Source organism: Paramisgurnus dabryanus, chromosome 1, assembly GCF_030506205.2.
Source record: "Paramisgurnus dabryanus chromosome 1, PD_genome_1.1, whole genome shotgun sequence".
Taxonomy (NCBI): Eukaryota; Metazoa; Chordata; class Actinopteri; order Cypriniformes; family Cobitidae; genus Paramisgurnus; species Paramisgurnus dabryanus.
This window is the reverse complement of record NC_133337.1, coordinates 58,741,658-58,802,605: the sequence shown is the minus strand read 5'-3', so window position 1 is coordinate 58,802,605 and position 60,948 is coordinate 58,741,658. Positions and strand designations below refer to the sequence as shown.

Sequence of the window (60,948 nt, the reverse complement as noted above, 5' to 3'; positions counted from 1 at the left end):
GCCTAGCAACCAAACTTAGTACCCTAGCAACGGAATAAACAAAGCCTTATATCTCCGCTTCAGAACATCATAGAGACACGGGGGTTGGACCGTTTTACTTGTGGCTTGAAGGTTGATCATTATGGGATGCCATTTTTCTCCCTAGCAACCAAACTTAGTACCCTAGCAACGGAATAAACAAAGCCTTATTTCTCCGCTTCAGAACATCTTAGAGACACGGGGGTTGGACCGTTTTACTTGTGGCTTGAAGGTTGATTATTATGGGATGCCAATTTCTTCCCTAGCAACCAAACTTAGTACCCTAGCAACGGAATAAACAAAGCCTTATATCTCAGCATCAGAACATTGTAGAGACACGGGGGTTGGACCGTTTTACTTGTGGCTTGAAGGTTGATCATTATGGGATGCCAATTTTCTCCCTAGCAACCAAACTTAGTACCCTAGCAACGGAATAAACAAAGCCTTATATCTCCGCTTCAGAACATCATAGAGACATGGGGGTTGGACTGTTTTACTTGTGGCTTGAAGGTTGATCATTATGGGATGTCAATTTTCTCCCTAGCAACCAAACTTAGTACCCTAGCAACGGAATAAACAAAGCTTTTTATCTCCGCTTCAGAACATCTTAGAGACACGGGGGTTTGACCGTTTTACTTGTGGCTTGAAGGTTGATCATTATGGGATGCCAATTTTCTCCCTAGCAACCAAACTTAGTACCCTAGCAACGGAATAAACAAAGCCTTATATCTCCGCTTCAGAACATCATAGAGACACGGGGGTTGGACCGTTTTACTTGTGGCTTGAAGGTTGATCATTATGGGATGCCAATTGTCTCCCTAGCAACCAAACTTAGTACCCTAGCAACGGAATAAACAAAGCCTTATATCTCCGCTTCAGAACATCATAGAGACACGGGGGTTGGACCGTTTTACTTGTGGCTTGAAGGTTGATCATTATGGGATGCCAATTTTCTCCCTAGCAACCAAACTTAGTACCCTAGCAACGGAATAAATGTTAGCTTCATTCTAGCTTCATGCTAATCATGTTAGCTTCATGCTAGCTTCATGCTAATCATGCTAGCATCATGCTAGCTTCATGCTAATCATGTTAGCTTCATGTTAGCTTCATGCTCATCATGTTAGCTTCATGCTAGCTTCATACTGATCATGCTAACATCATGCTAGCTTCATGCTAATCATGCTAGCTTCATGCTAATCATGCTAGCTTCATGCTAATCATGCTAACTTCATGCTAATCATGCTAACAGCCAGATAGCCTACTAAAATAAACTTCTGTTAAACCATTTTAAATGTTCAGGCTACGCTTTTTCAAGCCAACATAAAGTTTGTCCTCAAACTTTAATATCTAGTTATTATTATGTTGGCTTGAAAAAGCCAACATACTGTTATTGCTTTTAAACTTATTATTATTATTCTTTCTTCTCCTCCCAAAATTTCTGACACTAACTCGTCCTAGAGCTTTCAAGCTACATGCACCAAATTTTCCACAGACCTTCAGACTGGTCTGACTTAGTGTGCTATATCTTTTCTAACTGATGGGACCTTCCGAATTCCTAAACGGGGGGCTCGAACACCCCAAAATTTCCATTGACTTAACATTGAGACAAACTTTGACGGGTCATAGCTGTGAGTGAGAAACTTGTAGAAACTTGTGGCTTACCACATTTAAGGTGGCTGACAGGCTCTGTAAGAACATACATCACAATGGGGTGTAAGCTATACCACTGGGGTGTAAGAGGCCCCCAAAATTTCCCATTGACTTATAATGGGGCAGAAAACATGCCCATATAAGGGAATAAAAGCGTCCCAGATGGAATATCTTTACTTTAGAGTGTCGTAGAGACATGGGGGTGGGCTCATTTTACTCAGTCATCCAATCAGTCTCTTAGGATCGCCCCAAAGCTATTTAGCCACGCCCCTAGCAACAATTTTGGGTACCCTAGCAACATCTCCCATAGACTACCATTATAAAAAGCCCAGATGGATATCTTTGCACCAGAGTGTCATAGAGACATAGGGGTGGGCTCATTTTACTCAGGCATCCAATCAGTCTCTTAGGATTCCTACTGAGGTATTAAACCACGCCCCTAGCAACCAATTTGAGCACCCTAGCAACATAATAAACAAAGCCTTATATCTCTGGATCTGAACATCATAGAGACATGGGGGTTGGGTCTTTGGGTCATGTTAGCTTCATGCTAGCTCCATGCTAAGTCATACTAGCTTCATGCTAGTTTCATGCTAGCTTTATGCTAATTTCATAATAAATCTTGCTAACTTCATGCTAAATCATGCTAACTTCATGTTAAATCTTGTTAGCTGCACGCTAAATAGTGCCAGCTTAATGCTAATCATGCTAGCATCATGCTAATCATGCCAGCTTCACGTTAAATCATGCTAGCTTCATGCTAATCATGCTATTCTCATGCTAACTTCATGTTAATCATGCAAGCCTTGTGCTAGCTTCATGCTAGCTTCATGCTAATCTTGCTAGTTTCATGCTAGCTTCATGCTAATCATGCTAGCATCATGCTAGCTTCATGCTAATCATGCTAGAATCATGCTAGTTTCATGCTAATCATGCTAGCTTTATGCTAGCTTCATGCTATTCATGCTAGCATCATGCTAGCTTCATGCTAATCATGCTAGCATCATGCTAGCTTCATGCTAATCATGCTAGCTACATGCTAATCATGCTAGCTACATGCTAATCATGCTAGCATCATGCTAGCTTCATGCTAATCATGCTAGCATCATGCTAGCTTCATGTTAGCTTCATGCTAGCTACATGCTAATCATGCTAGCATCATGCTAGCTTCATGCTAATCATGCTAGCTTCATGCTAATCATGCTAGCATCATGCTAGCTTCATGCTAATCATGCTAGCATCATGCTAGCTTCATGCTAATCATGCTAGCTTTATGCTAATCATGCTAGCATCATGCTAGCTTCATGCTAATCATGCTAGCATCATGCTAGCTTCATGCTAATCATGCTAGCTTCATGCTAATCATGCTAGCTTCATGCTAATCATGCTAGCATAAGGCTAGCTTCATGCTAGCTTCATGCTAGCTACATGCTAATCATGCTAACATCATGCCAGCTTCATGCTAATCATGCTAGCATCATGCTAGATTCATGCTAATCATGCTAGCATCATGCTAGCTTCATGCTAATCATGCTAGCATCATGCTAGCTTCATGCTAGCTTCATGCTAATCATGCTAGCATCATGCTAGCTTCATGCTAATCATGCTAGCATCATGCTAGCTTCATGCTAATCATGCTAGCATCATGCTAGCTTCATGCTAGCTTCATGCTAGCTACATGCTAATCATGCTAACATCATGCTAGCTTCATGCTAATCATGCTAGCATCATGCTAGCTTCATGCTAATCATGCTAGCATCATGCTAGCTTCATGCTAATCATGCTAGCATCATGCTAGCTTCATGCTAGCTTCATGCTAATCATGCTAGCATCATGCTAGCTTCATGCTAATCATGCTAGCATCATGCTAGCTTCATGCTAATCATGCTAGCATCATGCTAGCTTCATGCTAGCTACATGCTAATCATGCTAGCATCATGCTAGCAACGTGCTAATCATGCTAGCTTCATGCTAATCATGCTAGCATCATGCTTAGCTACATGCTAATCATGCTAACATCATGCTAGCTACATGCTAATCATGCTAGCATCATGCTAGCTTCATGCTAATCATGCTAGCATCATGCTAGCTTCATGCTAGCTTCATGCTAATTATGCTAGCTTCATGCTAGCATCATGCTAGCTTCATGCTAATCATGCTAGCATCATGTTAGCATCATGCTAATCATGCTAGCATCATGCTAGCTTCATGCTAATCATGCTAGCATCATGCTAGCTTCATGCTAATCATGCTAGCATCATGCTAGCTTCATGCTAATCATGTTAGCTTCATGCTAGCTTCATGCTAATCATGTTAGCTTCATACTTAAACATACTAACTGCCAGATAGCCTACTAAACTAAACTTCTGTCAATCTGTTTTAAACGTTCAGGCTACGCTTTTTCAAGCCAACATAAAGTTTGTCTTCAAACTTTAATATCTAGTTCTTCTTCTTCTTCTTCTTCTTCTGAGACTAAAATTTCTGCGGCTAACTCGTCCGACAGCTTTCAAGCTACATCCACGAAATTTTCCACGGACATTCTGACTGGTCTAAAGAAGTGTGCTATATCTTTTTGACGGGATCCGACTTACAGAATTCCTAAAACGGGACATTAAACTTCGGAAAAGTCCCATTTACTTAACATTGCGACAAACTTTGACGGGTCATAGCTGCAAGGGAGAAATTTGTAGAAACTTGTGGGTTACCACTTTTCAAGAGGCTGGCCGGCACTGTGAGAACATACCTCACATTGGGGTGTAAGCTGTACCCCTTGGGTGTAAGAGGCCCCCAAAATTCCCCATTGACTTATAACGGGGCAGGAAACATGCCCATATAAGGGAATAAAAGCGTCCTAGATGGAAAATCTTCGCTTTACAGTGTCATAGAGACATGGGGGTGGACTCATTTTACTCAGGCATCCAATCAGTCTCTCAGGATCGCCCCATAGCTATTAAGCCACGCCCCTAGCAACCATTTTTGGGCACCCTAGCAACATATCCCATAGACTGCCATTATAAAATGCCCAGATGGATATCTTTGCAGCACAGTGTCACAGAGACATGGGGGTGGGCTCATTTTACTCAGGCATCCAATCAGTCTCGGAGGATTCTTATTGAGGTATTAAGCCACGCCCCTAGCAACCAAATATGAGCACCCTAGCAACATAATAAACAAAGCCTTATATCTCTGGATCCGAAAATCATAGAGACATGGGGGTTGGGTCTTTTGGTCATGTTAGCCTTATGCTAGCTCCATGCTAAGTCATACTAGCTTCATGCTAGTTTAGTGCTAGCTTTATGCTAATTTCATAATAAATCATGCTAGCTTCATCCTAATTCATGTTAGCTTCATGCTAGCTTCATGCTAATTCATGTTAGCATCGTGCTAGCTTCATGCTAATTCATGTTAGCATCGTGCTAGCTTCATGCTAATTCATGTTAGCATCGTGCTAGCTTCATGCTAATTCATGTTAGCATCGTGCTAGCTTCGTGCTAATTCATGTTAACATCGTGCTAGCTTCATGCTAATTCATGTTAGCATCGTGCTAGCTTCATGCTAATTCATGTTAGCGTCGTGCTAGCTTCATGCTAATTCATGTTAGCATCGTGCTAGCTTCATGCTAATTCATGTTATCATCGTGCTAGCTTCATGCTAATTCATGTTAGCTTCATGCTAGCTTCATGCTAATTCATGTTAGCATCGTGCTAGCTTCATGCTAATTCATGTTAGCATCGTGCTAGCTTCGTGCTAATTCATGTTAGCATCGTGCTAGCTTCGTGCTAATTCATGTTAGCATCGTGCTAGCTTCGTGCTAATTCATGTTAGCATCGTGCTAGCTTCATGCTAATTCATGTTAGCATCGTGCTAGCTTAATGCTAATTCATGTTAGCGTCGTGCTAGCTTCATGCTAATTCATGTTAGCATCGTGCTAGCTTCATGCTAATTCATGTTAGCATCGTGCTAGCTTCGTGCTAATTCATGTTAGCATCGTGCTAGCTTCATGCTAATTCATGTTAGCATCGTGCTAGCTTCATGCTAATTCATGTTAGCGTCGTGCTAGCTTCATGCTAATTCATGTTAGCATCGTGCTAGCTTCATGCTAATTCATGTTATCATCGTGCTAGCTTCATGCTAATTCATGTTAGCGTCGTGCTAGCTTCATGCTAATTCATGTTAGCATCGTGCTAGCTTCATGCTAATTCATGTTAGCGTCGTGCTAGCTTCATGCTAATTCATGTTAGCGTCGTGCTTGCTTCATGCTAATTCATGTTAGCGTCGTGCTAGCTTCATGCTAATTCATGTTAGCGTCGTGCTAGCTTCATGCTAATTCATGTTAACGTCGTGCTAGCTTCATGCTAACTCATGTTAACGTCGTGCTAGCTTCATGCTAATTCATGTTAGCGTCGTGCTAGCTTCATGCTAATTCATGTTAGCGTCGTGCTAATCATGCTAGCATCATGCTAGCTTCCTGCTAATCATGCTAGCATCATGCTAGCTTCATGCTAATCATGCTAGCATCATGCTAGCTTCATGCTAGCTTCATGCTAATCATGTTAGCATCATGCTAGCTTCATGCTAATTCATGTTAGCATCATGCTAGCTTCATGTTAATTCATATTAGCATCATGCTAGCTTCATGCTAATTCATGTTAACATCATGCTAGCTTCATGCTAATTCATGTTAACATCATGCTAGCTTCATGCTAATTCATGTTAGCATAATGCTAGCTTTATGCTAATTCATGTTAACATCATGCTAGCTTCATGCTAATTCATGTTACCATCATGCTAGCTTCATGCTAATTCATGTTAGCATCATGCTAATTCATGTTAGCATCATGCTAGCTTCATGCTAATTCATGTTAGCACAATGCTAATTCATGTTAGCATCGTGCTAGCTTCATGCTAATTCATGTTAGCATCGTGCTAGCTTCATGCTAATTCATGTTAGCATCATGCTAGCTTTATGCTAATTCATGTTAGCATCGTGCTAGCTTCATGTTAATTCATGTTAGCATCGTGCTAGCTTCATGCTAATTCATGTTAGTATCGTGCTAGCTTCATGCTAATTCATGTTAGCACAATGCTAATTCAGGTTAGCATGATGCTAGCTTCATGCTAATTCATGTTAGCATCATGCTAGCTTCATGCTAATTCATGTTAGCATCATGGTAGCTTCATGCTAATTCATGTTAGCATCATGCTAGCTTCATGCTAATTCATGTTAGCATCATGCTAGCTTCATGTTAATTTATGTTAGCATCATGCTAGCTTCATGCTAATTTATGTTAGCATCATGCTAGCTTCATGCTAATTCATGTTAGCATCATGCTAGCTTCATGCTAATTCATGTTAACATCATGTTAGCTTCATGCTAATTCAGGTTAGCATCATGCTAGCTTCATGCTAATTCATGTTTGCATCATGCTAGCTTCATGCTAATTCATGTTTGCATCATGCTAGCTTCATGCTAATTCATGTTAGCATCATGCTAACTTAGTGCTAAACATGCTAACATGGTAACTCTTGGTATCATGTTTACGGAAAGTTATAATCCTAAACTAAACTTGTTTTAAATTTCTCTCAATCTGTTTTAAACGTTCAGGCTAGGCTTTGTCAAGCCAACATAAAGTTTGTCTTCAAACTTTTCTATCTAGTTATTATTATTATTATTATTATTATTCTTCCAACCAAATTTCCGCAATTAATACGGCTCGAACCGTTTAACTTAGAAACTTCATTCAAACTCTCAAACGTGCGGACTATTCGGGAATAGTGTGCTATGACTTTTATAAGCAATCGGGGGTACGGTCTACGCCCCAGGGGCGAAAAAGCAGCCGAAAAATCCCATAGACTTAACATTGCGACAAACTTTGACGAGTCGTAGCTCAGACCTAGGATTTCACAGAAACTTGTGACTTGCCACATTTGAAGAGGCTGGCAGGCTCTGTAAGAACATACCTCACAATGGGGTGTAAGTTGTACCTCTGGGGTGTAAGAGTTCCCAAATTTCCCCATAGACTTATAATGGGGCAGGAATCATGCCCATATAAGGAACTAAAAACGTCCTGGATGGGATATCTTTGCAGCGCAGTGTCATAGAGACATGGGGGTGGGCTCATTTTACTCAGGCATCCAATCAGTCCCTTAGGATCCTTATTGAGCTATCAAGCCACGCCCCTAGCAACCATTTTGGGCACCCTAGCAACATCTCCCATAGACTGCCATTATAAAATGCCCAGATGGATATCTTTGCAGCACAGTGTCACAGAGACATGGGGGTGGGCTCATTTTACTCAGGCATCCAATCAGTCTCTCACCATCCTTATTTGAGGTATTAAGCCACGCCCCTAGCAACCAAATATGAGCAGCCTAGCAACATAATAAACAAAGCCTTATATCTCTGGATCCAGACATCATAGAGACATGGGGGTTGGGTCTTTGGGTCATATTAGCTTCATGCTAGCTTCATGCTAAGTCATACTAGCTTCGTGCTAGTTTCATGCTAGCTTTATGCTAATTTCATAATAAATCTTGCTAACTTAATGCTAAATCATGCTAGCTTCATATTAAATCTTGTTAGCTTCATGCTAAATCATGCTAGCTTCATGCTAATCATGCTAGCATCATCTTAATTATGCTAGCATTATGCTAATAATGCTAGGATCATGCTAATTTCATGCTAAATTCATGCTAACTTCATGCTAATCATACTAACATCATGCTAGCTTCATGCTAATCATGCTAACATCATGTTAGCTTAATGCTAATCATGCTAGCATCATGCTAGCTTCATGCTAATCATGCTAGCATTATGCTAGCTTCATGCTAATCATGCTAGCATCATGCTAGCTTCATGCTAATCATGCTAGCATCATGCTAGCTTCATGCTAATCATGCTAACATTATGCTAGCTTCATGTTAATTATGCTATCATCATGCTAACATCATGCTAGCTTCATGCTAATTGTGCTAACATCATGCTAGCTTCATGCTAATCATGCTAGCATCATGCTAGCTTCATGCTAATCATGCTAACATCATGCTAGCTTCATGCTAATCATGCTAGCATCATGCTAGCTTCATGCTAATCATACTAGCATCATGCTAGCTTCAATGCTAATCATGTTAGCTTCATGCTTATCATGCTAACATCATGCTAGCTTCATGCTAATCATGCTAGCATCATGCTAGCTTCATGCTAATCATGCTAACATCATGCTCTACCATCATGCTAGCTTCAATGCTAATCATGCTAGCTTCAATGCTAATCATGCTAGCTTCATGCTAATCATGCTAGCATCATGCTAATCATGCTAGCATCATGCTAGCTTCATGCTAATCATGCTAGCATCATGCTAACTTCATGCTAATCATACTAGCATCATGCTAGCTTCAATGCTAATCATGTTAGCTTCATGCTAATCATGCTAACATCATGCTAGCTTCATGCTAATCATGCTAGCTTCATGCTAATCATGCTAACATCATGCTAGCTTCATGCTAATCATGCTAGCATCATTCTAGCTTCAATGCTAATCATGTTAGCTTCATGCTAGCTTCATGCTAATCATACTAGCATCATGCTAGCTTCAATGCTAATCATGTTAGCTTAATGCTAATCATGCTAACATCATGCTCTAGCATCATGCTAGCTTCAATGCCAATCATGCTAGCTTCATGCTAATCATGCTAGCATCATGTTAGCTTCATGCTAATCATGCTAACATCATGCTCTAGCATCATGCTAGCTTCAATGCCAATCATGCTAGCTTCATGCTAATCATGCTAACATCATGCTAACTTCATGCTAATCATGCTAGCATCATGCTAGCTTCATGCTAATCATGTTAGCATCATGCTAGCTTCATGTTAGCATCATGCTAGCTTCAATGTTAATCATGTTAGCTTCATGCTAATCATGCTAACATCATGCTAGCTTCATGCTAATCATGTTAGCTTCATGCTAATCATGCTAACATCATGCTAGCTTCATGCTAATCATGCTAGCATCATTCTAGCTTCAATGCTAATCATGTTAGCTTCATGCTAATCATGCTAGCATCATGCTAGCTTTAATGCTAATCATGCTAGCTTCAATGCTAATCATGTAAGCTTCATGCTAATCATGCTAACATCATGCTAGCTTCATGCTAATCATGCTAGCATCATGCTAGCATCATGCTAATCATGCTAGCTTCATGCTAGCTTCATGCTAATCATGATAGCATCATCCTAGCTTCATGCTAATCATGCTAGCATCATGCTAGCTTCATGTTAATCATGCTAGCATCATGCTAGCTTCATGCTAATCATCCTAACATCATGCTAGCTTCATGCTAATAATGCTAGCTTCATGCTAATCATGTTAGCATCATGTTAGCTTCATGTTAATCATGCTAGCATCATGTTAGCTTCATGTTAAATCATGCTAACGTCATGTTAGATTCATGCTAGATCATGTTAGATTCATGCTAAATCATGTTTGCTTCATGCTAAATCATGTTAGCTTCATTGTAAATCATGTTAGCTTTATGATAAATCATGTTAGCTTCATGGTAAATCATGCTAACGTCATGCTAAATCATGCTAGCTTCATGCTTAATCATGCTAGCTTCATGCTAAATCATGTTAACTTATGCTACCTTCATCATGATAACTTTTTTAAATCATGCTAGCTTCACACTAAAACATGTCAACAGCCAGGTAAACTACTAGACTAAATTTCTTTTACATTTCTGTCAATCAACTTTTTGCATTTTCATGCACTGGTAATTCCTTGGGAATTGCATATCTAGTTATTATTATTATTCTTCCAACCAAATTTCCGCAATTAATACGGCTCGAACCGTTTAACTTAGAAACTTCATTCAAACTTTCAAACGTGCGGACTATTCGGGAATAGTGTGCTATGACTTTTATAAGCAATCGGGGGTACGGTCTACGCCCCAGGGGCGAAAAAGCAGCCGAAAAATCCCATAGACTTAACATTGCGACAAACTTTGACGAGTCGTAGCTCAGACCTAGGATTTCACAGAAACTTGTGACTTGCCACATTTGAAGAGGCTGGCAGGCTCTGTAAGAACATACCTCACAATGGGGTGTAAGTTGTACCCCTGGGGTGTAAGAGGTCCCCAAATTTCCCCATAGACTTATAATGGGGCAGGAATCATGCCCATATAAGGAACTAAAAACGTCCCGAATGGGATATCTTTGCAGCGCAGTGTCATAGAGACATGGGGGTGGGCTCATTTTACTCAGGCATCCAATCAGTCTCTCACCATCCTTATTGAGGTATTAAGCCACGCCCCTAGCAACCAAATATGAGCAGCCTAGCAACATAATAAACAAAGCCTTATATCTCTGGATCCGGACATCATAGAGACATGGGGGTCGGGTCTTTGGGTCATATTAGCTTCATGCTAGCTTCATGCTAAGTCATGCTAGCTTCGTGCTAGTTTCATGCTAGCTTTATGCTAATTTTATAATAAATCTTGCTAACTTAATGTTAAATCATGCTAGCTTCATGTTAAATCTTGTTAGCTTCATGCTAAATCATGCTAGCTTCATGCTAATCATGCTAGCATCATCTTAATCATGCTAGCATCATGCTAATAATGCTAGGATCATGCTAATTTCATGCTAAATTCATGCTAACTTCATGGTAATCATGTTAGCATCATGATAGCTTCATGCAAATGATGCTAGCTTCATGCTAATCATGCTAACATCGTGCTAGCTTCATGCTAATCATGCTAGCATCGTGCTAGCTTCATGCTAGCATCGTGCTAGCTTCATGCTAGCATCATGCTAATCATGTTAGCATCATGCTAGCTTCATGCTAATCATGCTAACATCATGCTAGCTTCATGCTAATCATGCTAGCATCATGCTAACTTCATGCTAATCATGTTAGCATCATGCTAGCTTCATGCTAATCATGCTAGCTTCATGCTAATCATGCTAGCTTCATGCTAATCATGCTAGCATCATGCTAGCTTCATGCTAATCATGCTAGCATCATGCTAGCTTCATGCTAGTCATGCTAGCTTCATGCTAGCTTCATGCTAATCATGCTAACATCATGCTAACGTCATGCTAATCATGCTAGCTTCATGCTAGCTTAATGGTAATCATGCTAACATCATGCTAGCTTCATGCTAATCATGCTAGCATCATGCTAGCTTCATGCTAGTCATGCTAGCTTCATGGTAATCATGCTAACATCATGTTAGCTTCATGCTAATCATGCTAGCTTCGTGTTTATCATGATAACATTATGCTAGCTTCATGCTAATCATGCTAGCATCGTGCTAGCTTCATGCTAATCATGCTAGCAACGTGCTAGCTTCATGCTAATCATGCTAGCATCGTGCTAGCTTCATGCTAATCATGCTAGCATCATCTTAATCATGCTAGCATCATGCTAATAATGCTAGGATCATGCTAATTTCATGCTAAATTCATGCTAACTTCATGGTAATCATGTTAGCATCATGCTAGCTTCATGCAAATGATGCTAGCTTCATGTTAATCATGCTAACATCGTGCTAGCTTCATGCTAATCATGCTAGCATCGTGCTAGCTTCATGCTAGCATCGCTAGCATCGTGCTAGCTTCATGCTAGCATCATGCTAATCATGTTAGCATCATGCTAGCTTCATGCTAATCATGCTAACATCATGCTAGCTTCATGCTAATCATGCTAGCATCATGCTAACTTCATGCTAATCATGTTAACGTCATGCTAGCTTCATGCTAATCATGCTAGCTTCATGCTAATCATGCTAACATCATGCTAACGTCATGCTAATCATGCTAGCTTCATGCTAGCTTAATGGTAATCATGCTAACATCATGCTAGCTTCATGCTAATCATGTTAGCATCATGCTAGCTTCATGCTAGTCATGCTAGCTTCATGCTAGCTTCATGGTAATCATGCTAGCATCATGTTAGCTTCATGTTAATCATGCTAGCTTCGTGTTTATCATGATAACATTATGCTAGCTTCATGCTAATCATGCTAGCATCGTGCTAGCTTCATGCTAATCATGCTAGCAACGTGCTAGCTTCATGCTAATCATGCTAGCATCGTGCTAGCTTCATGCTAATCATGCTAGCATCGTGCTAGCTTCATGCTAATCATGCTAGCATCGTGCTAGCTTCATGCTAATCATGCTAGCATCGTGCTAGCTTCATGCTAATCATGCTTGCATCGTGCTAGCTTCATGCTAATCATGCTAGCATCGTGCTAGCTTCATGCTAGCATGATGCTAATCATGCTAACATCATGCTAATCATGTTAGCATCATGCTAGCTTCATGCTAATCATGCTAACATCATGCTAACTTCATGCTAATCATGTTAGCATCATGCTAGCTTCATGCTAATCATGCTAACATCATGCTAGCTTCATGCTAATTATGCTAGCATCATGCTAGCTTCATGCTAATCATGCTAGCTTCATGCTAATCATGCTAACATCATGTTAGCTTCATGCTAGTCATGTTAGCATCATGCTAGCTTCATGCTAGTCATGCTAGCTTCATGCTAATCATGCTAGCATCATGCTAACGTCATGCTGAATCATGCTAATCATGCTAGCATCATATTTCATCATGATAACTTTTTTAAATCATGCTAGCTTCACACTTAAACATGTCAACAGCCAGGTAAACTACTAGACTAAATTTCTTTTACATTTCTGTCAATCAGCTTTTTGCATTTTCATGCACTGGTAATTCCTTGGGAATTGCATATCTAGTTCTTTTTAATGTTTTACTTATTTTTATTTCTAATGTATATCTTCCTACCTCATCTTCTTTTTCACCTCTTTGTGTAAACAATGCCTCTTGTCTTTTTACTCTACACACTTATACTCTTTCTGATAATACTTTAAATTTCTTTCATTTAGGATATTTCCTCATTTGTAAGATTCACTCCCAAACCCGTTTAATTTTCCTATTCCATAACCACTGATCATTTCATTTACATTTTACCTATAATTTCCACAGTGCCCTTGAGTATTGGAAATCAACCTTCTACAGTATGCATGATAAATATAGATTAACACACTTTTCTTTTGTTCCATTATCAACTTCCTTTAACATTCTATCATATATATCTCCTTTATTCATTAATAATGCCAATGCTTTTTTCTTCAAATCCATCCTTCTTTTCTTTTGATTTACTATAGATTTATTTACAATATCCATTTCTTTACACCTTGCCACATCAAATGTTCCCTTCATGACAATTTCTTAGACACATTTTTTATTAGATCTCTGCCCAATAGATATTTCCACAAGAATAACAACTATGACTTTACACTACATCTGCTAATTCTACATTTTATCCTTTCTATCTTGTTCAGCAATTTTTTAGCTCCATTAGACAATTAACAAATAAAAACACTTTTATTCCAGTTAACTTTCAAGCTAAGTAAACATCAAGCTTACCATTTTCTCTCCAATATTACTTTTTCTACACTGCAAATGTTTTTCAAGCAGTTCCTTACTTAATTAATGTTTCTTTTTCAATTCAATTTTTTCTATTTGTCAAGTAACACTATTTTTTCCCTTTACAATAGTATTAAACACAAAGATTTTTCATTGGATTAAGATTTAAAATATTGATGTAAAAACCTCCTTTCAACCTATATATACCATTTACTTATAGTTTTACCTATAATTTCTTATTACTTTATTATATAATTAATATATTATTATTATTATTTTACTTATATTAACCGGTATTCATTTCACTGCTAGCTCCTTTCATCCACAGCACTCAGTCAGGCCTGCACTCACTCTATTTATAACATACACCCAGTCATTCACACTTTAAAACATGACACCACTTGTTTTTCACTGTTGAGGATCCTTTCCACTTTTACTCACACAAACTTTTTATCATGCATTAGGGCGGTATCCACAGAATAATATTTTATCCATTCAGACCTCTATTATATAAACATATATAAAGAGCTGTTTTCATAAAAATTATTTCTGCCCGTGCAGACCCCTGTCCACTTTATAACACTTTTGTTTCATGCTCTGTTTATTTATTTTTTATTTTTTATATCATTTTTATCCATACACTGTAAAATATGCAGCATTAATGTCAAATTAACATATATGTTTGTTACCTTAAAATAACAAAATAAAACATGAATGGCTTGCAAAACCAAAGTACTTTTCCTTTTGCTATCATTATTTTACAGTGTATTCGCTTATTCCATAAGCATTTTTAATCTGTTCCAGTCTACCTGTATCCGTCAAGGCCCTCTTACAGAGTAAACACAGATTATTTAATTTTTTCTTATTTTTTCCATACACTGTAAATAAAATGCAGTATTGATGTCAAATCAACATATGCTTAAATACTTAACCTAGCAAATTGAAACATGGATTTGCTTCCAAAACCTCGTTACTTTTTCTTTATACAAATTATTCATTTACAGTGTATCAGCTTATTACATCTAATCAATAGCACTCTTGCAATAAGCATTTTTTATAATCTGTTATAGTCTATTTATTCGTCAAAGGCCCTTCGTCAAAGGCCTTTTATATGTTTAAAAATAAACACAGATTATATATTTCATTGCCCCTCAGCAATTTAACTTTTTATTGCCCCTTAGCAATTTATCAATCTGTTCCAGGTTAATGCTAAAACAAGGCTTACTTAGCAAAACCACAGATTACACCTTGAGCTCAGGCTGTTTTAATCCCTTCTTCATCATAAAAATATCACACCATGCATCAAAATCCTTGGAAATGGAACCCTTTTTAACTTGTATTACTCTTAGTTCTTATGTTGGAAGAGCATTTTGAAAGTCTGTCCACCATGAGCCAACCCAGATGAGCAACACAACAGTACACCAGTAAATAAGCAAAAACTGCTTACCTGGTCCTGTGTATGCCGCTCATCCAAACTCAGCCCACAGTGGCCATCCACCTCCATGCTCCTTTCCAATCCCATCCTCGTCGCCAAATGTTGTGGATTTTTGTAGTGATTATGAAAAATAATTTTCAGCAGAGGGTTCCATTGCCAAAAGATGACTTTATTGCATACAACAATAAGGCCGAGTTGGTGGCCAGGCAACTAAAGAGTCTTTTTCAGAATGCAACCTAATATACAGTTCTCTAAAAGTTGAAACCCCTCCCATGTAGTTGTTTTTAGCATGTTTTTATGTTTGACAGGTGTGGTAACTTCATTCCTTCCAAATGTCAGCCTATGCATTTTTAGCTCTGCTCTCAGTTACCATATTTTAAACTCTGCATACATTGCAGTCTTTAAGACTGCTAGTCTTCAGCTTACAAGCATGAGACATACATTCTTGCAAAACACATTTGAATCTGAATACCATGTTCACCAAAGATATAGTTCTGAATTAAAAATATAGTTCTGAATTAAAAAATCTTCTTCACCCCGAAGAGACTGAACGTAACAGCGCGTCAATTTTACGGGGACCGCATGCGCTGTGATTGGTCTGCTAGAAAACAAAAGATGGACAAAGTTGAAGAGAGACATTTACCTCGAGCTGCAACAAAAGTGGCTGTCCGTTTACCTCTATCACTGCTGATGCTTCTCTGGGCAAACGTACACAGTAAGCTGCTTCCTCTCCGGCTTTTGCCTTAATACTGTGTACACACCAGCAATACTCCTGTGGACATTAGCGTTCTGCACGTGTAAACCCAGATAGCAATTTTGTTCCGGCCCAGCTCCGGCCCACACAACCAGTTTTTCCTCGGCCCACATACAACAAAGAATGACGGCCCTACAGTGGCCCAGTTCTGAATTACGGACAAAGGCCACACATGGGCCACAACTGGCCCATGTCTCTGACAGATAATAGCCCATAATTGGCCCAAACCTGGGCCAGAACAGGTTATAACATCGGTACCAGTTCTCAGCCATAGGTCAACCATATTAAAACCAGCATTTAACCAGAACTTCCAAAACTGAGCCATAACTCAGCCTAATCTTGCCCAAATTATATTAATAAATAAATCACACGAAAAATTACTTTCAAATTGTTTGCCTTTTTATTAATCAATAGCACACAAGTCAATAACACTACAACATTGTATGTGTTAAAACTCTTCTAGTATAAACTGCCAGCAATAAACAAAAGTACTAGGAAAAAAGTTTAGAACAAACTGATAATAAAAAAAACCTTTGTGACAGTTACATTTGTGTGTTAAACGTAGCTTGCCCAAATTGCCAGCTATACACAAATACAGAAGTTCATTGAAATTAATATATAAGCATGAATAGAAATTTAAATGAATTACCATGGGTAAATACAAGTTTTAACCAAACTGAACTTAAAAGTTAGTTAATTAGAAACTTCATGTGTATGTGAAACCAACTCTACAGCCAGCCAGCCAGCAAAGATACAAGGTCCAGTTAAAGTATTAGCATGAATCTAACTTAGGTAACTTAAAATAAAACGAAAAATTAAAACAATACAATTCATAAAAATGAAACAAACAATCAAACACTAATAATAATCTATGTGTATGAGAAAGTTTTCCTATTTAGGATTGTCCTCAACAAGAAGTACTGCTTTCCAGCCTCTCTTTTCTTCTCAGCTCCTCTTTCCATAGATGTAAACATTACAGCAGCCCACTGTTATATAAAAGAAAACAGATGCAAATCAATAATTGTTATGAAGCAAAAGCCATATAATAAAGTAATTAAAAGCATAATGGTATACTTTAAAACAAACAGTTAGATAAACAATTAGAAGATGAACCTTTTAGGATGAACTGCTTCTGTTTTCTTCCTCAAGTTGCTTTGGAAGAAAATGTCTGCGTTGAATGTCTAAATAAAATGAAACATAGCTTAGACCTTAAAGAGGTACTTTTCATTTAGATACAAAGCAAATGAGCAAATGAGATATGTTCTAAGCATGTATTTAAAATATATTATATTAGGAATATCCCCATTATTATTTACCAAGAAAATTAAGTCAAATCAATATAAATGAAAGAGAGAAGAACCATATACTGCACGTCTAAGGTCTTCACAATTGCTGTCATACTTTATCCACCTATGAGAAATTCAGCTTTGCAGATATAATTCTAAAGATTTGTCAAGTATTGATTTTGGAAGCAATTAAATTAACATTAAATTAAATGGTGGCCCTGATGTACTGTCACTTACCTGAATGTCACCTCCTCCTGTCCTGTCAGCATCCTTGTCCCACCTCTTTACCTGAAGCAGACACAGCAGATGATAAACAGAAAATAATTTCACAGTATTCTATATATTCAAAATATTTGTATTTTTACCAATTTCCTTTGTATTCAACAATGCAATTCGGGTAACTAAATTAATGTTAGGCTATGGTTAGTTCTTACTCACCTAATGAATGAAACCACTGTCCAGCCCTCTGTATTTATCAGCTTTCACTGAAATCACAATGTGACTATTTAGCCATATAGAGCAATCTTTTGATATATAAACACAAAGATGCAAACATGAGCCTCAATATTTAATTTACCTTAATGTGTCTATTGGAATATACACCCCATCATCCTTCTCTTGTCCCACTCCAGAGTCTTCATGTCTTGATGAACACAGACACACTTTCATCAAAAAAGGAAATTAAACGTTACAGAAATACATTTTTAAATATGTTTTTTATATAAATGTTCTAACATCAGGAAGACCAGATAACCAAATTCGATTACTTCATTATAATATGATCACAGTTATTCTTAACCTGATAGAAAACAGCTAATTTAATATCAATATAACGTTAATTGTCACACATTACGTTACACACGAATCACGTAAACGTTTGCAATCCTTTATACGTTTGTAAGACATTTAAACAAAAACATTTTTATGATTGTATGTTTAAATATTTAAGTTCAGGTACTTACTATCTTTCATCCTGCTGCCTTTGAAATCTGTGTGTCCGTTATGATTGATTGACGCGGTGTAACTGCTACTCCGACGGTAACCCCGCCTATTGGTTAATTTGATTGGCAGCCGCTCGGCTTCCGTTAACAGGAAAGCTCGTCTTCTGTTATGTGATTGGCCAGTGGCACTCGCCTTTTTTGATTTGATTGGCCATCTCAATCATTTTTGACAAGGTGTTCAACGTAATGCTGAGTTGCAGGAACTAGAAAAAGATGACGTTAAAATACCGCGAGAGTGATTTGAAATCAGAATGCTGTCCATGATCTTTCGAGTCGCTCTCGCAGTACTTTGATGTCATCCGCGTGTAGGTTCTTGTTGCACTTCATAAATAAACTGCGCATCCTTAACGTAACGCGAAGGTTAACAATACATTTTGTTTATTTCTGCAGTATCTAACATTTGATTGTACACAATGATAGTTTTACTTAGTCATTGAAGTCAGAAATCTTCAGCACAGTAACGTTTATTTCTGCAGTATCTAACATCTGATTGTACACAATGATAGTTTAGTCATTGAAGTCAGAAATCTTCAGCAGGAATAAACTCCTGCTACAATGAAAATCGCGCAAAAGCAAGTTTAAATAAAAACGATCCATGGTGCTTCTCAAAGCAACGTTATAGAAACTTTTAAATTCAGAAAGAAAAACTTTTGGAAGTTCAGGGTCATTTGAACAAAATAATCTTGACCCATGATCTGAAGGCAAGTTTATGTAATTGAAATGTAGACAAACATTATTGTCCAAATATATTAGTTTCTTTTAATACAAAACTAACATTTTACTTAATAAAGGTTAAATTAACATTAAGATTAAGATAGCCTGAAAATCCTTCAATTTAATTATTTATTATAAATCAGTATTTTAAATGTGGCTTACAATCACTAGACTGATCTGGGCCAGAATCACTACACTGATCTGGGCCACATACCTCCCAATCACAACTGGCCCAAATATTATCTGCCATCATGGATCCAGTGCCATCATTGCCACACCTGGCCCATACTTGGCTGACATGTTGCATGCCGTTGCCGGCGGCACGCCAGCAGTGCCATCATGAGGCCACATTCGGGCCGAGTCCGTCTGCTATCTGGGAAGGCACGTCGGCGGGATCAACGGTGCTGGAGTATAAAATAAAGCTCACGACGTAGGTCCTGTGCAGAACTATTGTTCGGCCTTTAGGTCCTGCTGTGTTGAGTAGCACTAACACTAAAGAGCGTTTTCCATGCCTTAGAATTAATGCAAGACAGCTGGTGTTACAGCCTGCTTAAAGCCACATCTGGCAGCGGTGGGATTCGAACCCACGCCCCCGAAGGGACTGGAGCCTTAATCCAGCGCCTTGGACCGCTCGGCCACGCTACCTGCTGGAAACCCTTTTTGCCCGCTTCTGTTGCAGGTGACCCCCCGTGGACAGCCTCAATCTCTTTCTGGGGACCTCACTCGCAAAGCAACACCTGCGAAACCATGGCCGTTTCTCAATGGGAAGGCTGCATCATGCATCAAGCCTGGTTCATTCAAGTTAACCGAGCCTTACACTCGCTAGTCACAAGCGTATTACAAAATGATTACAATCGACTAAGAATAATAGTCAACTTTATTATTGTAAGTTTTCTGTAAACAGACAGTCTTTATGACGTATGCAGCCTACAAGATAGACGAAGGTGGCAGCAGACTTCCGATTGAGAAACGCTCAACGTGATGCTTCCAAAGCACATAGATGGCCTAGCTGACATCAAAGCCTATTTAAAACCACTGCTGGCAGCGGTGGGATTCGAACCCACGCCCCCGGAGAGACTGGAGCCTAAATCCAGCGCCTTGGACCGCTCGGCCACGCTACCTCTTGGGGGAGACCTCTTCGAGGAGACCTCTCTGCTGGGATTCCCAAAGCTCGTCAGCAAGCGCTTCTGCCCAACTAAAATGCTTGAGTGCAGAAGCCAGTTGAGTCTCCCAAACCTCTTACAGAAAGATCTGACGCAGTGCCTGACTGCTGGCAATAGAACCTCTTTAAAACTACTCCTGGCAGCGGTGGGATTCGAACCCACGCCCCTGTAGAGACTGAACGTAACAGCGCGTCAATTTTACGGGGACCGCATGCGCTGTGATTGGTCTGCTAGAAAACAAAAGATGGACAAAGTTGAAGAGAGACATTTACCTCGAGCTGCAACAAAAGTGGCTGTCCGTTTACCTCTATCACTGCTGATGCTTCTCTGGGCAAACGTACACAGCAAGCTGCTTCCTCTCCGGCTTTTGCCTTAATACCGTGTACACACCAGCAATACTCCTGTGGACATTAGCGTTCTGCACGTGTAAAGGCACGTCGGCGGGATCAACGGTGCTGGAGTATAAAATAAAGCTCACGACGTAGGTCCTGTGCAGAACTATTGTTCGGCCTTTAGGTCCTGCTGTGTTGAGTAGCACTAACACTAAAGAGTGTTTTCCATGCCTTAGAATTAATGCAAGACAGCTGGTGTTACAGCCTGCTTAAAGCCACATCTGGCAGCGGTGGGATTCGAACCCACGCCCCCGAAGGGACTGGAGCCTTAATCCAGCGCCTTGGACCGCTCGGCCACGCTACCTGCTGGAAACCCTTTTTGCCCGCTTCTGTTGCAGGTGACCCCCCGTGGACAGCCTCAATCTCTTTCTGGGGACCTCACTCACAAAGCAACACCTGCAAAACCATGGCCGTTTCTCAATGGGAAGGCTGCATCATGCATCAAGCCTGGTTCATTCAAGTTAACCGAGCCTTACACTCGCTAGTCACAAGCGTATTACAAAATGATTACAATCGACTAAGAATAATAGTCAACTTTATTGTTGTTAGTTTTCTGTAAATAGACAGTCTTTATGACGTATGCAGCCTACAAGATAGACGCCGGTGGCAGCAGACTTCCGATTGAGAAACGCTCAACGTGATGCTTCCAAAGCACATAGATGGCCTAGCTGACATCAAAGCCTATTTAAAACCACTGCTGGCAGCGGTGGGATTCAACCCACGCCCCCGGAGAGACTGGAGCCTAAATCCAGCGCCTTGGACCGCTCGGCCACGCTACCTCTTGGAGGAGACCTCTTCGAGGAGACCTCTCTGCTGGGATTCCCAAAGCTCGTCAGCAAGCGCTTCTGCCCAACTAAAATGCTTGAGTGCAGAAGCCAGTTGAGTCAATTAATGCAAGACAGCTGGTGTTACAGCCTGCTTAAAGCCACATCTGGCAGCGGTGGGATTCGAACCCACGCCCCCGAAGGGACTGGAGCCTTAATCCAGCGCCTTGGACCGCTCGGCCACGCTACCTGCTGGAAACCCTTTTTGCCCGCTTCTGTTGCAGGTGACCCCCCGTGGACAGCCTCAATCTCTTTCTGGGGACCTCACTCACAAAGCAACACCTGCAAAACCATGGCCGTTTCTCAATGGGAAGGCTGCATCATGCATCAAGCCTGGTTCATTCAAGTTAACCGAGCCTTACACTCGCTAGTCACAAGCGTATTACAAAATGATTACAATCGACTAAGAATAATAGTCAACTTTATTGTTGTTAGTTTTCTGTAAATAGACAGTCTTTATGACGTATGCAGCCTACAAGATAGACGCCGGTGGCAGCAGACTTCCGATTGAGAAACGCTCAACGTGATGCTTCCAAAGCACATAGATGGCCTAGCTGACATCAAAGCCTATTTAAAACCACTGCTGGCAGCGGTGGGATTCAACCCACGCCCCCGGAGAGACTGGAGCCTAAATCCAGCGCCTTGGACCGCTCGGCCACGCTACCTCTTGGAGGAGACCTCTTCGAGGAGACCTCTCTGCTGGGATTCCCAAAGCTCGTCAGCAAGCGCTTCTGCCCAACTAAAATGCTTGAGTGCAGAAGCCAGTTGAGTCTCCCAAACCTCTTACAGAAAGATCTGACGCAGTGCCTGACTGCTGGCAATAGAACCTATTTAAAACCACTGCTGGCAGCGGTGGGATTCGAACCCACGCCCCCGAAGAGACTAAACGTAACAGCGCGTCAATTTTACGGGGACCGCATGCGCTGTGATTGGTCTGCTAGAAAACAAAAGATGGACAAAGTTGAAGAGAGACATTTACCTCGAGCTGCAACAAAAGTGGCTGTCCGTTTACCTCTATCACTGCTGATGCTTCCCTGGGCAAACGTACACAGTAAGCTGCTTCCTCTCCGGCTTTTGCCTTAATACTGTGTACACACCAGCAATACTCCTGTGGACATTAGCGTTCTGCACGTGTAAAGGCACGTCGGCGGGATCAACGGTGCTGGAGTATAAAATAAAGCTCACGACGTAGGTCCTGTGCAGAACTATTGTTCGGCCTTTAGGTCCTGCTGTGTTGAGTAGCACTAACACTAAAGAGCGTTTTCCATGCCTTAGAATTAATGCAAGACAGCTGGTGTTACAGCCTGCTTAAAGCCACATCTGGCAGCGGTGGGATTCGAACCCACGCCCCCGAAGGGACTGGAGCCTTAATCCAGCGCCTTGGACCGCTCGGCCACGCTACCTGCTGGAAACCCTTTTTGCCCGCTTCTGTTGCAGGTGACCCCCCGTGGACAGCCTCAATCTCTTTCTGGTGACCTCACTCGCAAAGCAACACCTGCGAAACCATGGCCGTTTCTCAATGGGAAGGCTGCATCATGCATAAAGCCTGGTTCATTCAAGTTAACCGAGCCTTACACTCGCTAGTCACAAGCGTATTACAAAATGATTACAATCGACTAAGAATAATAGTCAACTTTATTATTGTAAGTTTTCTGTAAACAGACAGTCTTTATGACGTATGCAGCCTACAAGATAGACGCCGGTGGCAGCAGACTTCCGATTGAGAAACGCTCAACGTGATGCTTCCAAAGCACATAGATGGCCTAGCTGACATCAAAGCCTATTTAAAACCACTGCTGGCAGCGGTGGGATTCGAACGCACGCCCCCGGAGAGACTGGAGTCTAAATCCAGCGCCTTGGACCGCTCGGCCACGCTACCTCTTGGAGGAGACCTCTTCGAGGAGACCTCTCTGCTGGGATTCCCAAAGCTCGTCAGCAAGCGCTTCTGCCCAACTAAAATGCTTGAGTGCAGAAGCCAGTTGAGTCTCCCAAACCTCTTACAGAAAGATCTGACGCAGTGCCTGACTGCTGGCAATAGAACCTCTTTAAAACTACTCCTGGCAGCGGTGGGATTCGAACCCACGCCCCCGAAGAGACTGAACGTAACAGCGCGTCAATTTTACGGGGACCGCATGCGCTGTGATTGGTCTGCTAGAAAACAAAAGATGGACAAAGTTGAAGAGAGACATTTACCTCGAGCTGCAACAAAAGTGGCTGTCCGTTTACCTCTAGCACTGCTGATGCTTCTCTGGGCAAACGTACACAGCAAGCTGCTTCCTCTCCGGCTTTTGCCTTAATACCGTGTACACACCAGCAATACTCCTGTGGACATTAGCGTTCTGCACGTGTAAAGGCACGTCGGCGGGATCAACGGTGCTGGAGTATAAAATAAAGCTCACGACGTAGGTCCTGTGCAGAACTATTGTTCGGCCTTTAGGTCCTGCTGTGTTGAGTAGCACTAACACTAAAGAGCGTTTTCCATGCCTTAGAATTAATGCAAGACAGCTGGTGTTACAGCCTGCTTAAAGCCACATCTGGCAGCGGTGGGATTCGAACCCACGCCCCCGAAGGGACTGGAGCCTTAATCCAGCGCCTTGGACCGCTCGGCCACGCTACCTGCTGGAAACCCTTTTTGCCCGCTTCTGTTGCAGGTGACCCCCCGTGGACAGCCTCAATCTCTTTCTGGGGACCTCACTCGCAAAGCAACACCTGCGAAACCATGGCCGTTTCTCAATGGGAAGGCTGCATCATGCATCAAGCCTGGTTCATTCAAGTTAACCGAGCCTTACACTCGCTAGTCACAAGCGTATTACAAAATGATTACAATCGACTAAGAATAATAGTCAACTTTATTATTGTAAGTTTTCTGTAAACAGACAGTCTTTATGACGTATGCAGCCTACAAGATAGACGCCGGTGGCAGCAGACTTCCGATTGAGAAACGCTCAACGTGATGCTTCCAAAGCACATAGATGGCCTAACTGACATCAGAGCCTATTTAAAACCACTGCTGGCAGCGGTGGGATTCGAACCCACGCCCCCGGAGAGACTGGAGCCTAAATCCAGCGCCTTGGACCGCTCGGCCAAGCTACCTCTTGGAGGACACCTCTTGGAGGACACCTCTTGGAGGACACCTCTTGGAGGACACCTCTTGGAGGACACCTCTTGGAGGACACCTCTTGGAGGACACCTCTTGGAGGACACCTCTTGGAGGACACCTCTTGGAGGACACCTCTTGGAGGACACCTCTTGGAGGACACCTCTTGGAGGACACCTCTTGGAGGAGACCTCTCTGCTGGGATTCCCAAAGCTCTTCAGCAAGCGCTTCTGCCCAACTAAAATGCTTGAGTGCAGAAGCCAGTTGAGTCTCCCAAACCTCTTACAGAAAGATCTGACGCAGTGCCTGACTGCTGGCAATAGAACCTCTTTAAAACTACTCCTGGCAGCGGTGGGATTCGAACCCACGCCCCCGAAGAGACTGAACGTAACAGCGCGTCAATTTTACGGGGACCGCATGCGCTGTGATTGGTCTGCTAGAAAACAAAAGATGGACAAAGTTGAAGAGTGACTTTTACCTCGAGCTGCAACAAAAGTGGCTGTCCGTTTACCTCTATCACTGCTGATGCTTCTCTGGGCAAACGTACACAGCAAGCTGCTTCCTCTCCGGCTTTTGCCTTAATACTGTGTACACACCAGCAATACTCCTGTGGACATTAGCGTTCTGCACGTGTAAAGGCACGTCGGCGGGATCAACGGTGCTGGAGTATAAAATAAAGCTCACGACGTAGGTCCTGTGCAGAACTATTGTTCGGCCTTTAGGTCCTGCTGTGTTGAGTAGCACTAACACTAAAGAGCGTTTTCCATGCCTTAGAATTAATGCAAGACAGCTGGTGTTACAGCCTGCTTAAAGCCACATCTGGCAGCGGTGGGATTCGAACCCACGCCCCCGAAGGGACTGGAGCCTTAATCCAGCGCCTTGGACCGCTCGGCCACGCTACCTGCTGGAAACCCTTTTTGCCCGCTTCTGTTGCAGGTGACCCCCCGTGGACAGCCTCAATCTCTTTCTGGTGACCTCACTCGCAAAGCAACACCTGCTCAAAGAAACCATGGCCGTTTCTCAATGGGAAGGCTGCATCATGCATCAAGCCTGGTTCATTCAAGTTAACCGAGCCTTACACTCGCTAGTCACAAGCGTATTACAAAATGATTACAATCGACTAAGAATAATAGTCAACTTTATTATTGTAAGTTTTCTGTAAACAGACAGTCTTTATGACGTATGCAGCCTACAAGATAGACGCCGGTGGCAGCAGACTTCCGATTGAGAAACGCTCAACGTGATGCTTCCAAAGCACATAGATGGCCTAGCTGACATCAAAGCCTATTTAAAACTACTGCTGGCAGCAGTGAGATTCGAACCCACGCCCCCGGAGAGACTGGAGCCTAAATCCAGCGCCTTGGACCGCTCGGCCAAGCTACCTCTTGGAGGAGACCTCTTGGAGGAGACCTCTTGGAGGAGACCTCTTGGAGGAGACCTCTTGGAGGAGACCTCTTGGAGGAGACCTCTTGGAGGAGACCTCTTGGAGGAGACCTCTTGGAGGAGACCTCTTGGAGGAGACCTCTCTGCTGGGATTCCCAAAGCTCGTCAGCAAGCTCTTCTGCCCAACTAAAATGCTTGAGTGCAGAAGCCAGTTGAGTCTCCCAAACCTCTTACAGAAAGATCTGACGCAGTGCCTGACTGCTGGCAATAGAACCTCTTTAAAACTACTCCTGGCAGCGGTGGGATTCGAACCCACGCCCCCGAAGAGACTGAACGTAACAGCGCGTCAATTTTACGGGGACCGCATGCGCTGTGATTGGTCTGCTAGAAAACAAAAGATGGACAAAGTTGAAGAGAGACATTTACCTCGAGCTGCAACAAAAGTGGCTGTCCGTTTACCTCTATCACTGCTGATGCTTCTCTGGGCAAACGTACACAGCAAGCTGCTTCCTCTCCGGCTTTTGCCTTAATACTGTGTACACACCAGCAATACTCCTGTGGACATTAGCGTTCTGCACGTGTAAAGGCACGTCGGCGGGATCAACGGTGCTGGAGTATAAAATAAAGCTCACGACGTAGGTCCTGTGCAGAACTATTGTTCGGCCTTTAGGTCCTGCTGTGTTGAGTAGCACTAACACTAAAGAGCGTTTTCCATGCCTTAGAATTAATGCAAGACAGCTGGTGTTACAGCCTGCTTAAAGCCACATCTGGCAGCGGTGGGATTCGAACCCACGCCCCCGAAGGGACTGGAGCCTTAATCCAGCGCCTTGGACCGCTCGGCCACGCTACCTGCTGGAAACCCTTTTTGCCCGCTTCTGTTGCAGGTGACCCCCCGTGGACAGCCTCAATCTCTTTCTGGTGACCTCACTCGCAAAGCAACACCTGCGAAACCATGGCCGTTTCTCAATGGGAAGGCTGCATCATGCATCAAGCCTGGTTCATTCAAGTTAACCGAGCCTTACACTCGCTAGTCACAAGCGTATTACAAAATGATTACAATCGACTAAGAATAATAGTCAACTTTATTATTGTAAGTTTTCTGTAAACAGACAGTCTTTATGACGTATGCAGCCTACAAGAAAGACGCCGGTGGCAGCAGACTTCCGATTGAGAAACGCTCAACGTGATGCTTCCAAAGCACATAGATGGCCTAGCTGACATCAAAGCCTATTTAAAACCACTGCTGGCAGCGGTGGGATTCGAACCCACGCCCCCGGAGAGACTGGAGCCTAAATCCAGCGCCTTGGACCGCTCGGCCACGCTACCTCTGGGAGGAGACCTCTTGGAGGAGACCTCTCTGCTGGGATTCCCAAAGCTCGTCAGCAAGCGCTTCTGCCCAACTAAAATGCTTGAGTGCAGAAGCCAGTTGAGTCTCCCAAACCTCTTACAGAAAGATCTGACGCAGTGCCTGACTGCTGGCAATAGAACCTATTTAAAACCACTGCTGGCAGCAGTGGGATTCGAACCCACGCCCCCGGAGAGACTGGAGCCTAAATCCAGCACCTTGGACCGCTCGGCCACGCTACCTCTTGGAGGAGACCTCTTCGAGGAGACCTCTCTGCTGGGATTCCCAAAGCTCGTCAGCAAGCGCTTCTGCCCAACTAAAATGCTTGAGTGCAGAAGCCAGTTGAGTCTCCCAAACCTCTTACAGAAAGATCTGACGCAGTGCCTGACTGCTGGCAATAGAACCTCTTTAAAACTACTCCTGGCAGCGGTGGGATTCGAACCCACGCCCCCGAAGAGACTGAACGTAACAGCGCGTCAATTTTACGGGGACCGCATGCGCTGTGATTGGTCTGCTAGAAAACAAAAGATGGACAAAGTTGAAGAGAGACATTTACCTCGAGCTGCAACAAAAGTGGCTGTCCGTTTACCTCTATCACTGCTGATGCTTCTCTGGGCAAACGTACACAGCAAGCTGCTTCCTCTCCGGCTTTTGCCTTAATACCGTGTACACACCAGCAATACTCCTGTGGACATTAGCGTTCTGCACGTGTAAAGGCACGTCGGCGGGATCAACGGTGCTGGAGTATAAAGTAAAGCTCACGACGTAGGTCCTGTGCAGAACTATTGTTCGGCCTTTAGGTCCTGCTGTGTTGAGTAGCACTAACACTAAAGAGCGTTTTCCATGCCTTAGAATTAATGCAAGACAGCTGGTGTTACAGCCTGCTTAAAGCCGCATCTGGCAGCGGTGGGATTCGAATCCACGCCCCCGAAGGGACTGGAGGTTTAATCCAGCGCCTTGGACCGCTCGGCCACGCTACCTGCTGGAAACCCTTTTTGCCCGCTTCTGTTGCAGGTGACCCCCCGTGGACAGCCTCAATCTCTTTCTGGGGACCTCACTCGCAAAGCAACACCTGCGAAACCATGGCCGTTTCTCAATGGGAAGGCTGCATCATGCATCAAGCCTGGTTCATTCAAGTTAACCGAGCCTTACACTCGCTAGTCACAAGCGTATTACAAAATGATTACAATCGACTAAGAATAATAGTCAACTTTATTGTTGTTAGTTTTCTGTAAATAGACAGTCTTTATGACGTATGCAGCCTACAAGATAGACGCCGGTGGCAGCAGACTTCCGATTGAGAAACGCTCAACGTGATGCTTCCAAAGCACATAGATGGCCTAGCTGACATCAAAGCCTATTTAAAACCACTGCTGGCAGCGGTGGGATTCGAACCCACGCCCCCGGAGAGACTGGAGCCTAAATCCAGCGCCTTGGACCGCTCGGCCAAGCTACCTCTTGGAGGAGACCTCTTGGAGGAGACCTCTTGGAGGAGACCTCTTGGAGGAGACCTCTTGGAGGAGACCTCTTGGAGGAGACCTCTTGGAGGAGACCTCTTGGAGGAGACCTCTCTGCTAGGATTCCCAAAGCTCGTCAGCAAGCGCTTCTGCCCAACTAAAATGCTTGAGTGCAGAAGCCAGTTGAGTCTCCCAAACCTTTTACAGAAATATCTGATGCAGTGCCTGAGTGCTGGCAATAGAACCTCTTTAAAACTACTCCTGGCAGCGGTGGGATTCGAACCCACGCCCCCGAAGAGACTGAACGTAACAGCGCGTCAATTTTACGGGGACCGCATGCGCTGTGATTGGTCTGCTAGAAAACAAAAGATGGACAAAGTTGAAGAGAGACATTTACCTCGAGCTGCAACAAAAGTGGCTGTCCGTTTACCTCTATCACTGCTGATGCTTCTCTGGGCAAACGTACACAGTAAGCTGCTTCCTCTCCGGCTTTTGCCTTAATACTGTGTACACACCAGCAATACTCCTGTGGACATTAGCGTTCTGCACGTGTAAAGGCACGTCGGCGGGATCAACGGTGCTGGAGTATAAAATAAAGCTCACGACGTAGGTCCTGTGCAGAACTATTGTTCGGCCTTTAGGTCCTGCTGTGTTGAGTAGCACTAACACTAAAGAGCGTTTTCCATGCCTTAGAATTAATGCAAGACAGCTGGTGTTACAGCCTGCTTAAAGCCACATCTGGCAGCGGTGGGATTCGAACCCACGCCCCCGAAGGGACTGGAGCCTTAATCCAGCGCCTTGGACCGCTCGGCCACGCTACCTGCTGGAAACCCTTTTTGCCCGCTTCTGTTGCAGGTGACCCCCCGTGGACAGCCTCAATCTCTTTCTGGTGACCTCACTCGCAAAGCAACACCTGCGAAACCATGGCCGTTTCTCAATGGGAAGGCTGCATCATGCATAAAGCCTGGTTCATTCAAGTTAACCGAGCCTTACACTCGCTAGTCACAAGCGTATTACAAAATGATTACAATCGACTAAGAATAATAGTCAACTTTATTATTGTAAGTTTTCTGTAAACAGACAGTCTTTATGACGTATGCAGCCTACAAGATAGACGCCGGTGGCAGCAGACTTCCGATTGAGAAACGCTCAACGTGATGCTTCCAAAGCACATGGATGGCCTAGCTGACATCAAAGCATATTTAAAACCACTGCTGGCAGCGGTGGGATTCGAACGCACGCCCCCGGAGAGACTGGAGTCTAAATCCAGCGCCTTGAACCGCTCGGCCACGCTACCTCTTGGAGGAGACCTCTTCGAGGAGACCTCTCTGCTGGGATTCCCAAAGCTCGTCAGCAAGCGCTTCTGCCCAACTAAAATGCTTGAGTGCAGAAGCCAGTTGAGTCTCCCAAACCTCTTACAGAAAGATCTGACGCAGTGCCTGACTGCTGGCAATAGAACCTCTTTAAAACTACTCCTGGCAGCGGTGGGATTCGAACCCACGCCCCCGAAGAGACTGAACGTAACAGCGCGTCAATTTTACGGGGACCGCATGCGCTGTGATTGGTCTGCTAGAAAACAAAAGATGGACAAAGTTGAAGAGAGACATTTACCTCGAGCTGCAACAAAAGTGGCTGTCCGTTTACCTCTAGCACTGCTGATGCTTCTCTGGGCAAACGTACACAGCAAGCTGCTTCCTCTCCGGCTTTTGCCTTAATACCGTGTACACACCAGCAATACTCCTGTGGACATTAGCGTTCTGCACGTGTAAAGGCACGTCGGCGGGATCAACGGTGCTGGAGTATAAAATAAAGCTCACGACGTAGGTCCTGTGCAGAACTATTGTTCGGCCTTTAGGTCCTGCTGTGTTGAGTAGCACTAACACTAAAGAGCGTTTTCCATGCCTTAGAATTAATGCAAGACAGCTGGTGTTACAGCCTGCTTAAAGCCACATCTGGCAGCGGTGGGATTCGAACCCACGCCCCCGAAGGGACTGGAGCCTTAATCCAGCGCCTTGGACCGCTCGGCCACGCTACCTGCTGGAAACCCTTTTTGCCCGCTTCTGTTGCAGGTGACCCCCCGTGGACAGCCGCAATCTCTTTCTGGGGACCTCACTCGCAAAGCAACACCTGCGAAACCATGGCCGTTTCTCAATGGGAAGGCTGCATCATGCATCAAGCCTGGTACATTCAAGTTAACCGAGCCTTACACTCGCTAGTCACAAGCGTATTACAAAATGATTACAATCGACTAAGAATAATAGTCAACTTTATTATTGTAAGTTTTCTGTAAACAGACAGTCTTTATGACGTATGCAGCCTACAAGATAGACGCCGGTGGCAGCAGACTTCCGATTGAGAAACGCTCAACGTGATGCTTCCAAAGCACATAGATGGCCTAGCTGACATCAAAGCCTATTTAAAACCACTGCTGGCAGCGGTGGGATTCGAACCCACGCCCCCGGAGAGACTGGAGCCTAAATCCAGCGCCTTGGACCGCTCGGCCACCCTACCTCTTGGGGGAGACCTCTTCGAGGAGACCTCTCTGCTGGGATTCCCAAAGCTCGTCAGCAAGCGCTTCTGCCCAACTAAAATGCTTGAGTGCAGAAGCCAGTTGAGTCTCCCAAACCTCTTACAGAAAGATCTGACGCAGTGCCTGACTGCTGGCAATAGAACCTCTTTAAAACTACTCCTGGCAGCGGTGGGATTCGAACCCACGCCCCTGTAGAGACTGAACGTAACAGCGCGTCAATTTTACGGGGACCGCATGCGCTGTGATCGGTCTGCTAGAAAACAAAAGATGGACAAAGTTGAAGAGAGACATTTACCTCGAGCTGCAACAAAAGTGGCTGTCCGTTTACCTCTATCACTGCTGATGCTTCTCTGGGCAAACGTACACAGCAAGCTGCTTCCTCTCCGGCTTTTGCCTTAATACCGTGTACACACCAGCAATACTCCTGTGGACATTAGCGTTCTGCACGTGTAAAGGCACGTCGGCGGGATCAACGGTGCTGGAGTATAAAATAAAGCTCACGACGTAGGTCCTGTGCAGAACTATTGTTCGGCCTTTAGGTCCTGCTGTGTTGAGTAGCACTAACACTAAAGAGCGTTTTCCATGCCTTAGAATTAATGCAAGACAGCTGGTGTTACAGCCTGCTTAAAGCCACATCTGGCAGCGGTGGGATTCGAACCCACGCCCCCGAAGGGACTGGAGCCTTAATCTAGCGCCTTGGACCGCTCGGCCACGCTACCTGCTGGAAACCCTTTTTGCCCGCTTCTGTTGCAGGTGACCCCCCGTGGACAGCCTCAATCTCTTTCTGGGGACCTCACTCACAAAGCAACACCTGCGAAACCATGGCCGTTTCTCAATGGGAAGGCTGCATCATGCATCAAGCCTGGTTCATTCAAGTTAACCGAGCCTTACACTCGCTAGTCACAAGCGTATTACAAAATGATTACAATCGACTAAGAATAATAGTCAACTTTATTGTTGTTAGTTTTCTGTAAATAGACAGTCTTTATGACGTATGCAGCCTACAAGATAGACGCCGGTGGCAGCAGACTTCCGATTGAGAAACGCTCAACGTGATGCTTCCAAAGCACATAGATGGCCTAGCTGACATCAAAGCCTATTTAAAACCACTGCTGGCAGCGGTGGGATTCGAACCCACGCCCCCGGAGAGACTGGAGCCTAAATCCAGCGCCTTGGACCGCTCGGCCACGCTACCTCTTGGAGGAGACCTCTTCGAGGAGACCTCTCTGCTGGGATTCCCAAAGCTCGTCAGCAAGCGCTTCTGCCCAACTAAAATGCTTGAGTGCACAAGCCAGTTGAGTCTCCCAAACCTCTTACAGAAAGATCTGACGCAGTGCCTGACTGCTGGCAATAGAACCTCTTTAAAACTACTCCTGGCAGCGGTGGGATTCGAACCCACGCCCCCGAAGAGACTGAACGTAACAGCGCGTCAATTTTACGGGGACCGCATGCGCTGTGATTGGTCTGCTAGAAAACAAAAGATGGACAAAGTTGAAGAGAGACATTTACCTCGAGCTGCAACAAAAGTGGGTGTCCGTTTACCTCTATCACTGCTGATGCTTCTCTGGGCAAACGTACACAGCAAGCTGCTTCCTCTCCGGCTTTTGCCTTAATACTGTGTACACACCAGCAATACTCCTGTGGACATTAGCGTTCTGCACGTGTAAAGGCACGTCGGCGGGATCAACGGTGCTGGAGTATAAAATAAAGCTCACGACGTAGGTCCTGTGCAGAACTATTGTTCGGCCTTTAGGTCCTGCTGTGTTGAGTAGCACTAACACTAAAGAGCGTTTTCCATGCCTTAGAATTAATGCAAGACAGCTGGTGTTACAGCCTGCTTAAAGCCACATCTGGCAGTGGTGGGATTCGAACCCACGCCCCCCGAAGGGACTGGAGCCTTAATCCAGCGCCTTGGACCGCTCGGCCACGCTACCTGCTGGAAACCCTTTTTGCCCGCTTCTGTTGCAGGTGACCCCCCGTGGACAGCCTCAATCTCTTTCTGGTGACCTCACTCGCAAAGCAACACCTGCGAAACCATGGCCGTTTCTCAATGGGAAGGCTGCATCATGCATCAAGCCTGGTTCATTCAAGTTAACCGAGCCTTACACTCGCTAGTCACAAGCGTATTACAAAATGATTACAATCGACTAAGAATAATAGTCAACTTTATTATTGTAAGTTTTCTGTAAACAGACAGTCTTTATGACGTATGCAGCCTACAAGATAGACGCCGGTGGCAACAGACTTCCGATTGAGAAACGCTCAACGTGATGCTTCCAAAGCACATAGATGGCCTAGCTGACATCAAAGCCTATTTAAAACCACTGCTGGCAGGGTGGGATTCGAACCCAAGCCCCCGGAGAGACTGGAGCCTAAATCCAGCCCCTTGGACCGCTCGGCCCCGCTACCTCTTGGAGGAGACCTCTTCGAGGAGACCTCTCTGCTGGGATTCCCAAAGCTCGTCAGCAAGCGCTTCTGCCCAACTAAAATGCTTGAGTGCAGAAGCCAGTTGAGTCTCCCAAACCTCTTACAGAAAGATCTGACGCAGTGCCTGACTGCTGGCAATAGAACCTCTTTAAAACTACTCCTGGCAGCGGTGGGATTCGAACCCACGCCCCCGAAGAGACTGAACGTAACAGCGCGTCAATTTTACGGGGACCGCATGCGCTGTGATTGGTCTGCTAGAAAACAAAAGATGGACAAAGTTGAAGAGAGACATTTACCTCGAGCTGCAACAAAAGTGGCTGTCCGTTTACCTCTATCACTGCTGATGCTTCTCTGGGCAAACGTACACAGCAAGCTGCTTCCTCTCCGGCTTTTGCCTTAATACTGTGTACACACCAGCAATACTCCTGTGGACATTAGCGTTCTGCACGTGTAAAGGCACGTCGGCAGGATCAACGGTGCTGGAGTATAAAATAAAGCTCACGACGTAGGTCCTGTGCAGAACTATTGTTCGGCCTTTAGGTCCTGCTGTGTTGAGTAGCACTAACACTAAAGAGCGTTTTCCATGCCTTAGAATTAATGCAAGACAGCTGGTGTTACAGCCTGCTTAAAGCCACATCTGGCAGCGGTGGGATTCGAACCCACGCCCCCGGAGAGACTGGAGCCTAAATCCAGCGCCTTGGACCGCTCGGCCACGCTACCTGCTGGAAACCCTTTTTGCCCGCTTCTGTTGCAGGTGACCCCCCGTGGACAGCCTCAATCTCTTTCTGGGGACCTCACTCGCAAAGCAACACCTGCGAAACCATGGCCGTTTCTCAATGGGAAGGCTGCATCATGCATCAAGCCTGGTTCATTCAAGTTAACCGAGCCTTACACTCGCTAGTCACAAGCGTATTACAAAATGATTACAATCGACTAAGAATAATAGTCAACTTTATTGTTGTTAGTTTTCTGTAAACAGACAGTCTTTATGACGTGTGCAGCCTACAAGATAGACGCCGGTGGCAGCAGACTTCCGATTGAGAAACGCTCAACGTGATGCTTCCAAAGCACATAGATGGCCTAGCTGACATCAAAGCCTATTTAAAACCACTGCTGGCAGCGGTGGGATTCGAACCCACGCCCCCGGAGAGACTGGAGCCTAAATCCAGCGCCTTGGACCGCTCGGCCACGCTACCTCTTGGAGGAAACCTCTTGGAGGAGACCTCTCTGCTGGGATTCCCAAAGCTCGTCAGCAAGCGCTTCTGCCCAACTAAAATGCTTGAGTGCAGAAGCCAGTTGAGTCTCCCAAACCTCTTACAGAAACATCTGACGCAGTGCCTGACTGCTGGCAATAGAACCTCTTTAAAACTACTCCTGGCAGCGGTGGGATTCGAACCCACGCCCCCGAAGAGACTGAACGTAACAGCGCGTCAATTTTACGGGGACCGCATGCGCTGTGATTGGTCTGCTAGAAAACAAAAGATGGACAAAGTTGAAGAGAGACATTTACCTCGAGCTGCAACAAAAGTGGCTGTCCGTTTACCTCTATCACTGCTGATGCTTCTCTGGGCAAACGTACACAGCAAGCTGCTCCCTCTCCGGCTTTTGCCTTAATACTGTGTACACACCAGCAATACTCCTGTGGACATTAGCGTTCTGCACGTGTAAAGGCACGTCAGCGGGATCAACGGTGCTGGAGTATAAAATAAAGCTCACGACGTAGGTCCTGTGCAGAACTATTGTTCGGCCTTTAGGTCCTGCTGTGTTGAGTAGCACTAACACTAAAGAGCGTTTTCCATGCCTTAGAATTAATGCAAGACAGCTGGTGTTACAACCTGCTTAAAGCCACATCTGGCAGCAGTGGGATTCGAACCCACGCCCCCGGAGAGACTGGAGCCTAAATCCAGCGCCTTGGACCGCTCGGCCACGCTACCTGCTGGAAACCCTTTTTGCCCGCTTCTGTTGCAGGTGACCCCCCGTGGACAGCCTCAATCTCTTTCTGGGGACCTCACTCGCAAAGCAACACCTGCGAAACCATGGCCATTTCTCAATGGGAAGGCTGCATCATGCATCAAGCCTGGTTCATTCAAGTTAACCGAGCCTTACACTCGCTAGTCACAAGCGTATTACAAAATGATTACAATCGAATAAGAATAATAGTCAACTTTATTGTTGTTAGTTTTCTGTAAATAGACAGTCTTTATGACGTATGCAGCCTACAAGATAGACGCCGGTGGCAGCAGACTTCCGATTGAGAAACGCTCAACGTGATGCTTCCAAAGCACATAGATGGCCTAGCTGACATCAAAGCCTATTTAAAACCACTGCTGGCAGCGGTGGGATTCGAACCCACGCCCCCGGAGAGACTGGAGCCTAAATCCAGCACCTTGGACCGCTCGGCCACGCTACCTCTTAGAGGAGACCTCTCTGCTGGGATTCCCAAAGCTCGTCAGCAAGCGCTTCTGCCCAACTAAAATGCTTGAGTGCAGAAGCCAGTTGAGTCTCCCAAACCTCTTACAGAAAGATCTGACGCAGTGCCTGACTGCTGGCAATAGAACCTATTTAAAACCACTGCTGGCAGCGGTGGGATTCGAACCCACGCCCCCGAAGAGACTGAACGTAACAGCGCGTCAATTTTACGGGGACCGCATGCGCTGTGATTGGTCTGCTAGAAAACAAAAGATGGACAAAGTTGAAGAGAGACATTTACCTCGAGCTGCAACAAAAGTGGCTGTCCGTTTACCTCTATCACTGCTGATGCTTCTCTGGGCAAACGTACACAGCAAGCTGCTTCCTCTCCGGCTTTTGCCTTAATACCGTGTACACACCAGCAATACTCCTGTGGACATTAGCGTTCTGCACGTGTAAAGGCACGTCGGCGGGATCAACGGTGCTGGAGTATAAAATAAAGCTCACGACGTAGGTCCTGTGCAGAACTATTGTTCGGCCTTTAGGTCCTGCTGTGTTGAGTAGCACTAACACTAAAGAGCGTTTTCCATGCCTTAGAATTAATGCAAGACAGCTGGTGTTACAGCCTGCTTAAAGCCACATCTGGCAGCGGTGGGATTCGAACCCACGCCCCCGGAGAGACTGGAGCCTTAATCCAGCGCCTTGGACCGCTCGGCCACGCTACCTGCTGGAAACCCTTTTTGCCCGCTTCTGTTGCAGGTGACCCCCCGTGGACAGCCTCAATCTCTTTCTGGGGACCTCACTCGCAAAGCAACACCTGCGAAACCATGGCCGTTTCTCAATGGGAAGGCTGCATCATGCATCAAGCCTGGTTCATTCAAGTTAACCGAACCTTACACTCGCTAGTCACAAGCGTATTACAAAATGATTACAATCGACTAAGAATAATAGTCAACTTTATTATTGTAAGTTTTCTGTAAACAGACAGTCTTTATGACGTATGCAGCCTACAAGATAGATGCCGGTGGCAGCAGACTTCCGATTGAGAAACGCTCAACGTGATGCTTCCAAAGCACATAGATGGCCTAGCTGACATCAAAGCCTATTTAAAACCACTGCTGGCAGCGGTGGGATTCGAACCCACGCCCCCGGAGAGACTGGAGCCTAAATCCAGCGCCTTGGACCGCTCGGCCACGCTACCTCTTGGAGGAGACCTCTTGGAGGAGACCTCTTGGAGGAGACCTATCTGCTGGGATTCCCAAAGCTCGTCAGCAAGCGCTTCTGCCCAACTAAAATGATTGAGTGCAGAAGCCAGTTGAGTCTCCCAAACCTCTTACAGAAAGATCTGACGCAGTGCCTGACTGCTGGCAATAGAACCTCTTTAAAACTACTCCTGGCAGCGGTGGGATTCGAACCCACGCCCCCGAAGAGACTGAACGTAACAGCGCGTCAATTTTACGGGGACCGCATGCGCTGTGATTGGTCTGCTAGAAAACAAAAGATGGACAAAGTTGAAGAGAGACATTTACCTCGAGCTGCAACAAAAGTGGCTGTCCGTTTACCTCTATCACTGCTGATGCTTCTCTGGGCAAACGTACACAGCAAGCTGCTTCCTCTCCGGCTTTTGCCTTAATACCGTGTACACACCAGCAATACTCCTGTGGACATTAGCGTTCTGCACGTGTAAAGGCACGTCGGCGGGATCAACGGTGCTGGAGTATAAAATAAAGCTCACGACGTAGGTCCTGTGCAGAACTATTGTTCGGCCTTTAGGTCCTGCTGTGTTGAGTAGCACTAACACTAAAGAGCGTTTTCCATGCCTTAGAATTAATGCAAGACAGCTGGTGTTACAGCCTGCTTAAAGCCACATCTGGCAGCGGTGGGATTCGAACCCACGCCCCCGGAGAGACTGGAGCCTTAATCCAGCGCCTTGGACCGCTCGGCCACGCTACCTGCTGGAAACCCTTTTTGCCCGCTTCTGTTGCAGGTGACCCCCCGTGGACAGCCTCAATCTCTTTCTGGGGACCTCACTCGCAAAGCAACACCTGCGAAACCATGGCCGTTTCTCAATGGGAAGGCTGCATCATGCATCAAGCCTGGTTCATTCAAGTTAACCGAACCTTACACTCGCTAGTCACAAGCGTATTACAAAATGATTACAATCGACTAAGAATAATAGTCAACTTTATTATTGTAAGTTTTCTGTAAACAGACAGTCTTTATGACGTATGCAGCCTACAAGATAGATGCCGGTGGCAGCAGACTTCCGATTGAGAAACGCTCAACGTGATGCTTCCAAAGCACATAGATGGCCTAGCTGACATCAAAGCCTATTTAAAACCACTGCTGGCAGCGGTGGGATTCGAACCCACGCCCCCGGAGAGACTGGAGCCTAAATCCAGCGCCTTGGACCGCTCGGCCACGCTACCTCTTGGAGGAGACCTCTTGGAGGAGACCTCTTGGAGGAGACCTCTTGGAGGAGACCTATCTGCTGGGATTCCCAAAGCTCGTCAGCAAGCGCTTCTGCCCAACTAAAATGATTGAGTGCAGAAGCCAGTTGAGTCTCCCAAACCTCTTACAGAAAGATCTGACGCAGTGCCTGACTGCTGGCAATAGAACCTCTTTAAAACTACTCCTGGCAGCGGTGGGATTCGAACCCACGCCCCCGAAGAGACTGAACGTAACAGCGCGTCAATTTTACGGGGACCGCATGCGCTGTGATTGGTCTGCTAGAAAACAAAAGATGGACAAAGTTGAAGAGAGACATTTACCTCGAGCTGCAACAAAAGTGGCTGTCCGTTTACCTCTATCACTGCTGATGCTTCTCTGGGCAAACGTACACAGCAAGCTGCTTCCTCTCCGGCTTTTGCCTTAATACCGTGTACACACCAGCAATACTCCTGTGGACATTAGCGTTCTGCACGTGTAAAGGCACGTCGGCGGGATCAACGGTGCTGGAGTATAAAATAAAGCTCACGACGTAGGTCCTGTGCAGAACTATTGTTCGGCCTTTAGGTCCTGCTGTGTTGAGTAGCACTAACACTAAAGAGCGTTTTCCATGCCTTAGATTTAATGCAAGACAGCTGGGGTTACAACCTGCTTAAAGCCACATCTGGCAGCGGTGGGATTCGAACCCACGCCCCCGAAGGGACTGGAGCCTTAATCCAGCGCCTTGGACCGCTCGGCCACGCTACCTGCTGGAAACCCTTTTTGCCCGCTTCTGTTGCAGGTGACCCCCCGTGGACAGCCTCAATCTCTTTCTGGGGACCTCACTCGCAAAGCAACACCTGCGAAACCATGGCCGTTTCTCAATGGGAAGGCTGCATCATGCATCAAGCCTGGTTCATTCAAGTTAACCGAGCCTTACACTCGCTAGTCACAAGCGTATTACAAAATGATTACAATCAACTAAGAATAATAGTCAACTTTTTATTGTTAGTTTTCTGTAAACAGACAGTCTTTATGATGTATGCAGCCTACAAGATAGACGCCGAAGGCAGCAGACTTCCGATTGAGAAACGCTCAACGTGATGCTTCCAAAGCACATAGATGGCCTAGCTGACATCAAAGCCTATTTAAAACCACTGCTGGCAGCGGTGGATTCGAACCCATGCCCCCGGAGAGACTGGAGCCTAAATCCAGCGCCTTGGACCGCTCGGCCACGCTACCTCTTGGAGGAGACCTCTTGGAGGAGACCTCTTGGAGGAGACCTCTTGGAGGAGACCTCTTGGAGGAGACCTCTTGGAGGAGACCTCTTGGAGGAGACCTATCTGCTGGGATTCCCAAAGCTCGTCAGCAAGCGCTTCTGCCCAACTAAAATGATTGAGTGCAGAAGCCAGTTGAGTCTCCCAAACCTCTTACAGAAAGATCTGACGCAGTGCCTGACTGCTGGCAATAGAACCTCTTTAAAACTACTCCTGGCAGCGGTGGGATTCGAACCCACGCCCCCGAGGAGACTGAACGTAACAGCGCGTCAATTTTACGGGGACCGCATGCGCTGTGATTGGTCTGCTAGAAAACAAAAGATGAACAAAGTTGAAGAGAGACATTTACCTCGAGCTGCAACAAAAGTGGCTGTCCGTTTACCTCTATCACTGCTGATGCTTCTCTGGGCAAACGTACACAGCAAGCTGCTTCCTCTCCGGCTTTTGCCTTAATACCGTGTACACACCAGCAATACTCCTGTGGACATTAGCGTTCTGCACGTGTAAAGGCACGTCGGCGGGATCAACGGTGCTGGAGTATAAAATAAAGCTCACGACGTAGGTCCTGTGCAGAACTATTGTTCGGCCTTTAGGTCCTGCTGTGTTGAGTAGCACTAACACTAAAGAGCGTTTTCCATGCCTTAGATTTAATGCAAGACAGCTGGTGTTACAACCTGCTTAAAGCCACATCTGGCAGCGGTGGGATTCGAACCCACGCCCCCGAAGGGACTGGAGCCTTAATCCAGCGCCTTGGACCGCTTGGCCACGCTACCTGCTGGAAACCCTTTTTGCCCGCTTCTGTTGCAGGTGACCCCCCGTGGACAGCCTCAATCTCTTTCTGGGGACCTCACTCGCAAAGCAACACCTGCGAAACCATGGCCGTTTCTCAATGGGAAGGCTGCATCATGCATCAAGCCTGGTTCATTCAAGTTAACCGAGCCTTACACTCGCTAGTCACAAGCGTATTACAAAATGATTACAATCGACTAAGAATAATAGTCAACTTTATTATTGTTAGTTTTCTGTAAACAGACAGTCTTTATGACATATGCAGCCTACAAGATAGACGCCGAAGGCAGCAGACTTCCGATTGAGAAACGCTCAACGTGATGCTTCCAAAGCACATAGATGGCCTAGCTGACATCAAAGCCTATTTAAAACCACTGCTGGCAGCGGTGGATTCGAACCCACGCCCCCGGAGAGACTGGAGCCTAAATCCAGCGCCTTGGACCGCTCGGCCACGCTACCTCTTGGAGGAGACCTCTTGGAGGAGACCTCTTGGAGGAGACCTCTTGGAGGAGACCTCTTGGAGGAGACCTCTTGGAGGAGACCTATCTGCTGGGATTCCCAAAGCTCGTCAGCAAGCGCTTCTGCCCAACTAAAATGATTGAGTGCAGAAGCCAGTTGAGTCTCCCAAACCTCTTACAGAAAGATCTGACGCAGTGCCTGACTGCTGGCAATAGAACCTCTTTAAAACTACTCCTGGCAGCGGTGGGATTCGAACCCACGCCCCCGAAGAGACTAAACGTAACAGCGCGTCAATTTTATGGGGACCGCATGCGCTGTGATTGGTCTGCTAGAAAACAAAGGATGGACAAAGTTGAAGAGAGACATTTACCTCGAGCTGCAACAAAAGTGGCTGTCCGTTTACCTCTATCACTGCTGATGCTTCTCTGGGCAAACGTACACAGCAAGCTGCTTCCTCTCCGGCTTTTGCCTTAATACCGTGTACACACCAGCAATACTCCTGTGGACATTAGCGTTCTGCACGTGTAAAGGCACGTCGGCGGGATCAACGGTGCTGGAGTATAAAATAAAGCTCACGACGTAGGTCCTGTGCAGAACTATTGTTCGGCCTTTAGGTCCAGCTGTGTTGAGTAGCACTAACACTAAAGAGCGTTTTCCATGCCTTAGATTTAATGCAAGACAGCTGGTGTTACAGCCTGCTTAAAGCCACATCTGGCAGCGGTGGGATTCAAACCCACACCCCCGAAGGGGCTGGAGCCTAAATCCAGCGCCTTGGACCGCTCGGCCACGCTACCTCTTGGAGGAGACCGCTCTGCTGGGATTCCCAAAGCTCGACAGCAAGCGCTTCTGCCCAACTAAAATGCTTGAGTGCAGAGTTGAGTCTCCCAAACCTCTTACAGAAAGATCTGACGCAGTGCCTGACTGCTGGCAATAGAACCTCTTTAAAATTACTCCTGACAGCGGTGGGATTCGAACTAGGGATCGACCGATATGGATTTTTTTGTGCCGATGCCGATACCGATTTTTTTCCATCAGCCTTAGCCGATGACCGATACAGGCTGCCGATTTTCTTTAGCCGATATTTGGAGCCGATACTGCTTTTTCTCATTCAGTTTATATCATAAAAATGACACAATGATAAAACCAAATGTTACAACTCTTAATTTAAAAAAGGATCATTTACTGAACTATATTTAACAAATAGTAAGAAAATGTGAGGTAGAACAAGTAAGAAAATTCAGTGCTGCTTAAAATACATAAACCATGTGATCCAAGATGGCGGCTCCCTGTGACATGCAGTTTGTAGCATGCAGTTACTTAAGAGAGTTATTGTTTTGAGACAATGATAAAATAATACTAAAGTGATATTGTTATTGAAATAAAAAGTCAAACAAAATGGCACCAAAGAAAATCAGCAATGCAGTTGAGGAAGAGTTGGAGGAGATTCGAAAATCCTTAAACTTCATGTCAGATGAGTTGAGCAAAGTTGCTAAACAACAAGTTATGCTACTTGACCTGATGGAAGAAGTTAAACAACTGAAGAATCTTGTAAAAGAGAAGGATAAGAAAATTGAAGGATTGGAGAGAAGGATTGATGATCTGGAACAATACACAAGAATGGAGGATTTAATTATAAATGGATTGGAAACAACACACCGAACGTATGCCAGTACTGTGGCCAAAGATAAAGTCGGCGAAGACGCCCTACCAGAGGAACTTCAAACACTGGAAATGCAAGTAATAAAGTTCTTTGAAAGTAAGAATATGAACATTCAGAGTGATAATGTTGTGGCCTGTCATACCCTTCCCCGAAGGAACAGCGGAGCAAAGCCTGTCATAGTTGTTCGGTTTGTGAATCGGAAACACAAAACTGAGTTACTTAGGCAAGCTAAAAAGTTGAAGGGTACAGGGGTGTATCTGAATGAACACCTTACAAAGAAGAACGCCGAAATTGCTAGATGCGCACGCATACTGAGGAAACAGAACAAGATACAGGCTACATGGACAAGGAATTGTAAAGTGATGATACGGTTAAATGGAACACCAGAAGAAGCCAAAGTGCTCACAATAAGAGAACTTAAAGAATTGGACCAGTACGCATGATGAAGTCTACTGTATGTGGAGAAATATTCGTGATAAATGACAATTCTGTGTTACAAGTGAAGACGGTGGAGTATCAAATGAACTGACTTACTACAAATGATGGACATTGAAAAGGATTTTTTGTTCCCATACACAGATATTGATGATGGGGAGTTTGTTACTATTCACAAGGACTGTGTGTCAGACTACTCACAAAATCAATACTGTAAGTACGAAAATTTGAATTTAAAGACTTTCAATCATACAGACTATAAAATGTATGATATTGAAAATGATATTGACCCGGAAAATCATTTTTACAATACAGTAAATATTAATTGCTGTGAGTATTATACAGAAGAACAATTTAATAAAAATGTGGATATGGAAGGGGCATTATCAATACTACATTTCAATAGTAGAAGTCTTTATAGAAACTTTGTTCAAATTAAGGATTACGTGTGTCAGTTTAACAAATTCAATGTGATAGCTGTGTCAGAGACTTGGCTTGATAATGAGAAAGTAGATGATGTAGAATTGGAAGGATACAAATTGTTTACAATTAACAGAGTGAATAAAAAAGGAGGCGGTGTTGCTTTGTATGTTGACACAGCGTTAAGATGCAAATTGATTAAAAGTATGCCATTGACTATAGAAAATATCCTGGAATGCTTAACCATAGAAATTGAAATTGAAAGATCTAAAAACATAATTATTAGTTGTGTGTATAGAACACCAGGAACATGTATAGATACATTTATAAATAAAATAGTTGACATTCTTGAGAAAAAGAATGAGAACAAGACACAAATTATATGTGGAGACTTTAACATTGATTTGTTGAATCCAAAAGGACACAAGAGGACAACAGATTTTATTAATACAATGTATAGTACAGGTCTTTTTCCTGTGATTACAAAACCAAGTAGAATAACAACAGATACTGCTACATTGATAGATAATATATATACAAATGAAATTGAAGCGAAAATAGTAGGTGGATTATTTATAAATGATATGACAGATCATCTTCCAGTCTTTGCGATCTTTCAAAAATTATTTACAAAAATAAATGAAAATGGGACTAATAACTATATGATGATCAGACATAGAACGCCAGAATCCATTGCTGCCCTTGGGGAAGACTTACAGAAACAAAACTGGAGTGAGGTTTATGAGAATAAAGATCCTAATAGAGCCTATAATGCTTTTGTGAACATACTAACTGGGCAATATAAAAAACATTGTTTGTCTAAGAGAATTGTAAAGAAGCGCAAAAATGATGATAAACCTTGGATTACTAAGGGAATAGAGAAGGCATGTAAAAAGAAAAATGCTTTATATAGGAAATTTATAATAACTAGAACCAAACAAGCTGAAGATAAATATAAGACATATAAAAATAAATTAATAAGCATTATAAGATTTAGTAAAAAAGATTATTATCAACAAATATTGGAAAGGTATAAGAGTAATACTCAAGCAACATGGAAAGTACTCAACAGTATAATTAAAAAGAAAACGGTAAAGGTGGATTACCCAAATTATTTTGTAAATGATGAGTCAATAATTATAAATGAAGTGAAGGATATTGTCAATCAATTTAATGAGTATTATGTAAATATTGGATATAAATTAGCAAAAGAGATTGTGGAACAGCAAACTGGAGACAGGGTAGATGAAGTAAATATTTCTAGTAATAAATGTTCAATATTTCTTAGGGGAACTGATGAAATGGAAATAATAGACATTGTCAATAACTATAAAAACAAAACATCTACTGATTGTAATGATATTGACATGTCATTATTAAAAAATATTATATTATACATAGTAAAACCATTTACATATATTTGCAATCAGTCATTTTTAACAGGCATATTTCCAAGTAACATGAAAATAGCCAAGGTAATCCCTATTTTTAAAAATGGTGATAGACATCTTTTTTCCAATTATAGACCCATTTCTCTGCTCTCCCAATTTTCAAAAATCTTAGAGAAATTATTTGTGTGCAGGCTTGATAATTTTATAGACAAACATAAAATATTGAGTGAACATCAGTATGGCTTTAGAGCAAATAGGTCGACCACAATGGCAGTGATGGAACTGGTAGAGGAGATTTCCACTTCTATGGATAACAATGAATATACTGTAGGGGTGTTCTTAGATTTAAAAAAAGCTTTCGACACTATTGATCACAGTTTATTAATGAGGAAATTGGAGAGATATGGTATAAGAGGAAAAGCCTTTTCTTGGTTAAGCAGTTACCTTGAGGATAGATATCAGTTTGTACAAATAAAGAATATTAAATCGGATCTAATGAAAGTTACATGTGGTGTTCCACAAGGTTCGGTGTTAGGTCCCAAATTGTTTGTATTGTATATTGATGATATTTGTAAAGTGTCTAAAAAATTAAAAATGGTATTGTTTGCTGATGACACAAATTTATACTGTTCGGGGAAAAATTTGGAGCATCTCCTGAAAACAGTTAAAATTGAATTGATGGCTTTAAAAAGTTGGTTTGATGATAATCGACTTTCATTGAATTTGATTAAAACAAAGTTCATAATATTCAGCAATCGACAAAGTAATATCAAAGCTAAAATTATGATTTGTAAGACGGAAATAGAAAGAGTATATGAATATAAATTTTTGGGTGTTACAATAGACCATAAATTAAGCTGGAAATCACATATAAACCATGTAAAAACAAAAATGTCTAAATCCATTGCGATATTAAATAGAATAAAACATATTTTAAATGAAAAAACATTATATACATTGTATTGTTCTCTCATAGTTCCATACATTACTTATTGTGTGGTGGTGTGGGGACATGCATATAAAACTAATACAAAACCAATATATATGTTACAAAAGAAAGCAATAAGGATTGTAAAACGGGCTGACTATTATGAACCAACAAATAAATTATTTATACATTTACAAGCTTTAAAATTTGTTGATTTAGTTAACCTTTATACTGCACAGGTCATGTATAAAGTTTATAAGAATTTACTTCCAAATTGTGTACAGAGGATGTTCAAAATAAGAGAAAGTCATTATAATCTTAGAGGAATGTATATGTTTATAAAAGTAAGGGCAAGAACCAATACAAAAAACAGATGTATATCTGTTAAAGGAGTTAAACTATGGAATAATTGTGACAAGGAATTAAAATTGTGTACATCACTCACTACATTTAAGAAAATGTTTAAGAATAAGGTAATAAATAACTACAAAAAACTATATGAATAATTAAGTACGATATAATTTATATATATTTTTTATTATTATTTTTTTATTTTTTTCTATTTGTTTTCTCTTTGTGTACCTTTGTATTTATATCTTCATAAATTGTCTTATGTAACTGTATGTTTATTTTGAATGTACCAGTTTTGCTTATTGCGTATGTATAAAGGGTAGGCAAAATAAGCATAAGCTTCAGCCTGCACCTTTTTCGGTTGATATGTATGTATACATTTTGTTTGTTTTGGAAATTATGTGTGAGGACCGAAATAAATTTTGTTGATTGATTGATTGATTGATAAATAAAATAATAATTACACCATTGCACACAAAAGCAGTAACCAAGCCGCATAACAAGGGGAACACTTTACTTTATCCATGAAAGTAACCAACTGTCTATTTACAACCTATTTAATGCTTAGGTCTAAGTTTTAGTGCACTTAACTTAATCTCTTGTAGAGCAAATGTCTTTAATAAGAAGACAAGGAAAATGTAAACAGCAATACTGATCAAAAAACAACTTAAGAATTCTGAATAACATGCCAATTGCCCCACTTCTGTACCTCACACACCCTAGTGCCCTATAATAAATGCGAGGGATAGTTAGTTTGCCTCAGCTCGCTTAAAACGCATAAAACTGAACAAATACATGAGGATTTGTGTACGGACTTCGGTCAGATAGTAGAGCGCGTGCACGTGGGGGAGGTGCAGTGAGAGAGATATGGATGAGAGAGGGCATGTATCTTTGCGCTCCCAGTGAAGGAAATGTTGACAAAACTTACAAAAAAACACTTCTCCGGTCACATAAAAGTAATGTGTGAACTGTTTGGAACTAAGTGCTTTGCGTCGAATTTCTTATTTTCGCTGACGAAAATTCCGCGAAACTCCGCGTTAACAACCATAAACGTATGCAACCATGAACTGCGCTCTCCACAATGACGAGAAACTATCAGCAATGGATATTGATTTTTAGCCTTTTACTACTACATATATTTATGGAGATGAGAATTAACAACCCACCCTGTCCAGCTATGCTCAGCTGTTCGGCTGATCACATGACCTGCGTTTGCTTGCGGCATTATGAGCACGCATCGCGTCCAAACGTCAGACTGGTGGTCACTGAATAAAACTCCTATAAATACCACGAAATCACGGAACAACTTCAGCATTATATAATCCTATGATCAGTGTTCGTAAGAGCTGCCGTATGCATACGGTTAGCCTAAAAGCTATTTGAAGCTCCCTAAATACAATGGCAAGCAGTTTTATAGGCATTCGCGTTTTCCATTAGGACCACCAAACTTTCTTAGCTATAGTTGCACGCACATATAGAGCAACGTGTTTACACTTTCAAAGTATATGGCAATATTTCAGTCAAACAGTTAAAAGATGCTTTGAAGTTTAAAACTTACCAGCGCAAGCTTGGAGCGCTCCGCTCTGCTAGTGGGGGGAGGGGCAATGCACGGGCTGCAGGCAGCCTCCAGCAACACAGAGCTGCCTGTGGGCGCCTGTCTGTAATTAATGCCGGGGAAAAACTATCGGAGAACGCAAGCCGCGAATCGGCCGATGCCGATACACCTAAAACCTGCTAAAATCAGCACGATACATCGGTCGATCACTAATTCGAACCCACGCCCCGGAAGACATTGGAGCCTTAACCCAGCGCCTTAGACCTCTCGGCCACGCTACAACTTCAAGGGGTGCCCTCTGCTCTGAAGAGCGATTTATAGTTCTGTACATGACCTGCGCAGCAGCTACGCTGCAGGTTGTGCGTAGCTGTGAGTAGCTCCTCGTAGCCTGACGTGCACCACCCCACGAACGTAACAGCGCGTCAATTTTACAGGGACCGCATGCGCTGTGATTGGTCTGTTGGAAAACAAGGATGGATCAAGTTGAAGAGCGACATTTACCTCGAGCTGCAACAAAAGTCGCTGTCCGTTTACCTCTATCACTGCTGATGCTTTTCTGGGCCTACATACACAACAAACTGCTTCCTCTCCGGCTTTTGCCTTAATACCGTGTACACACCAGCAATATGCCTGTGGACATTAGAATTCTGCACGTGTAATTGCACGTCGACGCGATCAACGGTGCTGGAATATATATTAAAACTCACGGCATAGGTTCTTGAACGCTTGAAAAGTTGAACATTTTTAACTTCTTCCATGAGCAATGGCAGTGCTCATGTATGTGACATATCCACAATTTAGGTATACTGTTATGTATTTACAGACCCGTTATACAAAACGTTACATATGTGCTGCTTTTTTGTTTTGTGTCTGTATTACAGAAAACTTAAAGTTTTTAGTGTGTCATCCAGAAGTTATAGTACTATTGTATACGAGAGATGACACAGCAACAGATGGTGGAGCAGGGGATAAAGCGAAGACGATGAGACGGCAGGATCTGGACGTTGAGCCATGGATGCTGAAATTAGACGTAGGAGATGTCTTAAATACACATATTTTAACATACAGTGTTTCAAAAATACATTGTTTTAAAATTGTACCAATATGCTGAACAACATAATTTATTATTCCATTGTACAATAACTTATAGATGTTGAGAGTAATGTAAACAATGTAATACTTCCAGTCATGGGATTTTTTCTTTTCTGTAACAGTAAAAAAAACCTGGGTTTATTTACAACCACTGTTTTCTTAAGTGAATATTTCTTATGTGTAATTTATATTTTTCTATATTTGTCTGTACCTTTGTATGAGGTTTTATTTATTATAAAAATGCTGCACATTTATACTCTTACTGGAGAGGGAAAAATATATAGTTTATTTAACTATCTGTATACTTTGGTAATAAATATAACCCAAATGTAGTCTGCTGACTCCCTAAAAATATATAAAGGGCAGTTTCCCAGACAGGGTTTATCCTCAGACTAAAATGTATGTTTGAGCTGCCTTCATTTTAAAACATCTTGCCCTGACATATCTTAACATGTTTTAGTACCATTTTGTCTCAAAATACCATACCAGTGTTGTGGTATGCATTTTGGTATGCAAACTACTTTAATGTCCTATATGGCTTAGTTTTGGATTAATCTGAATCCTGTCCGGGAACACAGAAATGTCTTTCTGTGCACTTGTTTTGTAGGTGGAAAACTTTTATTTTGAAATCGGGAGTCGATAGGAAGTAAACTATTTTTGAGTTTTTGAGTTATCGTTCACACTTTGATATGAGCGTCTGTGTCGTCTTTTACAAGTCAATGTAATATTAACCTTAAATTGAGACACGATGTCAACGGCGATGAATTTCGGAAACAAGTCGTTCCGTCCGCGTCCACCTGATAAAGGAGCATTTCCCTTAGATCATTTTGGTAAGAGTGTAGAAACCCATCTAAGTTTAAACAACAACGGCAGCCAAAACCCAACGACTCTCACTTCAATCTTATTTTTTACAATGCCACTTTGTGTGTACACAGGTGAATGTAAGACATTCAAAGAGACATATATGCGATGCCTTAAAAACAACCACTTTGACAATTCAGAGTGCCGGATAGAGTCAAAAGAATATTTAGAGTGCAGGATGGACAGGTGACGTTTTCCTCACTTTATTTGACGTGAACTTAACGTTAAGTTGAGATTAAAAGTACATCATCAATTAATTATGAACGTTTTTTTTTTACTTCGCAGACAGTTAATGACCAAGGAACCCCTTGAAAAGCTTGGATTTAAGGACTTGATGGACGAACCGAAGGAAGAAAATAAATCCAAATCCTAACAAAATGTGATTGTATTTTTTGCAACTGAACTAGTGTTTGAATAGTAAAATTTTTATTTATATCTAATGAAAAATTTTCTGTATCCTGGAAATTTGTGGCGTCTGTGTGGTACTTGCTGGACTGCTGCTGATGTTATTATGTATTGCTATGAGTGCAAAAATCATTGCTTACTAAATATAAATATTCCGTAAATAAGATAACTTTCTTTTTTGAAAACTTTCCTTTTAAATGTCCAAAACAATTAAGATGTTCACATTCCACATCAATGAGCAACAGCCATAAATAAATATTAAATAAAAAATATTTAAGATATTTATTAAATGAGATCAATGGGTTCCATGTATGGCTACCATACAAAAGTACACCATGTTATATAGAATTTACATTCTAAATTTAGCGTATCAGTTATAACTTTAAGTCTAGGACTGGCCAAATGAAATATGTAATAGTGTACAATAGGATTTATTATTTTAAACTGTAGTATTCTGTAGTAGTAACGCTTTGTTAATATGTTTCTGCAGTATTCTTTATTAACTATGGTGAATTAAAATGTAGTCGCTGTAATGCAGTACACATTCATATTTACTGTAGTAAGCTCTAAATACAGGTTTTCTTTACCTGTAGTTGAATAAAGCATGTTAAGACGTTGATTAAGCAAAATAACGACGTATATATCATCTATATCATATATGTCACTGATTGTATTCATTTATTAATTATATTCTTTGGGCTGGCCGATTATAAGGTAGCGTGGCCGAGCGGTCTAAGGCGCTGGATTAAGGCTCCAGTCTCTTCGGGGGCGTGGGTTCGAATCCCACCGCTGCCAGAAACATTTTTGATTTCGACGCATGATTAAGACGCTCGAGTTGCTTAGACATTATAGGGCAGTGCTAATTAAAAGTGCGTGTTTTAGTGTCGCTTTGAGAAGTTTCATCTACTACACAGAAATTGGTTTCGTGTTGTTTTCGTGCGAATAGTAAGTGTATATACAGTGTACTTACTGCAATATTTAATTATACGCACGGACTCTTATTTTGAAAGAGAGCCTGCCGACGTAATATACGAAAGTTATCCGGCTGTTTCTGTGCAAACGGCTTTTCAAACCAGTAATCCGTGAAATACTTGGGTATCGTTATATCGAAAGATCAAAGATCACCCCATTCTCAAGAAAACTAATGCAAAGTTAAATCACTGGCTTGAGGGATCTACCACTAAAAGCCTTCTGTTAATTAAAGCTGAATGATTGTCAAGATTAGCCTTATGCTGCTGTTTGATGTGTGACATGCGATCTTTATCCATGAAATGTATAAAGTTGAGCATCACATGAAAGTTAACTTGTGAAATAGCTATTTAAATAATGTGCCAATCAATAAATACTTTGTCTTTAACGAATAAATGCAAAATGTGTTTATCAGACAATCATTAGAAAATGTGCCCATTAAAGAATTAAGTCTAAATCCATATAAGTTCTAAAATATGTGATTCTTATTATGCAGTCATTTTCAATGTAGGCTAGTATAGTTGACAAGCAGCCTTAGTTATAATAGCTTACTACTTAATTCACATAATGAAGTTTATATCAGTGCATTAGCACAAACAGGTAATGGGCAATTTGCCTCATGAAGCCTCAAAACAATTTTTAAAATCAGTGAGCGTGTTTCAAACTGGCCAAGTCACGTGATTTTAGCAAACGAGACTTCATTACTTCATAAGGTTTTAAAAATCCAATTGTTCACCACTAGGGGGAATTGGTCACAGTGAAACCAGTGGCTAATATGGTTAGGTAAACTCGGGTCAGTTTTATTATGCAAGTTCATAAAACATTCATCCTTCTGACTGCTTTGGGCTACTTTTTGTTTATAAACAGATTTAATGACAAACATGTGCAAAATTAAAAGGTAAGAGTGATAAATTAATGACCTGTTTGCCCTAAATAAAAATAAAAACACATAATACACGTTTTAAGTTAAACAATTTAAATTTTTCTTGAAAAAACATATTTTAAGAAAAATATTGTAACTATTTCGTAAAAAGTGTAAAATTTTTAAACTGAGATCTTATTGCTCTCACAAGGTTTCCGCCAGCAACTGGTGCCACATTTATGTGTTTCGAGCTGTTCGAAAAAAAGTGATCATTTTTAGAAGCAATTGGTTCAATTGATTCGAAGCTTAGTAAAGCTTTGTGTCTACCATCCTATATAAGAGCAATGGCTTAATTTATAATTTATTCAAAGGCACTGAGTTAATAAGAATATTTTTATTGATATATATATATACAATAATTTACAAACACTATATTTACACAGAGCAATGACATAATACGTGAAACAGATATAAGGTTTTCATGGTTTAGGATCCTGACAAGTCCAGCTTGTGGAGTCTGAGTGATATACAAATTCTCTCCTAGGAAAGAAAAAGTGGTTCATTGGTATTAATGTCAGATGATTCGCTTTATAATCTTAAAAATTAAACTTATTTCGGCTGTTGCTTTAATTATTAAAATTGATGCACAATATAAGTACCAATACTAGATTTAGTAGTCAATCATTAATGTACTAAAACTTACTCTCTTTTCATTGGTTCTCCATGACCACGGCACAGCAGACCTTCTTCACATGGGCAGATCTGGTTGATGCTGAAAGCCAATCCACCATCAGGCACAAAGCAACTTTCGCCCAACACCAGTCGCCGCTTGCAGACTCTTTCACCATGGTGACGGGCACAGCACATAGATTCACCACAGTCTCTGTCGAGTTTACACCGAGCCCCTAGGATGGACACACAAGTTGAAATATTTATAAATGGTTTTTAAATTTGATTGAGAAATTTGGCGTCTGTGATTCGATTCTTACCCTCCTGGCCATCTGGAACGCTTCTAATGCACCTGCCAAACATGCAGCTGAGTCCTCGCACACACTGAGCGTCTCGTCTACAGTACTGCCCCTCCTGCCTTAGAGGGACACATAGGCCAAAATGGCGATCACAAGAGAAACCCCTACCGCAGGCACGGTCGTGCTCACACGTTACCTAAAAAGGAAGAAAAAGCAAGGATAAGTCAACATTAGAAGGAATTTGATACTAGAAAACAAGTCATTACTTTTGCCTTTTAATTTGTTAGCTCATTTTCTGTCTGGCACAACAGAGTGAGGTATGACTGCATATATATGATCTCATTTTACCTATTCATATTTTCATTTAAACCCTTTTTATTCCAATCTTATGTTATATGATCGGATTATAAACATTTGAAAAACGTTACGTTACTTTTCGGAAAATGCAGGTTTACTTCATGAAAGAACAGATGGTTAAAGCCTCCACATAATATTTTCATAGACTTTTCATTAGAACAGAACATGAAGGTTCACTTTGCCAGCAAGCACCCCATTAATCATAAGGCGTGACACAAATTAGTCAATGCTTTGAAAGCTTTTTTAACCTCTTACTGTAACTCACCATATCTACTTTAGGGTTGCTTGGGAAAATTTCAGCTTCCCTATCTCTTGGCCCCACTGGTCCATCTTCAGATGCACTGTAGGGTATAGACAACATCCAGGCCCAGATCCTCGCCTGAACAGCATGTACGCACAAGGAAACACACAGGACCTGCAGTATCCACATCTTTGTGCTTTTCTTTAAAAAACAACCTTGTCCAAAATGTGGAAAGAGGTCAAATTTTATCCCAAGTGAATAAGCAGGGTGGTCTAATCTATCACTCACAGGAACATATGTAGAGATCACAGTTTTTGTAGTTCTTCTTCTCTCTCCCTCCACGTAATCTGCTTTCTCTCTCTCTACATTTGGGTTATATATACATACTCGTCCACTCTCTCTCTCTCCTGCTGTTGTGTTTGTATTAACTGAGGAGACAATTAGTAGTTGATGGATTAGCTGAATTGCTTGTACCTGCTCCCCCCACCACATACGTACACAGACAAGTTATCAACAACAGGAGTGAAAAGCGTAACAGGGGCGGGGTTATCAGCACTAATAGGATGACAAACCAGCCCTAACAATAGGCCAAGACAAGAATCTCACCTCAATTCATGCTAACACGGAGGAGAAAGATCTGGACAAAAGAAAAACGAATGATAGACAAGCGGAGCATGTAGGGTTGTTGTTGACCTCACCCTCCTGTCACTGGACAAACAGATTCCCATTTACACCATCATCATGCCCCTGTAGGCCCATCGCCCCATGCTGGGAGTAATTTACAGAGGTGCGCTCCACAGACGACCCCGTTGATCCCATTAGGTGAAATTATCATCAGCAATCGACTACGTTTGGGAATGATGTTACACTGCAAAAAATTATTTTCTTACTTAGTATTTTTGTCTCGTTTTCAGTAGAAATATTTACAAATTCTTAAATTAAGATGCTTTTTTCTTGATGAGCAAAATGACCTGAGAAAATAAGTCATTTTTAGACAAAAAAATATACAATTTAAGTGAATTTGTGCTTTTAACAAGCAAAAATATCTGCCAATGGGGTGAGACATTTTTTTTTTTGTGCTTGTTTTAAGCACAAATTCACTTAAATTGTATAGTTTTTGCCAAAAAACTACACTTATTTTCTTACGTCATTTTGCTCATCAAGAAAATACATCTTGATTTAAGAATTTTTAGATATTTCTACTGAATACAAGACAAAAATACTAAGTAAGAAAGTCATTTTTTGCAGTGTAGTCATTTAGTAAAACATTTTACCATGCAGTGGCAGGCTAGGGTTATGGATAGTTTTGTCCCTCAAGAGTACAGGTTGTAAATACAAAGATGGAAAGTGCAAGCAACTCTTAATAAATCTAGCATTGCTATAAAGTAATGCACAATGCATTCATTGTGTTAATAGCAGTTCAACCCTCTACCTTATCCCAAAATTACAGGCCATTTTAATTGACACAGCTGTTTTGGTTTACTTCTGCACTCTAAAAAATGTTTTGCTACATTACATGTTTAAGTTTAATCAACTTAGATTTACAAGTCATTTAAACTTTTAGGGGCAGTTTCCCAGACAGGGTTTGGATTAATCCAAGGCTATGCCTTAGTTATTTTAGGATATTTAACTCGTTTTAGCAAGTCCTCTCTAGTCAAGATAAATAATAGTAAGTTGAAATGACTTGCAAATTCGAGTTGATTAAACTTAAAAATTTAAGGCAGAAAATACTTTTTTAAACTCTTGATTTTTGGCCTCAAACTCAATTTGGTCAACCAGTATTACAAACAACTGCATTATTATTATTTATATAAACATAACAGCTGTTTGTAGTTTATATTGACATAAAGAATACAAAAAGAGCACACCATCATGTACCATGAGTGTTAAGCTGTAAAATAAAATGCAGCAAGTAAAAAAATTCAACCTACTATTTTGAGTTTTGACTTGTGATAAGTTGATATAACTTATAAAAACAAGTTGAAATTGTTTAACATAATTTGTTAAGTTAAAGTAACATACATATGTTGATTTGACATCAATGCTGCATTTTTACCATTTTTACACTGATAATAAACATACATTTTTGCTCATGTGCTTGTCTTTTAAATCCTAAATTTAGATGCACTTGCTGTGTGATTACAGTTTGATGTTTTGTAGTCATAAGTAGATCTTCACCTGTCATTTATGTGTATGTGTTATGTGCTTTGTATTGATAGAAATTAGTATGTAAACATAAATCGTAATTATTAAAAAACTTTTTAATTGGCTTTTACATTTAATGCATACCACCATTACATTTTTATAGCATAACACAAAGGCATAACACAGAGCTTTGTGTGTGTATAGTTTCCATTTTCATAATTTAGTGGTAGAGCATTGCGTTAACATTGCAAAAGGTCATAGGTTTGAACCCAGGGAACACACATTGATAAATGTATACCTTGTGCACTCTAAGTTGCTTTGGAAATGCATAAATGTAGATGAATTAATGAATAAATAAACCACTTTTCATTTCTTTTCTGTCTATAAAGATTTATTGTGGCTAAAATTCACTCTAAAATGGCTGGGTTATTTTTGACCCATAATGGGTAAATATTGGACAGAACCCACCGCTGGTTTAAATTTACCCAGTGCTTGGATGTTTTAACCCAACAGCTAGGTTATTATACCCCATGTTTGCATAACATGAAACACATTTTTAACCCAGCGTTGCGTTCTGTCCAATATTTACCCATTATGGGTCAAAATAACCCAGCCATTTTTGATTGTGTGTTGATTGTGCTCCTCATAATCTGCAGTTATCAGATACAATTCCACTTAGATCATTACTGCAAAATCTGTGGATTTATCATCTGTAAGGCCGTGTACATGTTTTCTGGAAACGAACAAATCTGGCAACTCCTCTCTGTAATGGTTTTTATTACTTTTCCTGCCCTCACTTATGAATTCCAATAATATGACTAACCTTTTCCTATGTTACACTTTACCCTGGTATTCCTTCTCCGGCCTCTATAGCACAAACCGAATCTGCTATTTAGTCCATAGCTGATTCAACTCGTTCTCACACAGCTGGATTCATGCTGTGCTACATCATTCTTGTATTGTAACTTACGCACAACGCAAAATGGGAGACGTTATTAGCATGCTGTGAATGTATCCTCGTCCTGTTAAAGGTGACGGGTCGTAACGGGCATCAGACAGGAACATTTTTGTTTGCTCAAATCAGTTGGCAATTTAGCCAATGTGAAGGGATAACATCTCCTTATCCATGCGTGTTGTGTATATTCGCTCCTTGTGTACACAACTCTTGTCTGTGCTGACGCCATTGTCTGCCGCTCTCCCGCCTCATTAAGAATCAATTAAAAGCCTTTACCGATAAATGACGGCAGAGCTGATAATGAGGGCATGGAAACAGAGGGAGAGACAGACAGGGAGACAGTGTTTTGTGTCTGTGGGTAGGGAGTCTGTCTGTGTGGTTGCTTCAGGCTGCAAGGGAACCAAAGTATTGTCTGCAATAAGACTGACAGCAAGCAAGATCTGCATTCATGAAACATTTTTTATTCCTGTATCAGTCATTATTAGTGAATATATGGCTGTAAATAATTGTCAACTGTACAACAGCATTACTGTAGGTCAACAGAGCACTGCAATCCCAACACAAAAGGTCATGGGGAAAACACATTGATAAAATATCATTTAAATGCACAATAAGTCGGTTTGGATTAAAGTGCATGCCAAATGCATAACCTTGCATGAAGGGTAAAGTTCAAATTTGGGCCAGTTAAACAGCTCAGAATTAGATCCAGCAAACTTTTTATTTTCCTCAACTGAGCTTATTCCTCAGAGTGACATGCACTACTTAAATAAACAGATGTCAGGCAGAGAACAACAGGGAGCTTAATGTATAACAGATTGTTTTTTATTTCAATAGGCTTATATTGATGTGAATCCCAATATGGGAATATAAAAGACTAGAGCTGAATACGGCCTGTGCTTGGAGCTCCTCTGCATATTGGCATTAAACACAACATATACACACACAGCACGTGTTTGATTGGGGCTGATTGATACAGCAGGGGTCCAATCATTCAAATAAATCAGCAGTTAGTGCTTCATTCACAACTTGCAAAAACTTGCAGTTTAGCCGTTGTAAAACAGCTGGGTTCCATTAGGTGGACAATCAGGTCAATGTGTATATTGCATGTTTGTTTCCAGGACTGTTTGTTTAATGTAAATGAGCATAAATGTGCTTAAGTGTGATAATGAATGCAAGACGTATAACCGCGTGTTGTGACTTTCTGTTCAGAGTAACTGAATCTCATGAGACTGGCATAGATAATGAAAAGAAATATGTTGTTTCAAGGATTCTCTTTTTCCTTTTCTTTCCTAGTGTTTCTGTCTGACTTGCCTTATCTGGAAATCTTCTACCGTAATGAGCCTGTTGTAAGAGCATTCAATGCTGATGCTATCGGCTGTTTGTGCATAAACACTTAGCAAAACAATGGCATTACACATCTTTCTTACTTCTTTACCATAACATGTTCCAATTTACAACTTACATTACTGCACATTTTACAATATACAGTACATATCAATATATAGAAAGTAGCATATCAGTATTGTAGAATGTAATCTGTGTAAATAATACTTGCGTGACTTTATTGTAATGTATGTTTTGTAATGTTAATTCGTTTTTTCATCATTACTATGTCTATCGCTGCATGTTGACTAGAGGTGAAATGTCCAATTTGTCACTTTACTGGCAATATAAAAAGATTATGATTCTCTATTTATTTTCACTTGTCTACAATCTCTGCACAGGATTTTGGTTAAATTGTACAGTTTGTAAATGCTGTTTTAAAATTATTTATAATAATATATTATAGTTTTTTAAATTAGCCTCAGAATGCTTTAGACCCGCCTAATAGGCCATATGATTGACACGTAAAGGAATCATGTTTCCACATTAACCGACCGGCGTACAATCAGTAAATCGTTCATTTGTGAAAGTCTCTGAAGTTTCTAAAAAACAATGGCACTCACATTAAAATATCTATTTTAGATTCGATTAATTGATTCAAGCAAAATTCTCAGAGGTTTTTTTGAAGACGTTATGCTGTGAACCTCACTACTTTGTGAGGCATCAAGTGTTTATTTGACCTTGATGAAGCATTGTCACCGATGTAAACATGCCGACTTTTTTATTCTTCGATCAGACGGCTTGTTGTTTCCAGGCGGACCGTTAAAGATCGTGACACACTCGCCTGCCAGAAATCCTGTATAATTCAACCAATCAGAAGATGACTTTGAATCTACTGAAGGTTTTCCTTGGACCCATTGTGCGAGCTATCTCTTTAGTACTGCATGATTTATTTGCATGTTGCTGCACCAAACAAGAGAAAACGTATCTCAAACCCTATTGCACATTGGTGCACACCGTTTCCAAGAAACATGTCGTTCAACCCGGAAACCGTAGCTAAACGTTGTGCAACGTTTTTTTTTTTCTTTCTGTTTTTTAAGCTATTTTCGCTTGGGTTTAGGGTTAAATTTGAGATTTGCTTTAGGAGGTTATTCAATTCGCCATTTAAAAGCCTTTACAAACCTATACAAAAAAGATGCGCCGTTTAAGTGAATTGGAAGGACTGCTGTATCATATGCACGCCATATGCAAATTGGAATGTGGCGTATGTATTGAACAATTTTCACACTTTGTGCTATTTATACGCAACTCCGTGAGACTGGGTTGGTTAAAAAATACTACCCTTTTAAAAAAAATACACTTGATGGTCAATTGAGCATAGTGCATTGTGTTATTTAGGACACAACTATGGCAATGATGATTGGCTGATGATGTAGTTATTGCATCTACATTGTTAACCAGCCAAACTCTGACCCACTGGTTAGGAAAACAGTAAAACGAGAAAGCACATGAAGTTCCTTCTTTATTACTTTTACCATCCACCGCATCAGCAATTGACCATTAAGAGGCATTTAAACAGCATTCTAAACACATAAACGTACAGACATTGCATCTCAGGTCTCCAAATGGTTTTATTGTTTGTTTGTGTTGACACTTTATGGGCTTCATTCAAATAACTATGAAACTATGTGTACTGTTTTCAGCAAGTTTGTGTTCCCACAGAATTGAAATAATTTGAAATACCAAGAGACCAAAAGCAGAAAGTTCACTGCACAGAAATGTGCTTATATAATCTGCAACTACACACTCACTCTAATCAGCAAGATTGCATGTTTCTCATTCTGTCTTTTTCTTCTACACTTTTTTTGCATGATAGAAAGGCTTGAGTTACTAGAGCAATGGATCTGGAAAATATCATTTCCATATTCAGGTGACTTACTAAATAAAGAGTCATCTGTTGACCATTAATTAAATGAGAACATGCAAAGTGGTCTCTTCTTACACACTAATCCCCAAACAAGCCAACCACACAAAGCCCTGTTGCACACGCTAACAGATGCTTTCCATGAGAATTCCACAGGAAAGCATTTATTAGCTTTGCAATGAATACCAAGACTTGTGATTTTGGTTGTTTTAGACTTTTTACAATCCTTTTCTTTTACAGATGATTAAAAGCGCTAATGTTCACTTTGAGTTTCTTGTTAACCACCAGTCTCTGTATTCAATGCTCTGTCTTCAATCATAACAGGGCAAGAGAAACCCCAGCTTTAATCCGAATCATTCTGCTGTGTTTGGTGCCAGGTGGATCTAGAGAGCAATGGTAAGTGGGAATTCATAGTACTCTTCCGTGCTTGAAGTAGGCCGGTACTCATCGGTACACAGTACTGGCACTTCTCTATTTTAATCTTCAGCGTACCTTCACTTTTTCTTGCATTCTGGCACTTCTCACATGTTGTTAGTACTGTGTACGAAGGGGGCACTAAGTAAACTATCTGATTTATCTATCATCTCGACAAATCACGTAATAAAACACGGAAGTCTATGTTCAGAGGTTTTTGATCAAAAGGATGCGAGACCGATGGGTTGCCATCTTTCCATCTTACTTTCTCCATAGAAATCTTTCTCTTAGCCTATCCCTACACTGTCAGGAAAAAGGCTTAAAATGCCACTATATAATTGCTAAAAAACAACATTATTTTGTGTATTTGGTATAATACAATGTATTTGCATGTTT

General features: G+C 42.0%; 2 protein-coding genes, 1 long non-coding RNA gene and 35 other non-coding genes across 44 annotated transcripts; 2 read left to right on the top strand and 36 right to left on the bottom strand.

Moving 5' to 3' along the window:
* Positions 1–16,376: 16,376 nt before the first annotated feature.
* On the bottom strand, positions 16,377–18,636 carry LOC135720633 (uncharacterized). Of its 7 annotated transcripts, none has more exons than XR_012338039.1 (6): positions 18,565–18,636; positions 18,180–18,264; positions 18,041–18,087; positions 17,840–17,890; positions 17,430–17,741; positions 16,377–17,302 (listed from the first exon to the last, which is right to left on the bottom strand). It is a non-coding gene; the product is annotated as an uncharacterized lncRNA (long non-coding RNA). The 7 variants fall into 7 exon arrangements; XR_010521323.2 differs by having other exon boundaries at positions 17,430–17,497; XR_012338036.1 differs by having other exon boundaries at positions 17,430–17,890; positions 18,041–18,104.
* A 1,244-nt stretch (positions 18,637–19,880) lies between these two features.
* trnal-aag (transfer RNA leucine (anticodon AAG)) lies at positions 19,881–19,962 on the bottom strand. Its single transcript has one exon. It is a non-coding gene; the product is annotated as a tRNA-Leu (tRNA).
* A 394-nt stretch (positions 19,963–20,356) lies between these two features.
* trnal-uag (transfer RNA leucine (anticodon UAG)) lies at positions 20,357–20,438 on the bottom strand. The gene has a single exon. It is a non-coding gene; the product is annotated as a tRNA-Leu (tRNA).
* Positions 20,439–21,094: 656 nt separating this feature from the next.
* Positions 21,095–21,176, bottom strand: trnal-aag (transfer RNA leucine (anticodon AAG)). The gene has a single exon. It is a non-coding gene; the product is annotated as a tRNA-Leu (tRNA).
* A 628-nt stretch (positions 21,177–21,804) lies between these two features.
* Positions 21,805–21,886, bottom strand: trnal-aag (transfer RNA leucine (anticodon AAG)). The gene has a single exon. It is a non-coding gene; the product is annotated as a tRNA-Leu (tRNA).
* A 1,131-nt stretch (positions 21,887–23,017) lies between these two features.
* On the bottom strand, positions 23,018–23,099 carry trnal-aag (transfer RNA leucine (anticodon AAG)). The gene has a single exon. It is a non-coding gene; the product is annotated as a tRNA-Leu (tRNA).
* A 394-nt stretch (positions 23,100–23,493) lies between these two features.
* On the bottom strand, positions 23,494–23,575 carry trnal-uag (transfer RNA leucine (anticodon UAG)). Its single transcript has one exon. It is a non-coding gene; the product is annotated as a tRNA-Leu (tRNA).
* Positions 23,576–24,231: 656 nt separating this feature from the next.
* Positions 24,232–24,313, bottom strand: trnal-aag (transfer RNA leucine (anticodon AAG)). The gene has a single exon. It is a non-coding gene; the product is annotated as a tRNA-Leu (tRNA).
* Positions 24,314–24,707: 394 nt separating this feature from the next.
* On the bottom strand, positions 24,708–24,789 carry trnal-uag (transfer RNA leucine (anticodon UAG)). The gene has a single exon. It is a non-coding gene; the product is annotated as a tRNA-Leu (tRNA).
* An 824-nt stretch (positions 24,790–25,613) lies between these two features.
* Positions 25,614–25,695, bottom strand: trnal-aag (transfer RNA leucine (anticodon AAG)). The gene has a single exon. It is a non-coding gene; the product is annotated as a tRNA-Leu (tRNA).
* Positions 25,696–26,094: 399 nt separating this feature from the next.
* On the bottom strand, positions 26,095–26,176 carry trnal-uag (transfer RNA leucine (anticodon UAG)). Its single transcript has one exon. It is a non-coding gene; the product is annotated as a tRNA-Leu (tRNA).
* Positions 26,177–26,944: 768 nt separating this feature from the next.
* On the bottom strand, positions 26,945–27,026 carry trnal-aag (transfer RNA leucine (anticodon AAG)). The gene has a single exon. It is a non-coding gene; the product is annotated as a tRNA-Leu (tRNA).
* A 394-nt stretch (positions 27,027–27,420) lies between these two features.
* On the bottom strand, positions 27,421–27,502 carry trnal-uag (transfer RNA leucine (anticodon UAG)). Its single transcript has one exon. It is a non-coding gene; the product is annotated as a tRNA-Leu (tRNA).
* A 179-nt stretch (positions 27,503–27,681) lies between these two features.
* Positions 27,682–27,763, bottom strand: trnal-uag (transfer RNA leucine (anticodon UAG)). The gene has a single exon. It is a non-coding gene; the product is annotated as a tRNA-Leu (tRNA).
* A 656-nt stretch (positions 27,764–28,419) lies between these two features.
* On the bottom strand, positions 28,420–28,501 carry trnaf-aaa (transfer RNA phenylalanine (anticodon AAA)). Its single transcript has one exon. It is a non-coding gene; the product is annotated as a tRNA-Phe (tRNA).
* Positions 28,502–28,895: 394 nt separating this feature from the next.
* On the bottom strand, positions 28,896–28,977 carry trnal-uag (transfer RNA leucine (anticodon UAG)). Its single transcript has one exon. It is a non-coding gene; the product is annotated as a tRNA-Leu (tRNA).
* A 740-nt stretch (positions 28,978–29,717) lies between these two features.
* Positions 29,718–29,799, bottom strand: trnal-aag (transfer RNA leucine (anticodon AAG)). Its single transcript has one exon. It is a non-coding gene; the product is annotated as a tRNA-Leu (tRNA).
* A 394-nt stretch (positions 29,800–30,193) lies between these two features.
* Positions 30,194–30,275, bottom strand: trnal-uag (transfer RNA leucine (anticodon UAG)). The gene has a single exon. It is a non-coding gene; the product is annotated as a tRNA-Leu (tRNA).
* Positions 30,276–30,931: 656 nt separating this feature from the next.
* Positions 30,932–31,013, bottom strand: trnal-aag (transfer RNA leucine (anticodon AAG)). Its single transcript has one exon. It is a non-coding gene; the product is annotated as a tRNA-Leu (tRNA).
* Positions 31,014–31,407: 394 nt separating this feature from the next.
* On the bottom strand, positions 31,408–31,489 carry trnal-uag (transfer RNA leucine (anticodon UAG)). The gene has a single exon. It is a non-coding gene; the product is annotated as a tRNA-Leu (tRNA).
* Positions 31,490–32,145: 656 nt separating this feature from the next.
* On the bottom strand, positions 32,146–32,227 carry trnal-aag (transfer RNA leucine (anticodon AAG)). Its single transcript has one exon. It is a non-coding gene; the product is annotated as a tRNA-Leu (tRNA).
* A 394-nt stretch (positions 32,228–32,621) lies between these two features.
* trnal-uag (transfer RNA leucine (anticodon UAG)) lies at positions 32,622–32,703 on the bottom strand. Its single transcript has one exon. It is a non-coding gene; the product is annotated as a tRNA-Leu (tRNA).
* Positions 32,704–33,359: 656 nt separating this feature from the next.
* On the bottom strand, positions 33,360–33,442 carry trnal-aag (transfer RNA leucine (anticodon AAG)). The gene has a single exon. It is a non-coding gene; the product is annotated as a tRNA-Leu (tRNA).
* Positions 33,443–34,573: 1,131 nt separating this feature from the next.
* Positions 34,574–34,655, bottom strand: trnal-uag (transfer RNA leucine (anticodon UAG)). The gene has a single exon. It is a non-coding gene; the product is annotated as a tRNA-Leu (tRNA).
* A 394-nt stretch (positions 34,656–35,049) lies between these two features.
* On the bottom strand, positions 35,050–35,131 carry trnal-uag (transfer RNA leucine (anticodon UAG)). The gene has a single exon. It is a non-coding gene; the product is annotated as a tRNA-Leu (tRNA).
* Positions 35,132–35,787: 656 nt separating this feature from the next.
* Positions 35,788–35,869, bottom strand: trnal-uag (transfer RNA leucine (anticodon UAG)). The gene has a single exon. It is a non-coding gene; the product is annotated as a tRNA-Leu (tRNA).
* Positions 35,870–36,263: 394 nt separating this feature from the next.
* trnal-uag (transfer RNA leucine (anticodon UAG)) lies at positions 36,264–36,345 on the bottom strand. Its single transcript has one exon. It is a non-coding gene; the product is annotated as a tRNA-Leu (tRNA).
* Positions 36,346–36,987: 642 nt separating this feature from the next.
* trnal-aag (transfer RNA leucine (anticodon AAG)) lies at positions 36,988–37,069 on the bottom strand. The gene has a single exon. It is a non-coding gene; the product is annotated as a tRNA-Leu (tRNA).
* A 394-nt stretch (positions 37,070–37,463) lies between these two features.
* On the bottom strand, positions 37,464–37,545 carry trnal-uag (transfer RNA leucine (anticodon UAG)). The gene has a single exon. It is a non-coding gene; the product is annotated as a tRNA-Leu (tRNA).
* Positions 37,546–38,215: 670 nt separating this feature from the next.
* trnal-aag (transfer RNA leucine (anticodon AAG)) lies at positions 38,216–38,297 on the bottom strand. The gene has a single exon. It is a non-coding gene; the product is annotated as a tRNA-Leu (tRNA).
* Positions 38,298–38,691: 394 nt separating this feature from the next.
* On the bottom strand, positions 38,692–38,773 carry trnal-uag (transfer RNA leucine (anticodon UAG)). The gene has a single exon. It is a non-coding gene; the product is annotated as a tRNA-Leu (tRNA).
* A 684-nt stretch (positions 38,774–39,457) lies between these two features.
* trnal-aag (transfer RNA leucine (anticodon AAG)) lies at positions 39,458–39,539 on the bottom strand. Its single transcript has one exon. It is a non-coding gene; the product is annotated as a tRNA-Leu (tRNA).
* Positions 39,540–40,739: 1,200 nt separating this feature from the next.
* trnal-aag (transfer RNA leucine (anticodon AAG)) lies at positions 40,740–40,821 on the bottom strand. Its single transcript has one exon. It is a non-coding gene; the product is annotated as a tRNA-Leu (tRNA).
* A 394-nt stretch (positions 40,822–41,215) lies between these two features.
* trnal-uag (transfer RNA leucine (anticodon UAG)) lies at positions 41,216–41,296 on the bottom strand. The gene has a single exon. It is a non-coding gene; the product is annotated as a tRNA-Leu (tRNA).
* A 712-nt stretch (positions 41,297–42,008) lies between these two features.
* Positions 42,009–42,090, bottom strand: trnal-uag (transfer RNA leucine (anticodon UAG)). The gene has a single exon. It is a non-coding gene; the product is annotated as a tRNA-Leu (tRNA).
* Positions 42,091–49,775: 7,685 nt separating this feature from the next.
* cox19 (cytochrome c oxidase assembly factor COX19) lies at positions 49,776–50,666 on the top strand. The gene is made up of 3 exons (XM_065242833.1): positions 49,776–49,958; positions 50,064–50,175; positions 50,275–50,666. The coding sequence occupies exons 1-3, from the start codon at positions 49,877–49,879 to the stop codon at positions 50,360–50,362; spliced, it is 282 nt and encodes a 93-aa protein (XP_065098905.1). The 5' UTR covers positions 49,776–49,876; the 3' UTR covers positions 50,363–50,666.
* A 441-nt stretch (positions 50,667–51,107) lies between these two features.
* trnal-aag (transfer RNA leucine (anticodon AAG)) lies at positions 51,108–51,189 on the top strand. Its single transcript has one exon. It is a non-coding gene; the product is annotated as a tRNA-Leu (tRNA).
* Positions 51,190–52,669: 1,480 nt separating this feature from the next.
* Positions 52,670–54,458, bottom strand: LOC135720488 (uncharacterized). Its single transcript, XM_065242637.2, has 4 exons — positions 53,816–54,458; positions 53,215–53,389; positions 52,929–53,130; positions 52,670–52,765 (listed from the first exon to the last, which is right to left on the bottom strand). Exons 1-4 carry the CDS (start codon positions 54,281–54,283, stop codon positions 52,705–52,707), a joined length of 906 nt encoding a protein of 301 aa, XP_065098709.2. The 5' UTR covers positions 54,284–54,458; the 3' UTR covers positions 52,670–52,704.
* Positions 54,459–60,948: the final 6,490 nt, after the last annotated feature.

Bases quoted from the DNA above. Each gene is read 5' to 3' on its own strand.
- cox19 (XM_065242833.1), top strand. From the start codon at position 49,877: ATGTCAACGGCGATGAATTTCGGAAACAAGTCGTTCCGTCCGCGTCCA. The intron at 49,959-50,063 runs GTAAGAGTGTAG...GTGTGTACACAG, and splicing joins ATTTCCCTTAGATCATTTTG to GTGAATGTAAGACATTCAAA. The intron at 50,176-50,274 runs GTGACGTTTTCC...TTTACTTCGCAG, and splicing joins TTAGAGTGCAGGATGGACAG to ACAGTTAATGACCAAGGAAC.
- LOC135720488 (XM_065242637.2), bottom strand. From the start codon at position 54,283: ATGTGGTGGGGGGAGCAGGTACAAGCAATTCAGCTAATCCATCAACTA. The intron at 53,390-53,815 runs GTGAGTTACAGT...CTTCCTTTTTAG, and splicing joins GCAACCCTAAAGTAGATATG to GTAACGTGTGAGCACGACCG. The intron at 53,131-53,214 runs GTAAGAATCGAA...TGTCCATCCTAG, and splicing joins CGTTCCAGATGGCCAGGAGG to GGGCTCGGTGTAAACTCGAC.